The sequence below is a fragment of the Vitis vinifera genome, chromosome 13 (assembly GCF_030704535.1).
Source record: "Vitis vinifera cultivar Pinot Noir 40024 chromosome 13, ASM3070453v1".
Lineage (NCBI taxonomy): Eukaryota > Viridiplantae > Streptophyta > Magnoliopsida > Vitales > Vitaceae > Vitis > Vitis vinifera.
In genome coordinates this window covers 8,563,273-8,635,361 of record NC_081817.1, presented here as the reverse complement: position 1 = coordinate 8,635,361, position 72,089 = coordinate 8,563,273, and the positions used below count along the sequence as shown (strand labels likewise).

The 72,089-nt window shown below is 31.4% G+C and overlaps 2 protein-coding genes across 2 annotated transcripts; one reads left to right on the top strand and one right to left on the bottom strand.

The window, feature by feature from the left end:
- The first annotated feature begins 2,181 nt into the window (after positions 1 to 2,181).
- On the top strand, positions 2,182 to 9,001 carry LOC100250575 (probable phospholipid-transporting ATPase 7). The gene is made up of 3 exons (XM_059741889.1): positions 2,182 to 2,425; positions 2,486 to 2,598; positions 2,901 to 9,001. Exons 1-3 carry the CDS (start codon positions 2,182 to 2,184, stop codon positions 4,692 to 4,694), a joined length of 2,151 nt encoding a protein of 716 aa, XP_059597872.1. The 3' UTR covers positions 4,695 to 9,001.
- Positions 9,002 to 28,686: 19,685 nt separating this feature from the next.
- LOC100245448 (uncharacterized) lies at positions 28,687 to 31,593 on the bottom strand. Its single transcript, XM_010660408.3, has 5 exons — positions 30,711 to 31,593; positions 30,119 to 30,240; positions 29,985 to 30,025; positions 29,780 to 29,878; positions 28,687 to 29,266 (listed from the first exon to the last, which is right to left on the bottom strand). Exons 1-5 carry the CDS (start codon positions 31,219 to 31,221, stop codon positions 29,086 to 29,088), a joined length of 954 nt encoding a protein of 317 aa, XP_010658710.1. The 5' UTR covers positions 31,222 to 31,593; the 3' UTR covers positions 28,687 to 29,085.
- Between the last annotated feature and the right edge of the window lie 40,496 nt (positions 31,594 to 72,089).

Genomic DNA, 72,089 nt, shown 5'->3' with positions numbered 1-72,089 from the left:
AGGCCCACTTAATTTCATCATAGGCCCGTTTAGGCACACTTGGCTCATTTGGACATTTTTAGCGTGACTTATATGACTTGCGTGTTTGCATGGCTCGTAGGGCCCATTTTTTGTTAATTTGTTTATTTTTATTTTATTTTATTTTATTTTCCTCTTTATATTATTTTCCTTAACTATTTATTTATTTATTATTTTTACCATTTTCTAATTTATTTACTTATTTATCTATTCATGCAATTATTTAACTTCTAAAATTTCATGTTTTTGCAAGGAAACTTACCATTGGAGTTTAAGGAAAGTGGGACTCTCCTTGGAAGGTTTTGGAGGAGAATTTGAAGTTGGGAAGATTGCTTTTGAAGTGGAAGATTTAAAAAAAAAAAGGATAAGGAGAAAAGAAGGGAAAAAAATAGGAGATTTGGGCCTTTTTTTTTTTTTAGGGAGATTTAGGTTTTAGAGAAAGGCGTATATCTACGTGAGAGAGGAAGGAGAAAGGAATTTATTTTTTTTTATTGTTGTGAGGGGATTTTTCTTGGGGGCAGAGCACGTATTGGAGTCTAGAGAGGGAGGAGGAGGAAGAAAGAACAAGCAAAAAAGAGGATTTTTATCTGGGAATTGTCCTCAGAAGGAAGAGAAAAGATAGCCAGAAGCCGAGCCATTGCAACCAAAGCTGTCCAGGTATGCACCTCGTTGCTTTCGGAATTCTTACCTATATTTGATTTTTTCCGTGAGTTCGATTCCTGAATATATAATTGTTTTGTTGATTTTTGTGTGGACGAAAAGGGCCACAATTTGCTTTGTTGAGATTGGTCACTTGCCTGTTTGCCTTGTTTTGATTTTGGATGTCATTAATGTCTTCGGAAGCATATATCTCTGTGCCTATTCCCACTAACCAGAGCCTATTGAAAAATCATGAGATGTGGTTTTATTTTCTTTTAATCTCCCATGTCTGTTTTCCCATCGTTTCCGCTATTCTCTACCATACTCGTTTTTGCTTTTCTTCCTATCCGTCCTATGGCCATCAATTCTTCATATGGGGGTGATTCCAAAGCTTGGGCATGCAGTCATGAGATTCAGTAAAGAGAATAAACAAATTCTAGCTTGTCGGCTGTTTATTCACTTGTTAAGGATATGCAGATTAAGGACAGATTGAGAAGCATGGTTCTGGAAATAGAGGATCTTTCCACTGGTTATTTGGTCTCTGATAACTACACTTTCACCTTCTGGGTTCGTACCTCCGCTCAGCTATTGATGCATGGGATCAATTCGTTTGTACAGGGTGCCGTTCTGAAAAGTGGGTTCGAGTATGACTCACATGTTCAAAGTGGTTAGTTTACATGTATGCAGGAATTAGGTGGTTTGGCTGCTTGCTAATGGATGTTTTCATCAATTTGTGAGCCAAATTTGGTGTATCAGATTGTAATGGTCAATGCACGTGCCAAGATGGGAGATCTTTACCTTTGCTCGGAAATTGTTTGATAAAATGCCCCATAAGAACCTTATTACACGGAATGTAGTGATTTCAGGATATGTGCAATGTGGGTAACCATGGAGCGAGAGTCACCATTGGAAAGAAGAGTATCGACCACTTAAAAGAGAGAAGCACCAGAATTTCAGAGAGAGGATGAAGATACCTCATGAAAATATACAGTGGTTTGGATGAGCTTGATGGTCTATCTGGCCTAGCATGTTTACACACATCATTAAGTTTGCAAGACCAGCTTTCTAATCAGCAAGAAAGCAGGAAACTGGGCAGAAGTTTTAACTTCTTCTGAGCAGGCTTTGCAGATGGAGCCCACCTCAGTGCAGAGGCATTCAGATGTTCTTAATTGTTTACTGACATGTGCCACTTCCAGACTGTGGTTATTCACGGGGATGGTTCAATAGCTAAAATTCATAAATACAAGAAAACTTGGTGCATACAAGGTGATCAGGCAGCATGGAGGCTTAGCAAGTGGGAATTGATGGATGAGTACCTTGATGGGACTGACAAGGAAGGTTTACTTTGCAGCAGCTCTGAGAATAATGCTTCCTTTGACATGGATGTTGTGAAAATTCCTCAGGCCCTGATAAAGAAAGACCAATTCTCAGTTGCTGAGAAAATTGCTCTGTCCAAACGAGCTCTGATTGCTCTTCTAGCTGTTGCTGAAATCAATTGATTTGGCTGATCTGAGATTCACAAAAATGATGGAAAATTGGGGAGATCGGCTCAGATTTACACAGCCATCCCTTTGGGCAAGAGAGTCACTTCTGGCTTTACAAAGATTGGTTCTTGGTGCAAGCGGTCTTGGTGCTCAAGTTGGTGATTGTTGGCTTCAATATGCAAAGCTCTGCCGCTCAGCTGGTTATTATGAGACAGCTAACCAAGCAATTCTAGAAGCTCAGGCTTCAGGTCCACCTAAAGCTCACATGGAGAAAGCTTCGCTGGGTTGTTAAAAACCTAAGCAAAGGTTCCGTTTCACTGCTAATCTCAGCAAGTGATTCGAAGCTCAAGCTATTCGACGTTCCAATGAGGAGAAGTTCAGAGTAGCAGTTCTAGTTTCACAGGCCGCACTTCAGTTTATTCATGGTTTGTCCAGTGACTACATTGCACCTGAGGAAGTAACAGCTGCAGGTTTTCAAATTTGTGCTGATGAGTTGGGATCAATTGTGGAAAGTCATGACTAAAAGGCTTAAAATTCATGGTAAGGTTCAGGGTATTGCAGAGAAGCTCTCCACGTCAACCACCGATGGTATTCCTATGGCTGATGATCTGTTGAATAAAAGAGAGGAAATTTATGGAATTAATGAATTCACTTAAACCAAAGTCCTTGGTTTCTGGGTTTTTTTTTTGTGTGGGAAGTCCTCCATGGTATGACCATTATGATACTTGCTATTTGTGCCTTTGTGTCTTTTCTTATTAGTATAATGATAAAGGGAATGGTGTATTTGGTTTTAAGCCATGGCAGAGGATTCGCGTTGGGAATGTGGTGAAAGTGGAGAAAGATCAATTTTTTTTTCCTGCAGATTTGCTTTTGTTGTCGTCGAGTTATGATGATGGGATTTGCTATGTGGAGACCATGAACCTGGATGGCGAGACAAACTTGAAGGTAAAGAGGTTTTTGGAGGTTACTTTGCCATTGGACGATGATGGGACTTTCAATGATTTCAGAGCAACGATAAAATGTGAAGATCCTAACCCGAGCCTCTACACCTTTGTTGGCAATTTTGAGTATGAGCGTCAGGTTTATCCTCTTGATCCTAGTCAGATCCTCCTCAGAGATTCAAAGCTTAGGAACACGGCTTTTGTGTATGGAGTGGTGATATTTACCGGTCATGATAGCAAAGTCATGCAGAATGCAACACAGTCCCCTTCAAAAAGGAGCAGAATAGAAGGAAAAATGGATCAAATCATTTACATTCTTTTCACCCTCCTTGTGGTGATCTCATTGATCAGCTCTATTGGATTTGCCGTAAAGACAAAGTACCAAATGCCCGACTGGTGGTACTTACAGCCCAATAATACCACAAACCTTTATAATCCCAAGAAGCCAGCATTGTCAGGAATTTTCCATCTTGTCACTGCTCTTATACTTTATGGGTATTTAATACCCATCTCACTCTATGTTTCAATTGAAGTTGTGAAGGTCCTGCAAGCAACATTCATTAACCAGGACATACACATGTATGATGAGGAAACTGGGAATACTGCCCAAGCACGGACATCAAATTTGAATGAGGAGCTAGGCCAGGTTGACACAATCCTTTCTGATAAAACTGGCACTCTGACATGCAATCGGATGGATTTTCTCAAGTGTTCGATTGCTGGTTCTACATATGGTTCTGGTTCTAGTGAAGTTGAACTTGCTGCTGCAAAGCAGATGGCTATTGACCTTGAGGAGCAGGGAAATGAACTTTCCAATTTTCCCATGCATAAAAACAGTACTGGTGATTCATGGAATAATGCAAGTGGTTTAGAAGCAACAGAAATTGAACTGGAGACTGTCGTGACTTCCAAAGATGAGAAGGAACATAAACATGTGATCAAAGGGTTTAGCTTCGAGGACATCCGTCTCATGGGAGGAAATTGGTCAAAAGAGCCCAATGCAGATGTCATTGAATTATTTCTTCAGATACTTGCAGTTTGTCATACTGCAATTCCTGAGCGAAATGAAGAGATTGGGGGCTTTAATTATGAAGCAGAGTCACCAGATGAAGGAAGTTTTCTTGTTGCAGCTCGAGAATTTGGTTTTGAGTTTTGTAAAAGAACGCACACAAGTGTACATGTTCGTGAAAGATATGTTTCTTCTGGACAACCAGTCGAAAGGGAATACCAAATTCTCAATCTGTTGGAGTTCACTAGCAAAAGAAAGCGAATGTCCGTGATTGTGCGGGATGAGGATGGGCAGATTTTTCTCCTTTGCAAGGGTGCAGACAGCATCATCTTTGATCGTTTGGCAAAGAATGGAAGGATATATGAGGAAGCTACTACTAGGCATCTGAATGAATATTCTCTACAGGACCTTTTGGGAGTGGCATCAAATGCCTCAGTGGACAGCAGCAGTGTTCAGTTTGGATTGACTTCTCTCCAGAACTTACTGACAAGCAGCCTAAATTTGGCATCCATATTTTCTACTAAAGTACAACCGTTGCCTCTTTATGAGTGCTTCTCTGTGTCTTTTGCTTCAAAAAGTAACATTCTCCAACTTTACTTCTGAAGTTATGGTTTGAAGATCGGTGGTAAAGGCAGTGCTTTCTGAGATTCTCCGACAAACGCAACGGCCATCACAGCAGGGGATTTCGCCCATGTTTCGCATCTATCGGAACCTGTAGATCGTGTTCTTCCAAGACGATGTGAGTCTGACTTGCAAGTATCACGGAGTAGGAACTAGGGAAGTATTTCCAATCTTTTCTGATAATGCTTGGCTGCCAAATGGATTCTGTGATCAACAAGCCGACTCTTTCATCCAATCACGCTGCATTTTTGAACCCAAGTATTGGACAGTATTGCTTAATACTAGCAGCCAAAAATAGTATGAGGAATGTTGTAGGGGAGCAGAATGCTGCAATTCTGGGCAGATGGGCAACTTTAATGATGGACAATATGAAGCCCCTGCACAGCTTCATTCTTGAGCTCAACAGATTTGTGTTGTTCTATGTCCTGGAGATGCTACAGAAAGTGGAAAGCTCTTGCGACTAAAGCAACATTTTTTCCTACGCAATGCCTCACTTCAGGACATTATTTTCAGATTCAAGGAGAAGATGTTTTTGTGGGGACTGCCATCATTGATTTGTATACCAAATGCAGGGATATGGATCAAGTTGTGAAGGAATTTTTGTGAATGCCAATCTGCAATGTAGTTTCCCGGACTATCATCATCTCTGGTTTTGTTCAGAAGGATGATGACACCAATTATTAAGTGAGATATGCAGTGAAAGAGGTAACAATGGGGATGGTGATCTTTGTCATGATAAGGGTTTTGAAGGTCATGATTCATGCTTCAAATGCTCGGAAGTATGCGATAGTTTTGAAGTGAACCAGAAGTCATTGCCAAGGAGAAAAGGTAAAGGTTCCAGAGTTAAGCATGCAAGCGACAAGAGCTTATTTCAAACCATCTATGTTATTATTGGTTCTCCGTTAATTCACGTTCTGTTTCATATTTTCAAAAGAGCAAGTGCACGCGGCTGCCCTATTAGAAAGCACTTTGCAACAGCGCCTTACCCTAGAGTAGAGACTGGTACAAGAAAGCAAGGTCTTATTGCCTCACTTCTTCCTACTTATGAAGATGGATTATGCCCACTCCTATAAAGAGCAATTCTGAACAAAACAGGAACCTGTGTTCGGATCTCTTTCAAAACAGAGTCTCTTGTTTGGCGCACTCTGAGGTTTTTCTTCCTTAATAGAGAGCGGGATATATCAGCATTTCTACTAGTTGATTTGGGAATAATCAAGTATCCAACTTATAATTGCATTAATTCAGAACATATCTTCCCAGGCTAGAATGATTTACTTGTTTATGAAGAGACCATTGAAAACAATGCTGACCTAGGTGGACAGATTCAAGCAATTCCGACCTGACTCGGCTTGATCAATTGGAAGGAATTCAAAAACAGAGGTTTCATAAGTGGCCAATAAAATCTGAATTTTGAATCTGAGAAAGGGATCATTAGCATAGATGCAAATTCATGAAAACAGGCTCCAAAAACGGCCAAAAGAAATATGAAACAAGAGCCTGAATAATCGCAGAAATGCCCATAAAAACAGCTGATCTTGTTGATTTAGATGCAATGGGCACGTCATGCTTATTTCTGAGAAAATGCCTGAGTCTGCTAAAAAGAAACTCATCCTTCAAATCAGAAAATAGTTCCACCTAATTCAGACGGTCATCAAACCAGAGACAATTCAATGGGCATCTAAAACAACTTCTGCAAAGTCCATCCAGCCTAAGGAGGCTCACCTTCATCAATCTATGGACATGAGAATGGTACCTAAAGACCTTGATATACTTCTTTTATACTCAATTAACAGTTCAGCTATCCGTGTTCACTTACAGAAGTCCAGATCAACAGTTGACATTTGATATCATGGACCTTAACTAAACAAGGTGTTGGAATACACTACGGAATACATTGCATCAGATTCTACCCGGGGCTAAAACAGAATGTGGGCCACGACATACAGCCTATAGATGTCAGAATAAAAATGCAACTAGAACAAGGCTATTGATGCATACATGGAGCAATGAGAAATTAAGGCTTGCCATTGTTAGTAACTCTAGTGATGCTGATGATTCTGAACCCAGATTACAAAATTCAGATTTGAGGGTCAATGTAGTGTTGCTCTATCTGATAAAGCATATCAGTAGATTAACATCTGACCAACGTGAATACAAATCAGCTGGCCCATTTTACCCTAATCACCCTCTTGTTGATGATCTCCAAGCAAATCAGAAATGGCAGTCCGGAACAACCAAATTTCTCAGAAAATTTCAGGGATTCGTACAGGGAATTAATGCCAAAGCTCTTGGGAACAAATCTGAATGTAGAGGATTTCAAGAAATCAGAAAAGGCCCGGGAATGCAGTGATATAAGTTACCTAAATGCATGCAAGGGAGTAAATAAAAGAAAATTTAAAGAAAATGACAGCAGCGCCTGCAATCACCAACAATGTAAACTTGGTCATAGCCCCCGACCTCACTCCAACATGGTCACTTTGCCTCACATCGTACTCCTCCCATTGCTTCTTCTTCTTTTTGTGATCTTACACGTCTTAAAGCCGGATTTCAAAACATTTTTCTATCAAAAAAGAATTTGGTTTTCTTTAAGGTCCTTAGCAGCTTCTAGGTACAAAATCCAGATTTAACATGCAATTTGCTGCCGCTTTACTTCGGGTATGCACTTTCACTGTTTCCTTTTATTTTTAACTATTTTTGTGATTTTCTTGATTTTTTCCAAGCATGAATAAACTTCATGATTCCAAATAATGGAATTCATGGAACCAACTCATGCGAAGTCAATTAGGGCTTTGGTGGGGGCCCGACATTCATGATACTCTCATCAATATTGTTTGCTTGATATGTTGATTTTTTATTATTCTTGATGATATACGTGAATTTGTTTCGTATTTATGGTTGAGATATCCTTGCTTCCCATAGAGATGCGGATGCTTGCAAATCAGGTACGCCCTTTCTACCCCACAACCCTAAAATTCTATGAATGTGTATGTTCTTATGAGACATGACCATGTTTGATGCCATTGATTGCCTTGATGCTTGTTTGATCGTCTTTGATGAAAATACATACTATGTGTCATATTTCCAAACTAACCTTTAATGTCTTGTGTTAGCGCTCGAGAAGTGATCCGGGTACGCATCTTAACCCTCTCTTATTGTGATTAAATCTTGTTTGGCATGCTATATATTTAAAATCACCTAGCCTATTTAGATACCTATAACGTACCGATTAATTGCCGCACTTCCCTTAACTTAGTCAGTAGAGACCTTTATAGGGCTTAGAGGGGTGATATCTCCTAGAGGTACCTTCCTAATAAGTAACCTGATCCCCGGACCTAGACTCGGGTTTTTCAAAGACATGCTTTTCCAAAAATTATGGAGTCACATTTTAGGGTTTTTCTTTCTTGTTTTATTTTCCCTTTAAAATAAAAATAAAATAAGTGGCGACTCCAACTTTTCTAAAATTAATTTTTCACAAATAAAAAGCGAGTCTCGCCGAATCGAGTGGGGACGCACGTGAAAAATGCGGGTCCACATCACCCCTTATATATTTCCATATAGTGAAGTAGTATAGGCCTGATCATGCTTTAAGACAATGCGAGTTACTACAAAGTACTCCCAAGCAATGCGATACATAGATGGGATTACATGAATATGATTTGAGAGGTTGACATGATTTGGATTGGATGATTATTCATCTTCACTATATTCAAAGGTGGGAGACTAGGCACAATCATCTTGCTAAAGCTAAGGCAACATCTACTTCTTTCAGGTATAAACACCCATATATGGTGTGGTATCATTCAATCACTCACCCTTTTTTTTACTCCATGTAGATCCTCATCGGGGATACTGGTAATTACAACGTCTCTTTATTTATTATTCCACTTTCTTCTAATTAGAAAAGCGTTTCACTTTTCATTTCAAATTCTTACAATAGATACATCAGTGTATTAGGCTAAATACTCCAAAGATAGGTCTGCAGGGATCCCCAAATCTCTCCATTCTCTATCCTAAGATCAAGTTAGGTGCATGCAAATCTTCCTAAGGCCTTCTAAATCCTATGCACAATGGGTAAAAATAAATAAATAAATAAAAACATTTTAAAACTTGAACAAGATTTAGAATATGCAACATCAAACAATACTTGAGGTTTGGAAGTTCCCAAATTTATTCCTTATAATGCAGATGCAAATGAAGATCGTTCTCATAGGAAGTCTCATAGACTCAAGATCTTCACCCAATGGCTCTTCCTTGATCTTGGCACACTTATGATGGCGAGGAAAAGAAGGTAAAGGCTTTGATTCTCTTTCTTTCTATAGGTGGAAGACAACTCTATGGAAAAGTTATGGAAACTCTTTCTAGGGTTCCCCGTTGGACATAACTGACTTGAGCCCACTAAGGGCTTGGGTCACTTAATTTAGCCCATGCAAAGTAAATGAAGACATGATAATTAGGCTTTGAAGCATAAGGCCCAACACAAAACACAAATAGAGGCCTTAAAAGGTTAACCCAATTTAGGTTCTAAGGAAAAGGATACAAAGAGGTTACGGTTCATAAGTGTTTTCCTTAAAAGAGGTCCAAGCTAATGAAGCCCAACAACATTCAAGCTTGGATGTTTAAAGCCCAACATCAAACACTAAGACTATGTTTGTGTACGCACAAATTTCGTAAAAGTCTTGTGAAATTAGCAAAACAATAGGAAAATAATGCGAACAAAATATTTATTAAAATTAAAAATATTGGGATGCAATCTCAAATATAATATTTTTTTACAAAAGAATATTTTCCCTCTGATTCTTTTGTCTTCACAATTTGGAAGACGACGATGACGTTTTCTTGATTTCGAATATCAATCGAGGGTCATAAATGTCTTATTCCCGAATGAATTTATTGAATGACAAAGATGACGTTTTCTTGATTTCGAATATCAATCGAGGGTCATAAATGTCTTATTCCCGAATGAATTTATTGAATGACAAAGAACGCGTGTAGCAGTTTTTTTTGTCATCTACCGAAGTTGCAGGGAGATTTGATGAAGCCTATTTTATTGTATGAAGTCACCTCGGATTTTCTCCTTAGAATAATAATAATAATAATAATAATAATAATAATAATAATAATAATAATATCTATTTTTTATTTATTCATTTTGAAAACCAAATTAGTGGTAATTTAATCCACTAAAATTTTTGTCTCCAAATGCCCCCACTTCAAGAGCATCATGTACATGCATTGTCATGTGAATGAGGTGAGTCTTGAAATAATTTTTTTTCAAAGAAATATTTTAATAGGAAGTTTCCTATATTTTTTAAAAAAGAAAATATTTCTTTCCCATTTTTTTCCAAATTCTACTTCGTATCCTTCTTGTTTTACACTTTGAATCCTCTTCCAATTCATTTTCTTTCCTTTACAATTTGAATTCTCTTCCAATTTTTCATCCCTATACACATTTTTTTATATATATATAAAAGGGACAATAGTTGAGAAACCTGACTTGAACTTTTTCAGAAAGCTCTTTTGATTTTTAGGTGTTCTTTGACCTAACTTGAGAAACCTAATTTGAAGTCTTTCATTTTATTTTTTTTAAATTTTTAAGTGATCTTCAAACCAATTTTAAGGAACCCAATTCGAACTCTCCACAAGAAAATCCTTTCAATTTTTCAACCATTTTCAATTTTGTAAGTTATGCTTCACTTTTTTTTTTTTTTTTAATTGTGAAGAAGATACCATGGGATGTATGACGTGGAACGACAATCACGTGTAACAACACTCATGTGGAGTTGTAGTGGCGTGGAGTCAAATTGCAATAGTCACCTAGAGTTGCAATTGCATGGAGCCTTAATTATATATATATAGTTGACACGCAAATCCACTTTTCAATTTCCATGTATATATGTATATACACATGTTGACACGCAATTTTTTTTTTCAATTTTTTTTGTTTTTTACTAACCCTTTTTTTTTTTGTCAAGGAAGAAAAAGACTTACCTTTGTCAATCACACGTATCGCCCTTCATCATTTGTAGAGATGAATTCGATTTTAGGTAATTTAATTTTTTTTAAATTACCTTAATACTTGAGAGAGAATATTTAAAATTTGACCCTCATGTGACTAAGTCGTAGCCTTAATGCGAAACAATGTTATATTTTCAACACTTATGTGCTAAAGTCTTCACCCATATAAAATTGGTTTGACTTAAATGCCTAGTGGTGTTCAAGTTTTAACATTTAATTAAAATCAGAATAATATTTGGTCTTTATGCAAAAAAGTTATGGTATTGATGCTGCACAGTGTTGTACTTTCAGTAGTTAATACGAATTAAGTGCTAAGGTTTTCACTCATATGAATTGGCCTGACTTAAATGCATAGTGATGTCTAAAAACTTAGACCTATATTTTATTCATCTCTCTCTTTACTTTTTATTTATTTATTTTATGTAAGATGACATTCTTTAAATGTTTCAAGGAGAAAACTATAACCATTCTTGAAGATATTAGTGAATATTTTGAGAAGGAGACTACCTTGTCAGTGCATAAGTCACTTACCGACCTTCAATCTTTGTTAGTGCTAGTGACAAAGAATCCATTACACATTTCTTCTTGGTCCTAAGTTGCATCTTGCAAGCTTACAAACATCAGCAATTCAAAACTCAATAAGGTGAAACTTGTTTTCGATGTTTTGTTGTTGAATTCCTCTTACTACTGAAGTTCATGATGAATTTGGATTGTTGGGTGTTCGTGACAAAAAAGCCAAATGGGGAAGGTCCTTCAAGGTACTTGGGGAATCTTTCTTTACCAAAGAATATTGAAAATGAGTAGAGGAGGTATTGGGTCGACATGGACCATTTCTTAAAGAATGCAAGCTTTATGAAGTTATTTTTGCATCCATATTCATCTATGATCTCATGCCCCTATGATTAGAGCTTTTTGCAAACATTGGTGTCCTACCACTAACACCTTGAATACTTCCATTAGAAAGGTTTCTATCTCTCTTTGGGACTTGCATCGTATTGCTGGATTACCCATCATTGGATCTTTTTATGATGAGATGGTATTGAGCACAGAAGAGTTATCTAATGATGCAACAAAGTCCTCACTCTCACCAAGTTGTCAAAACTTATTCCTTGCATATCATCGAATTTGTTTTGAGAGGAAGAGGAAGTCTTCAGTTAAGTTAGCCTCTTGGGTGTCATTTTGGTACAAAGACTCCATGAAGTATGCAAAACCTTCAAAGAATAGTACAAAGAATAAGGCATAGAGGCCTAAAGAGATTCATAACCCCTCTAGGGATACTGATCCTATTAAATCTTGTAATTAGTTGAAAATAGAAGCTTTTTACGACCTTGGCGTGGCCGAGGCAAATGTTAAGGAAACCTACTTGCCCACTTTCCTGGCATGTTGATTATGCAAGTTCCTTCTTCTTTCGAGGGGTATCAATTTGATTCGTCCTATAGTCTTTAAGGTAGCTAGTAAAATGACTCAAAGTGAGACATTTAATCTTGTTGTTTCAGTGTTAGCAAACATTTACAAAGGCTTAAATGAAATCACTTGTTCTTCGAAGCCTAAGACTTATGCATCATCTATTTTCCCTATTAACTATTTATACAGATGGTTGGGTGAATATTTCGATACTCATTTCATTTCTCCTTCTTGGAACTATCCCCCACAAATGACTTATTACACCGACAATTTTTATACTAAGTGTTTCAAAGATTCACAAGTTCAAGCATTGATAATGTCTTGTAAAAGCGTAAAACGGACCACTTGGCATTACGACACAAAGAGCATGTGTACTAGACTGATAATGAATCCATTGATGCTACCAAAACATCTTATATCATGAGTCTTTGCTCTAACTATTTATATTTACGACAAGGTAACCATCGGGTGATCTAACCATATTATCCTCACCAGTTTTCCAGGCAGTTTGGGCATCCTCAAGACTTTCCAGGGAGGTTTGCCAGAGATTTTTCGCATTTGAACTTTAGAGGCAGTATATCAACATTGGGAGTCATGCACTAGGTTTGGTACCTACTCTAAAGTTAATATACCTGATTATCATAGTCTTGAAGAGTTTTCAATCACCAAGGCTTATGAAGATTGGTATATCAGAGTGTGTAATCCTGATAAAGAAATTCTTACTACTGCTTGTATGGAGCCCCCTTCTAATTCTTCTTAGCAAATACCCTCAAAGTCTTTAGAAAGTAGAAAACGCAAGGTTGACTCAAGTGTTTCTACTAAGGGGAAAGTTAGAGACAATGTTGAGAAGGATTTTGATGATTTACCTAATGATTCAAGAGCTTCTTCTAAGCCCTCAATGGGTGGTCATCAAACTAATACCTCCACACACTTGGAGTATGAGGAAACTATTTTCAATGGTGGTAATGGTCACTATCACAAGACTTTAATCAACATAACAATGCACAGGGTCTTCATGTATCAGACGATGACTCTGAAGATACAAGTGAATGTCAATTCAAACACTAAAATATTATACCCAACCTTGTGTACTATGATGAGACTAACTCTCATCCTCTTAATGCAGATGTCTTCTTTGCTGACGTCCCAACTTCTACTCAATCAATGGAACTTGATGGTGAAGAGGTTTGTGTGTGTGTGTGTGCGCTTTTGCATTGATACTAAACAAAAATAAATATTTTCCATAGGTGGAGGGTGACAACCAATTTGTTGATGAAGGTGATTAGTCCTCTTCTAAGGATCGGTTCGAAAATGTTGTTGCTACTAGAGAGTCAATGCCCTTTACCTTGATTATACAACGAGAGGATCACTCTATCATCCCATTACCTTTGCCTCATTCTCATTTGGGTGATGAAGATATTACTAACATCTTAATTGATGTTTGACTGAAACTAGAGGTCAAGGGACCACAATTAGAGATGCAATAGATGATGAATTAACACTTTTAGCAGTTGCACGTTTAATTGTTGAACAACAATCTCCATGCCCCTACTATTATGGCTCCTTCCACTTCAATTCACACATTCAACGTTGAACAAATCATTTTTAATGCCCAACGCCAAGTAGCCCTTATGATAGGAAAAGGCACTAAGGAAATGATTATCAAAACTTCCAATGTGTGTCTCCTATTATTGAGAGGAAAAATTTATGAGCTTTTCAATGCTATTGTGAAGACTGGAGTGGACCCTTCACCATTAAAGTCTCGGATTGAGAAGTACATGGTAAGTATATATCACCTCGATGCAATGCGATACACCCATTCTATGAAAATATCTCCAGAAGTACAAAATGAATGTTTAGTTATTGTTGCATTTCAAATTGTGGATGCTCTAAACTCTGAGGGTGTACGAGCGAACTGTTGTCAATCATTAAAGTTTGACTTAGCTACTCTCGATGCTAAGTAAAAATCACTCAAAGAGGAATTGAAGCAACTAGGTATACAAAAAGAGCGCCTTCATAACTCAATCTTAAATATCGATGACAATCTAGCCAATTAAAAACATGATATTTAACTTTCATTCTTTTTATTCATTTTTTAAAATTGTTTTGTTAATTTTTATTAAGATGTAATAAAGTCTAGCATTTGTTAGCTAGATTTATTTATTAATAAAAATGAAACTTTTTTTTTTGTAGTGATTGAATTCAGGTAGTTTCCCCAAGTTGCCTATGTACCTTTCAAAGAGAGGGGATCGAGTCAAACATAGTTCCATTTTTTTTTCATTATTACGCTTTAACTTTTGCCAATACTGAAAGAAAGATTTAATCATACGAGCATATGTCCTAACTTTTGCCTAAGTCACCTTTTCAGGTTCTCAACTTAGTGGACTTTTTTTTTTTGGTATGTCGTACACAGTTTATGCTCATGCGGGCCAGGAGTGTCACTTGTCTTGAGTTTGATTGAAGGGTGATAAATTCATGTCCTTATAACAAAGTTTAATCAAAAGTCAAAGATGACTTATTCTCAACCAAACTTGTGAAAACCTTCAACCAACCTTGTGAAGACATTTCTTAAGCATTTTGGATAACAAAATAAATCATTTGAATTCGTCTTGATTTTCTTCAGCCTATATGAATGACACTTTTGTATTGTGTTTGACATTATTCCACAAGTTTGTTGAAGAATGTGACAAACTTGGACTTCATCTTAATCCAAAGGTGGTAAATACGTGCTCTTGGACCAAAATTTAATTAAGGGTCAATGATGACCTGATCTCAAGTAAACTTATCAATAATTTCTTCAAGTGTTTTGAAAAACCTAACATTGTTTCCTTTAGCTTTAAAGGTGGATGAATGACACTCTTGTTTGTGTTTGATATTTTTCCATGAGCTTGTTGATGAATGTTTGGAATTTGATCTTGACTTTTGAAGCTTTATTTTTTTATTTAGCTTTGGGTTGCATTTCCTTTTTGAGAATGCCTCATGCTAAAAGACTTATATTTAGAGAAGTTGGAGATTTTAGTTTAGAATATTCGAATTTGACTTCTTTAATATAAAGAGTTTGTTCCCTAATTTAAGAAGTTTTCCAAGAAAGAAACTTTTTTTTTTTTGGCATAAGTTTGACTTTTTTTTTTTGTTACTACAATTTAAGCTCTTGTAAGATAAAAGCAATATGAAGTTTAAGCTCATGCTTTAAGGAACATCATTGGAATGTTGAGGTTTGAAAACAACTGTGGTAAAATTTGATGCCACGCTCTCTTCATTGTCATTGGTGAAGATGATGGTTACACAACATGTTGCACAATTGTGGCATTTATCCTCAAATCGTTTTGCCCCCTTTATTTTTGTGACATAGAATGATGGATTCTTAAGTGTCTGGATCAATATAATTCATGTTTCCTCAGGAAGCTTTAGCAATTCATGGATACTAAAGAGCGAGAGTAAGCATTGTAGGTTTGCTACTACGTCATCCTCTTCCTTGGTTTTTCTCGACTCTACACCAATAGCATTTTCTTCATCTTCACATGGCCCATCTTCTTCTGAAATCTCATGACAAGAGACCATATGAGTTGATGTCATCATTCCTCTATCAAAGAACTTTGGAGGGAAGTATTCTTCTAAGGTGATAGGGGTGATGAGCTTTTGTATTAAGAGGTCATCAACCTATACAATCTCTTGTTTTCTTTTGGATTTCTTTCATTTTTCTTTTTTCGGATATCGATTAATATTTTTCTTATGTGTTCATTCCTAGGAAGATTTGGATATGGATGAGATTCTTGCTTCTTGTGAGGTCTTCTTTGTGTCACCTATGTCCAACATTTTTCACTATATGACATTGATTCATTATCAAAGCAGAAGTGACGAATGGTGTCTTGGCGTGACACTTGTGTTTGCTTTGACTTAGGTAACTCACATTGGATAGTAACGACACATGCTCCCAATGTCTTAGGTGGAACGTGTAATAAAACAGGATTGAAGAACCCAAATGTGATTATAGCATGATTTGACTCTACTACTTCATCTAGATCCAAATGAATTCTTCCTTGCTTTGCAAGTTTCATTATGAGATTTTTTTAAGATGAAACATTTCTCCACAAAGTGACTGATGATTCAATGGTAATCACAGTAGTTCAGATCATTAACACGACCCATTTCTTCTAGACATTTGCACTCAAGTAACTCAATAAAAAAATTTTGAAGCAAATCTTCCAACATGTTAGACACATCAAAGTCAGGAAAATGATACTTCTTCTCCCTAAATTCCTTCAAGGTGAATCAATGCCTCTCATTTTCCTAGGTTAGCTCGAGCTCTTTTACTTCCTTCTTTTTATCTCTTACTGAGATTTTGATAGGATCCATATTTACCATCATTGACTCTTGGATTGGTTTTATTGAGGTTTTATCACTTATTTTCCCATCATGTCTCTTTTTTTGTCGATCAACGATAAGGTCCTTTTTAGTACCATGGTTGGATATGCTGAGTTCCATGGCATGTGCTCGAGTAGCTACCTCTTCAAAGGTGTGAGGTGATATCCCTTGAAGAATGTATAAAAGACCCTAATGCATTCTTTGTATGCACATCTCCACAGTTGACACCTCGAATAATCTATCTTTGTAGTCTAAGCTTAAGGAACTCTAGTGATTGATGTAGTCTATGACTGGCTCGTCTTTCCATTGCTTAGTATTAGTAAGCTCCATCATGCTTACAATTCATCGAATGTTATAGAAATAGTTGAGGAATTCACTTTCCATTTGGTCCCAACTATCGATACACTCAGGTGCAAGGTCTATGTACCAATCGAAAGCATTTTTTCTAAGAAAATGAACCAATTGTTTAACTAATAAGTCATCACGGGTACCTATGTTGTTACGAGTTTCGACGAAATGGACAACATGTTGTTTTAGATTTCCCTTCCCATCAAATGATTGAAAATTTGAAGGTTGATAACCCACCGTAAACTATCAATCCTCTTAGTGTGAGGTTTAAAGTACATGAGAGTACTCTGTGAGGGTCCACCATACTGCACTCTAATGGTGTTAGTTATCATGTCCTAAAGTTGTTGGACAAATAATGACACCACCAAGGTAGATTTCGTCGTTTGTCTCTTGAATTGCATTGTCCTAGACCCATGTGGTGCATCATCAAGAGGAGATGCAACATTTGGAAGGTGGTTGAGTCCTTAACTTGACTCACCAGTATTTTGTACTTGTGCCTCAACCTTGTTTATAAGGAAGGCTATCTGCATATCCTTTTCCTCAACCATCTTGGTGAGTTTAGCGATGGCGCGAGTCATCTCTGCTAATTGATCCTCTATGGATGTAGTGCTGATTACCATTATCGGCATAGTCATCAAGAAATGAGAAGTAAACGAGTCAAAACAATTGGAGTCATTTTCCTCCTTTGACGTTCTAGTTAGTGATTCAAAGTGTGAGTCAGTGCTGGAGTTGGTATTGATAACAGAGTAAAGAGACTTATCCCCAAAGTCCTTTAGTGCTAAAAGGAGTTTTCTCTTACTACGAGGACTATAGCCTTTTGCCCTTGGAGAAGCTTACTTGTTTGTTTTGTTGAAAGTGAAGATGTTGATTTCGTTTTGCTACAAGTCATGGGACTCATAGCGGTGTTGTGTGTCGATTGCACAATGACAATCTTGTCACTGCCCTTGTTGACATGCACAACTTGAAATTCTTTTGGATTCCATCGACATAGTAGTGATCAATTTTCTAACGAAAGAGATGAGGTAGAGAGGTCCAATTGGGCATGTCAGAAATTTGTACATACAAATTTCATAAAAGTCCTGCAAAATTAGCAAAACAATAAGAAAATAATATGAACAAAATATTTATTAAAATTAAAAATATTGGGGTACAATCCCAAATATAATATTTTTTACAAAAGAATATTTTCCCTTTAATTCTTTTGTCTTGATCACAATTTGGAAGACGACAATGACATTTTCTTGATTTCGAAGATCAATCGAGGGCCACAAGTGGCTTATTCTCGAATAAACTCGTTGAATGGCAAAGAACATGTGTAGCAATTCTTTTTATCGTCTACCGAACTTGCAGGAAGATTTGATGAAGCCTCTTTTCCCGTATGAAGTCACCCTCTGGATTTTTTTCTTAGGATTTTTTTTTTTTTTTTTTTGGATTTTTTCGATTTTTGAATTTCTGATTTCTAAATTTCTTTCCCCCTTCCATTTCTTGAAAAAAGTTACCTCTATTTATAGGTGAAGGTAGGGAATTTGAATTTCAAATTCTTAAATTTTTGTTGCTTAATTCAAGGGATTTTAATAATAAGAAGAAGAAGAAACTTATCCATAAGAAGATATCTATGTTTTTATGTCTATAATTTGGTTTTGGAAAATGCTAAGAAAAGAAAAAAAAATGGTTAAAAAATTAATCTTTTCATGTTTGGTTTCATTGTGGAAAATACAAAATAAAAATCAAATATCATTAAAATTAGTTAAAAATTTATGCATTTTAAAATTATTTAATAGTTTTATGGAAAAAGGATATATATGAAATGAGTTTAAAGTAGCATATAAAAACAATTTATTGATTTTAAATCTATTTTCATTTTTTTTCACCTTTTTTTTTTTTCATTTTTTACTTTTCCTCCTCACATTTTCATTCAAATTTACCTGAAACTAAATATAGTCTAAAATAAATTTTAAAAGATAATCTAACATGAGAAGAGGAAACTACTCTTAAAGTGCATTTGGAAGTATTTTTAGTAGAAGTATCTTCTCATGAATTTTTTTTAGAAGAATCACCTATCAAGTATTTATCCAGAAAAAACTATAAGTGATTTTTCAATATAAGTAGTTTTTCAAAATTTTAAAAGTGTTTTTTAAATTTTGTCAAACACTAATATTTTTTCAAAAACACTCTTTATGCTAAAGCGCTTCCTAGAATAATTGACAAACATACTTTTAATTTCCTCTTATATGACTTTTTGACGTATTATATTCATTCTAAGCAAAGTCACACATTGGTTTGGACGTATGAGGACCCCGTATTTTGCTCAATGCATTCCCACTTGATGTCAAAACTCACTTTTTATTTATTAGTGAAAAATGTAATTTTTAGAAAAGACTTTGAGTCGCCATTTATTTTTGTTTTATTTTTAATGGGAAAACAAAATAAGAAAGAAAATCCTAAATGTGGCTCCTTATTTGAAAAAACAGGTCTGTGAAAAATCAAGTCAAGTTACCTATTGGGAAGGTACAATAATGAGTTGTAGTACCCCTTTAAGCCCATATACATACCGTCTCTATTAAACGAATTGAAGAAATTGTGGCAATTAACTAATTAATCATGGATATCAAAATTAATAATATAAATCAATATACACAAAAGTGATACCAAAATAAAATTATAAGAATATACAAAATAAATGACAATAGAATTATGCAAATTATTGAACTAATTAAAAAAATATTTGAAAAATTAGTTTTCTGAAAATTTCAAAGAATTTTATTAAAAACAATTTTGAATGAGTGATTTCAATTTATTTATTTACAAAATATTTTCTTCAAGTGGATTTGATACAATTTCATTTATATTTAATTTTCAAAAAAAAATTATTTACACTTATTGTATCAAAAGAATTTATTACAAAATTTCAATTTGGCAACAAAAATTATTTTACTTGCTTTTACAAAAAATGAATAAATTTTTACAATTTTATTTACAAAAGTATTTCAATTTGTTTTCATTAAGAAAAATGACTTATAAAAATTATTATAAAAAAAAATAACTTTATTTGCAAAATAATTTTCAATTAAAAATTAATTTTTGGGACAACTTTATTTTCAAAGAAATTTTTGGACAATTATTATTAAAAACAAATTTTCAAATTCTATCAAAAACATTTTTTTTTTAGATTTTTCTAAAATCATTTTTTCGAATTTTTATTAATAAAAAAATACTTTCTTATATTAAAAATAATATTTTAAAATTATTATTTTATTAAAACGTATCTATTGAATTGTTCCTCCTACTTAAAACAAAATTTCTAATTTGTTCGATATTCAATTCTGTACATAATAAATAAATATAAACAAACAAATATTTACAAAAACCAAGAGAAATATGTACACAAATAAGCTTACTATAAGTTCAATGTATTCCTACAGTTTTTTCAATATCACTTTCTTTCATAAAATTCTATGCTCCACATGTCATAAATTCGTAATCAGCCAACAGAATTACAAAATAGGTCAATGCAAAAACAAAAATAACATAAATATAAATATCTAGAAATGTATAAAATTCATAATAGATATTCAAGCCCAAATTTAAATTTCAAATTAGTTCAACAAATTTCACCAATTAAAAATGGATCCAAATTAACAAATATAACCCAACAAAAATATCTCACGTGTCATAAACCCTAATATAAAATTTTTTAAATTAATTGCCAAAATCTAAGTTCAATTAATCAAACCCAAAACACGATAAATTAAAATAAATCTCATTAGACCTAAATTTAATATCTCATAATTTAAACCCAATTTTATATGCAAACCTAAATCCACAACTAAAATCAACCCAATTTATTTTAATCCCAATTTACAATTAAAATCAAACACAATTTAATAAGTAAATAACTAAATAAATTAAACAAACTCAAAACACCCAAACCACTACTGCATAAATCAAACAATAATAAATATAATGGCAACAATAATAATAATAAAAATGAAATAAAATTAAATTAAAATTTAATTTTTAACTAACGTTGGAGTGAGTGTGGAAAAGAAAGAAAATGGGAGAAAAGTGGAAGATGATTGTCGGCCGACAGTGGCTTGCCAGCGGCAACTAGTCAGTGGTCATGTCGATAGTAGTGAGGATCGATGGGTTTTTGGGAAAGAAAAAAATAATAAAATGAGGAGTAATAAAAAAAATGGAGAAATAAGAGGAATATGAGAAAAGAAGGGAATGAGAGAATGAGGAAAATGTGGGCAAAGAAATGGGGTCAGCTGGAGGAGGAAGTGACAGTGTGTGAGCTAAAGTGAAGAAGAATGGAAGAAGAAAATAAAAAAAAATGGAGAAGAAGAAGTGGGGGGTCCCGATGTGTGTGGGTGTTCGGATTGTTGTGCTTTGGGGGAGGAAAAAGATGGAGAAAAAAAAATTGGCGGCCAGTAGTGGGAAGAAGAAGGGAAAGTGAGGAAAAAGAGGAAGGATGGAAAGGGAAGGGGAAAAAAATGGGGGGGGGGGGGGCGCGGGCTTGGATGTGGGGGTATGGGTAGTGGTATGGGGGGTAGGTGAGGATAGGTAGGATAAGGAGAAAGAGTAAGAGAGAGGAGAGAGTAAATAAAATATATAATATAATATAATATAATAATAATAAAAAATAAAAATAAAAATAAAAATAAAACAATTTACAAAATAATAAAAACTAAAAATTAAAGGGAGAATGGGCCAAAAATCACATCTAATCGGGATTTAAAATCTAAGGGCAAAATTTGGCTCAAAATTAATGTAAAAATAAAATCTAGACAAATTTTGGGGTCTACACATATCAACACAAAACAAATCGATGCAAAACAAAGGCACCACATTTTCACCCCCTCTTAATGTCTTTATTTTAAATTGTGTTTATTTAATTTTCAAATAAAACAAAATTTAAATGGAAACATATATGGGTGCATTAAATCTTTTTGAAAAAAAAAATGGATTGGAACATGTACTATATGAAAATTTTTGGAAAATAAATAATAGAGGAGAGTGTTGGCTATGAGGTTCGAACCCATGCGCACTTCTTGTGTGCAAAAGATCTTAAGTCTTCCCCTTAAACCTCTTGGGCAAATTAGCAATCTTTACAATCCTCCATTTATTAAAATTTAACCTATGTTTCGTAGCATTAAGACTTCTAAATGGATAAAAAGGAAAACAAAAAACTATAAGGTTACATTTGTTTAGCTTTATATGATAGAAACAAATATGTATATTTTAAGATTTTATTTCCAATGAATACCTACTCATTTATGTTTGATTTGCGTGACAAATGAAAAAAAAAATTCAATAATTGATATTTATTTTTTTTAAATTATATTCCATCAAAATATTTTATATTAAAGAAATATAAAATATCTCTTCTATTTAATATTATTTATAAATTATTCGACTTAAATTTATCATTTAGTATGTAATTTTTTATTAGTAATATTCATCATTAAAAATTTTAAATTTATTAACAAGAATTTTATATTATATTATATATATATATATATATATATACACATTGTATTTTATTACATTGTATTTTATACATATATTTTTTAATTCTTTTCTTTTACTTTTAATTTTTTTAATGAAAATTTCTTATTTTGAAATATCATTACTATAAAGAATTCAAAAAAAAAATGATTTAAAAAGTAAATCTATAACCCAGATATATAAAACTCATATCATAATATAATGTTATTATATGTCATATATAAAATATATAAATAAGATATTAGATAATTTATTTCATTATTTATCCTATCTTATATTTAGTTGAATATGAGATATAATAAATGATAGGATAATTTACTCTATACCATTGTAAATTAAACATTACATCTTCAATTATATTCAACTAACCAAACATGACCTAAGAAAATAAATTATTAACCTTCTCAAACTTCAAAAAAATAAATAAATAATTTCCTAAGCTCTGCACTATTAAAAAAAAAACATTAAAAGAAATATTGTGATAAGAGACGATAAGGTAAAATTTTGTGATGATGTTACATATATAGGATATAAATCATGAAATCTAATAAAATTTAAAATAAAATCAATTTTTCTAACTTATTAATTGCATAAAAGGTATATCTATTTGATCTTGATATGAATATGTATACTCATAAACCAATAAATTAAGTAGATTTCTCAATTTATATAATCAAGTAAGACATGTGATTGGTTTTATTTTATCAAAGTTGTGTTGCAGAGTTTATGTTTTAATTTAAAATTTGTAATTTTACTTCTTTTTAAAGACATATTTAATTTATTTATTTTTATGTTTTTTCCTTTAGTTCATAGTTATTCAAAACAAATATAAATGACAAGCTTATAAAAGTGAGGCATATTGCAATTGTGTAAAGTGGGTTTTAATCATAAATCCATATATCTAAATATACATAATGATATCAAGTGAGGCAACAATTGAGGAAAGTTGTAGGAAGTTTTGAGCTTGAACAATTTGAGCTTTGAATTTCAATAAATCAATAACGATAAAATTCTAATGGGAAATGAAGCAAATTCTAATGGGCAAATAAAATAAGAGGCAAATAATAAATTTAAAAAATAAATAATTCAAAAGTATAAGAAGATTGTGACTAAAATAAGCTTTAAGAAGGAAGATGAAAACAAATTAATTCTTTGCAACTTTATATAGTGTCAATCAAATTTATATCATTAGCCAATTAATTCAACTTTATATATTTTTTTAATTACACTTATACGATGACCTATGACACTCACACCATTTTGCTAATCACCCCAAGGACTTGCAAACCTAATTAGAAAATTAGAAGAAAATGATTTATATTTGCTTATGTCAAGTGTATATAATATGTTTATGAGCCAAACAAAATTAGTTTTTATTGTAAAAAAATGAACCTAAAAAAAAAACAACCTAAGTGATATAACAAATATTGAACCTAAACAACCATTATAAAAAAATAAAAATAAAAAAATAAAAAAAGTAAGCCTACACACTCATATTCAAGTATGGTCATTTATTAGATATAACCAACAATGGAATTTGAGACTTGGACTAAAAAAGACAACCAAATATGGCAGAACAATGATGATCATTTATAGTGGAGTCAGTAATTTTCATTTTTTTCTAATCAATAGCTTATATTTTGACTATATTCTCATCCATTATTCATTTGGTTCTTTAGTATGTTACTTAGATCCTCAAATGCAAAACTATTAATTACAAAAATATAAACCTCCATCTTTATTACAAACCAAAACAACATAAGACATGACTTATAATGTTTATAACATTATTTGTAACTACCTTTTTAAGAGTTGTAGATGGACATTTCATTAGATGTTCATTTTGTTGGAATTGAGCCCTAGAAAGCATAACATGATGTAACAAATGGAGATTCATTTATAAATTTATTTATTTATGCTTCTTGGTTTTCCTTAAATATCTCATTTTTATTAATTGATTATTTGAGCATACACACCCTACATCACTTACATTATACATGACTTGGGTACATTAGGAATTACATAGAAGATCCAAGTCATAGGTTCCTTGTAGAGTGATGAGTTGTCCATAGTTGGTTCATGGATTTGGGCTATTCATCTAAGACTGTAGTACACTACCTCCTAATTGGAGAGATAGCATGTCTTGGCTATCGAGATGGTTTTCACATGTGAATGTACTAGTGCATGTGATGCGTATTGGACAAGACCTACGGTAAATCATGACGCAAGGCTATCAATTGTCATGACTCACCAAACTACTATACTACATAGACTCTTAACCTTATTATAACCTTAAGAGCTTGTGCCAAAGTTAACAGGAGGTTTTGACCTATAGGTAAGACCCTAAAGTGGTCATATATCCCTATGGATTTGGTCACTATTAATGGAGGCTGGTGGCGGTAGGTATTCTCAATAGAGACACTATGATATCTTATGGATTGAGACAGTGTGTCCCCTTGCGTGATCCAAATGACATGTGTTCTGAAGACTATGGTCATAGCATTTCCTTTAGTGGAAATTTCACGTATGCTCATTAGAGTTAAAGTATGTCAATTGATCACATAATAAGTGAGATCTGTAACTCAATGATTGGATAAGTAATCTTGATAGGTGATAACACTACTTTGTTAGATTATGGACACTAGTTTATTAGAAGTCTGCATACAGTGGATAGTAGGTCATGGACCCCAAGTTTCGTTTCGTTGTTATTTACATAGAATATTGGAGCGTAGTTTATTCTCTTCATATGTTGAATCAACTTTATAATTAGATTCTGAGGAAGTCGGTACTCCTATGGGTCTCAATGGTTCTCGCTTTAAGCTCATATACTATGATGACACAGTTTATGAGGGTTGAATTGGCTCTTAGTTCATTCTTGTGCATAAGGGTGTTTTGGTAATTATGCAAGGTTGCACAAGGGATAGTGAACAAGTTCTCTAGATTGAGTTAATTGATTAATTAAATGACTTTATGTGGTTAATTAATCAATTAGAGCTCATTTTGGACTAGATTAAGCGACCCAAGCCTTGGTGGGCTCAAGTCACTTAAGCCTAGTAAGGTAACCCTATAAATACACCAATAAGGACTAGAGTTTCCATAACTTTTAGAGAGACCTTATGTTCCACTTCTAGAGAAATAGAGAGATAGTGAGAGCCAAGATATCATCATTTCCAAAGCCCACACTTTGGAGTTTCAAAATCGTGGTTTGAGTCATCGAACGAAAGATCTTGGGTGTATAAGACTTCCATATTCATTGTTTTTCATCTTCTCTAAGTGGAATTGATTTGGGAACATCCAAATCAAAGGCAAAGTTCTCTAATGACTTTCCTCTTTATCCTAGAATTGTAAAAATATGTTTTTTGCTTCCGTTGCATAGGATCTTGAGGTCTAGGGTAGTTTTGCATGCACCTATATGATCCAAGGTAAATGAATGGAGAAATCCAAGGTTCCTAGCACATTTGGTGTATGAAATATGCCAAGCATTGAAAGTTTTATCAATCCTAGCCCTTGAGCTAGAATGCCCCTAAAACTACCAACATTCTTTAGTCACACCTATAAATAATCAAGTTCTTGAGCCTATAGTTGCTTAAAAACAAAGAATAAGGTGGACACCTAAGCTTCATGAGCTTTTCTTAGACGTAGTCAACAAACTTGGTGGCCCTAACAGTTAATAATCAATCATCTTTGAATCTTATGTGAAATTTAACTTTTTTTTTTTTTTACATGTTCTAAGCCTAACAATCTTATATGAAATTTAGAAGCAACTCCAAAGGTTATATTGAGGAATATGAATGTTGAAGGTTTAAACATTTGCCATGTGAAGAGCCACTTGTAGGTGATTACCTTTGTTTTCCAATGCTTTTTGTTTCGCTAGGAAGTTGTCCCAACTTATAGGTTTCATTTTTTTTGGCAAGAAAAGTGATTGCTCCCATTACTCCTAATGCTTAATTGGCTACTCTATGTCACTTACACCATCATCTCTTACTAACCCATCAATTCACTCTTCTTCATTTCTAGGCTACTCTAATGAGAGAGGAATAGGTGTCAACTCAATGAAGTCCTTACTTGCACCTCTAGATTAGTTAGCTATGTCAAAATCTCCCAAGGTTTGATACTCTTGGAGAACCACATCTCTATTTTTAATTGAATAAAATTTTAACATTGTTTATTCTCCAAGTAAGATTATCCAGTTAGAAAAAAACTTTTATTCAATTAATTTTTTTAAAATGTAAAAATTATCTTTATAATATTTGTAAAATGTAGTTCTATTAATTTCAATTGCACAATAATAATACATGGTTTTACTTTCATTCCATAAGTCCTCTTTTAGAGACGGTGCACAAATTCCTCCACCCAAATGGATTGCCAAATTCTTGCTCTTGGCTAAAAATTCCTTTGACTGACTAATTCATTCAAAGCTCACCTTGAATTTTAGATGTTGAAGTTTGCAGACAGCAATGGTTACCACAAACTAATAAGTAAAAGAAAATAATATAATTAAAACTTACTAAAAAAATAATTTTCTTCTATTTAATTTTATTATAAAAATATTAAAGAAAACTAAATATAATTAAAATTTAATAAAAACTTATATGTTTTAAAATTATTTAAATTTTATAAAGAATATTTAAAATAAGTAAAATGAGTTGGAAGTATTATATGAAAATGATTTATTAATTTTTTATTTTTACATTTTTGAAGATTTTTTCTTTTCACTAATTTTCTTCTCTTTTTTTCTTAATTGTTCGGTAACCAAACATAGCCTAATTGTCCTAACCAGAGCTTCTTCAGGCAGTTGTTCCTTTCATGTTATTCTTAATCCTCAAGGCTCCCCAAGAAGATATTTGTAGGAAAACCTTGTTAGCTTACGACTGTTGGATGGGTATTGAGGTTTGAGTTTCTTTTACCTTGTCCCTTTCATTCAAAGGAAATTGCGAGAAGGGAAAGAACACGGATTTTGAATTTTATATTTTATGTTATTTTGACTCCAAAAAAGTTTCAAAACATGGAAAGGTTGAACCCAATATAATTCATAGTTGTGGTAGTTGAGTGAGACAAAAGTTGTGAGATTCAATGACTATGTTTTTTTTTTCCTCAATAATCATAAATTTTTTTTATAAAATAAAAATTCATTAAAACTTTTGAACATATTAAAAAACGCTTTAATAAATATTTTTTTAAAAAAAATAATATAAATAATAAAATTTATGCATTGATATCAAATATGAATTTTGAAAGTCTATACAAATTTCATTGCCTGTCATTGTTTTAAAGTCTGATTCCCCGTCCAGACTCCAGACGTCCAAAAAGTGGGCCCATAATTCACCAATATATCCCGAAATTTGCATGGTCTGAGTTTGAAACTTTATACCATCATTCGGGTAGTTAACAACGCCCTTCACCCATGAGTGCCCATACTGCCTGGGGAAAGCATTCGACAAGTTCACAGATGGGATGATGGGAATGGGCGTGCATTACCTCTCTTTGTTGACACAACATAGGAGGATCCTTCTAGCCTTTTTATCCTATTCAACTTTTCCCTCCCCTCATCACCCAAATTCAGGTCAGCTATGAAGCCTGAAAATGGAATATATTCCCGCTCCCTTTGTTGTCTCAAATTCATCTTTTGTCATCCTCACCTTCATTCATCATCCTATAGGCTATAACTATAGAGGAGCCTCACCCGTCAATCTCTGTTACCTTTAAATCACCAATTTCATTGTATTAATTACTTTTTAAGTTACGAGTATTAGCTGTGTATCAATTTCCAGGAAATAAAATTGACACCCAACCACTTTTCCTAATTCTAGTGCCACTAATAGCAGTGCCCACAAAACTAAGAGATGCTAAATCACACAACATAGAATGAGAATCTTCCTAGATTTTGCTTTGGCAATGCCTCATTGCTTTAGGAATTAGGACCCAGTGCGTCATTACTTCCAACCATTCTCCTTTTCCAACAAAAGAAAATTCTTGTAGAGCCTCTAAGGAATGAAAGAAGGGGGAGAATCCATGCCTGTAAGGAAAGAAAGAAGAGGGGAGAACCCATTTCCTAAGAGAAAAGAATGTAATTTCCAAACCACCAACATTCCCCCAAACAGCTTCACTAAGAAGCTCACAGACTGATAGCCCTCAAAAGGATTCCAATGGTGTTTTCTTTTCATCCATCCCTTTGGGAATGAAAGTGGTACAATTACCTCACCCCCTCAAGGATACCATAAGAATTACCTATTTTGCATAAACATAATCCCGCACAAGCAACTAGGTTTATTAACCCCTGTCAAACATTCCCCATGCCCCTCCTAAAGTTGCAAAAGAAAACCGAAAAAAAGAAAAAAAAAAAAAGTGATCAGGTTTTTTATTTGGTGATAGTAATTCAATTACAAACCAGAGCATTGCTCCAGAGCACGCTTGAAGAGAGAATGTCATACCAATTTTCTACAACTTTGTGGGGGAACAGCAAAAATCACTGTATGCAAACATGCTAACAGACCAAATTATTCTGAATATAAACCTTTTGATCTCGAGAGGGAAAAATGAAAAAGAAAATCTTCAACAGTCGACAACACTGTTCGTTGAACCAAGGCCAGTACAGGAAATAGATTGAACATTTGAACCACATGAAATTCTCAATTGGCTGAACCTTGATTCCTCTAAAAAATGAACTCACCCTAGAGAAATTTTGAGTTAAACTGGTCCAGAAAATGAAATCTGTCTATGCCATACCCAACTTCTACCATTCTAATTTCTGGTAACTATGGTCTGAGAAAGTCTCCAATATGTCATAGTGACCATATCCATGAAATAGCACATTGATTGGACTCTCATTATCTATCCGATACTCCTTACCATAATTTGCTATGTTTTTCAAATCACCTGAGCTCCTGCCTATCATGAAGACCGATATTGGCATCCTGCATTTGAAGAGTAGAACAGGTTTGTCAAACATAAAAATTATTTAAGGGGGCAAGGTACAAGAACTTTAAATCCAAATTTTCTGATAAAAGCTTTCGGATTCCTTTTATTTTAGCACCATCCAACTGCACATTGGTTGTCTAAATATGGTGTCTACTCAACATAAAAGTGAAAAGACAAAAAGCAATCAACAATAATGACACTAAAAAGAAAAAAAAAACTCTTAAAAACAAAATAATGATCGATTCAAATCCTTGAATCGTTTATAAAACACAACATTACCAAGCGAAAAATTTCTTGACATTGTTCTTAGAAATTGTAAAGAGTTTGCTTATGAGCTTTAACAAATGTTTCAAGGAAAGCTTAGCTTGCTTTTAATGCCTGCAAGTTAAAAGTTAGGAAGGCTATACGTAAAACAAATTCATCCCCATATCATGCTCAAAAGAAATACAAAATGATATTAAAAGCATGCCAAAATACAAAATTGCTTAATGAACCAGAGTAAAACTCACTTGAGAACATGAGAAGCCATTATCAACTCTGGTTCTCCACCCCAAACATAAGGTTGTTGAATTCTCTTCACATATGCATCAAAATTGCCTTCAATAAACCTAAATGAATTGCAACAATTAAGAATATTAAATAACATTGACCAACAAAGCATTATCCATTCCCGTTAAAGGAACAATAGCGATCCGATTATATTACAAAGCTCACCACTCTGTTTCTTCACGCCTCTTTAACAGCTCATCTACAACCTGCAAATGAAATCCAGCAATATCACAGTTCCAAATAATTATCCAATGTTGTATACCAAATGGGGTCTTTTGTCTATAAGAATTAAAACTCACTTGAGCTCTTAAGTCATCAGCAAGTTCTGTTTGACGATTCTCATCAGGAGCTTCTTCCCCACTTCTCAAGCAAGCACTATGAGCTATTGCTCTAAATAGACATCTTCCATCTGCCGGAACCCCTGCATTGCTCTCACGTTAGATTCTCCTTCCACTCACACGATTACTCCAAAATGTTTGGAAAAATAAAAGAAAAGGTAAAATACAAAGCAGTTTTACACCTCTGTGATTTCAACACATGTACCAACAACATTAATAATAATATCAATAAAATGTAAATTTAAAGGACAAATGGATTTTCTTTTTAGTTTTCTCAACTTCAGAATTTAGTATCCAAACAAACACAGAAGTGTGTATATAATTTATTCATTAAATTGGGATAGCCACAACAACAAGAAGTTGAAAGTTGAAAGAAACATTTAATCAAACAGGTTGCTTTCATGATATTCCAAGAAATGGGAATCATCTAACATACAACATAAATATTAAAATTTAGTGAGAGATGAACCAGCCTCAGACATTAAAAACATGCAATGAAAAGACAAGTATAGAGGAAGATTAGAGAAGAATTACAGCGCTTATGAGAACGAACCTGTGACTCTGTAATCAGCGGAGCTATTATTGTTTTCATCGGAGATTTCATTGACCTGATTACAACCTTCGATTTTATCATCGACGGCGACTACCTCGTTATCCACGTCGAAGCTATCCAAGGGCGCGAGACATGCGCAAACGCCGAAGAGGAGCCAGGCCGAGTCGGGGCGGTGGAGCCACCGAGCCGGACGTGCGTCCCACGCGACGTTCCACGATCCCTCACCCTTTTGGTCGTGTAGCAACGCCGGTCGGAGGGAGCTGCGACGGTCGCCGCCTGAAGGGAGGATCGCGTGCCATATGGAGGCGGCGCCCCCGCCCGAGCTACCTTGGCGACAGGCCCTGGAGTGGTGACGCCGGCGATGATCGTCGCCGCCGCCGTTGAACTGTATGGGAGTGCCAAGGAGATGGTGATGGTTAAGGTGAAGGTGGTGGTGTGTCGCCGAACCGTGAACGAAGGAAAGGGTGGCGAGGATCCAAGGCTTGTGGCGTGCGCACAGTACTCCGAGCATCACCGGAGCAGTCAAAGAAATCCCACGCCGGCACCGAAACCCTCGTAATCCTACGCACCCATTCCGCCACACTCTTTGGCTTGGCTGCCGCTGTTGGTTCAAAATGTGGTTGGTTATGTTAATTGCTTGGCGACGGCGAAGCCTTCCTTTTAGTGAGACAGCTTTTTGTGGGACCCGCCCCTTGAAAGATCCTCAGGCATCTGATGTAGATTCCGGATTGTCCCTATTACCAAACCATACGTCTCCTAATGGAAATTTCACTTCCGGAGGTAGGTAAAACTGTCATATCGCATCACCCCATGTGTTGCTCCACATCCAGGAGGTGACACATGTCCTAAGGTTTCACGTGAAGTACCGGAGGGTGGTTGGTGGCGACTGGCGAGTGATGTTAGGATGTCGACACCTCTACAAATACAATAGCATTTTTCATGACAATCTACTTATTTTTTAAAATAATAAAAAATATGTTTTTTAGAAAAATAAATGATTCAATAAAATTTAGAAATTACTTTTAAAAATTAAAATATGACTTGTAATGCTTTTAAATTTTAGAAATTCCAGAGGCGTGGATGGGTATGAATAGTGACGTGGAAAAAGTGAATCAAAGAGAAATGGTAGGTGCATGTTGAGCGCTTAGAATAGAAGAGCGTACACGGCAGGAGAAAATAGAGTGTAGACGGAGTCACAAGACCCGGTCGTTGATGGATTGTAAACTTGTACGCTTTATAAAAGAAAGTTGTTAAAGACTAACGTTTGTTATTTTGGCTTTTTGCTAAAAATAATTTATTTTTAGAATTTAGGTTTTTTTTTTTTGATTTATTATAAATTTTTTATTAAATAGAAAAAGTCAGAATATATAACTTTTTCTAAATAAAAAAATAATATATTGATTTTTTTACTTATACCAGATTAGGGATAGCAATGGGACGAGTTTTTTTCGGGTACCTGCCCTACTTCGACCCTAATAGGACGGGGTTCAATTTTAATAAATGTGTTTGGGATAGGTTTGAGAATTTTTTTTTAAACCCGATATGAGTTCTAGGCGGGTTCGAGTACTGCCTGTCCAACCCCGCCTCGATTATATATCAAATTAATTTTTAAAATTAATTTAATTTAATTTTTATTTTACCATTTTTAATATATAGATAATAATAAAATATTTTTAATATAATAAGTTATAAAAAATATAATAATTTAATTATTTATATATTATATTAATTTTAATGTAATTAAAAATTTTAAAAGTAATTTTAAAAAAAATAAAAAAATAAAAAAAGAAGTTAAACTGGACTAGGCAAGGCGAGTATAAGAATTTATCATGGTCGTCTCGTCCCGTTTAATTTTTTAAATGGGACGAGGATGAGAATAATTTTGAATAAACTGGGCGAGGTTGGGATGAGGATGGGAATAATTTTGAATAAACAGGGCGTGGTTGGGATGGAGGCACCGTCCCGAACCCGCCCCATTGTCATCCTTATACCAGATGAATCTACCGGATGAAAATGTTAAAATTTGTCTGACCAAATCTTGCAATTGAAGATTTTTTTTTTTTTCTTTCTTATTTGAGAAATTATTTTTCTCTCCAATTTGCCTTATTTCCAATAATGGAATTGATTATTTTTCTTTTTCATTCCAATCCCTTCTTCCAAAAATGGGTAGACAATACAACGAGGTTTGAACCAGCGGCTAATCGATAACCATAATAAATTAACCAATAAATATTATATGATGAGTTGATGATAGACTAAGCCAATGAAATACTTCAAGGAGTTATTATTTTATTAGTTTTGATTCAGTAAATTTATGTTTATGGGCTACGAATTATATGCTTCTTTTTCTTTCAAAATTTATTAATTTATTTTTTTCTCAAAATTTATTAACTTATTTTTTTTCTACCACCAATCAGTGCTAAATTTCACGAAAATTTTAAATTTGAAAAAATTTAATTTCATTCATTTTTTAAGTTTTTTATTAGAATGATATTGTTTTTTTATTTAATTTTAGGTATACCTAGAACTTAAAACTAAATAATATTTAATAGTGTTAAGTATTAGATGGTTTGTTTTTGTAATATTTTTTTATTAAATATTAAAAAAAAAAAAATCAAGATATTACTTTTTTATCTCAAAAAAATCAAATTTTTTTGCTTTTTTAATTCCTTAAAAAATTTATAATAATTCATAAAATAAAAATATAAAATCAAATAATTTAAAATTTAAAAGTAAATTACTTTCAACAAAAAACTTAAAAAACAAACACCCTCTAACTATACTCAACTTTCATTGATTGAAAATATCATCAAATATCTTATCTATTATTTCCATTTGTTATTTTCAATCCTAATTATCTTAATTAAATTAAAAGATTATTAAATAAGTTTATAATAAAAAAAAAATTATTTTCTAATTAATCATAAATATTTTTTATTACATAGATCAATCTTAACTAACTTCAAATTATTTCTAATTAAAATTACAAAATAATGTAAAATAACATAAAAATTAATTAATGATAATATTAATTAGATTAAAAGCAATTACCAAACAATTCTATATGATAAAAAATCAATTTTTAATTAACCTCAATTAAAATCTTTATTAAATCCTAATTAACATTAAATTCTTTTTAACTAAAATTATAAAATAATATAATTTCTTAGCATCCTCCCTAAGTTTCTTAGCAGGAGTTGCTTGAGCTTGGTGTAATTGTATTAAATATTGCTTATAGTTCTTTGGAGATATTTGGTTTGGTAGTGGCCTAGATAATTTGTATCTTCCCAAGTCCATGGCAAGGCTTTCAATGCCTAATTGAGCTTAAGTTCACATTGAAGAGAACTTTGTTCTTATGCTCTTATTTCTTGAATATAGCCACCAAAGATGGTACACATTACAACAAGAAACTACTCATTGGACTACTATAACTCTCCAAAGAACTAAAAGAATATTGTGATATGGATTTATTGTATCTTGGCATCCTTTCTTTTTGTTCTACTTCTATAAATGGTTTTTTAAACTTTTTTTAATAAAATTTAATGATTAATAGTGATGAATTAATCTTCGTATTTGTCAATTTAACTCTTTCCATATTTTTTTTTAAAGGGTAACTCATTTTTAACATAAATGCTCTTAACTATTTTAAGTATTTACATATGTATTTTAAAAGAAATTGCTATTTTTATAAGAAAAAAACGAGAATAATTTTGTCAAAATGAGTAAAAAAAAAAATACATATGGTTATGTTCAATGACCCTTTTTAATAACTTGGAAAAGTGTTTTTAATAACTCATACGGAACAATCACATGCTCATGGTAGGATTACTTATTTAGGTTTCGGTTGGTGAAAGAATGAGATAGCCACCTAAAATTTGACGGACCTTGTTCCTTAACCAAGCACCTAACTTGAGATTTTTGAAAAAAAAAAAAAAACTAATTTGAAAAAACTTTTTATTAAGATACAACATTTTTAATAAAATTATTTTTAAATTTATAATACTTTTTATAATATCAATTAAAAGTTATCTTTTAAAGATATAACTTTAATTTAAATATGAAAATGATCTTTTCACAAAACAACTCCAAAATTAAACCTCAATTGTTTCTTCAAAAGATAACTTTCAATTGATCTTATAAAAAGAATCTTAAATTTAAATGACAATATGCATGTTATGAATGTTAAGTAGACCTTGAATGAGAATTTTGAAAGCTCATTCATAAAGAAATGACTCACATATTGTTCTTATTTAAAGAAGAAACTTACATTGTAATACATGGAAGGTAATACTTGTTCTTAGAGGATTTATTGCTATGATTCATGTTATTTAAACTTTTTCGATTGAGCATAAGGATTTATGGAAAAATATGTTATGTATTAATTTAATTAATACATATTAGGTAATTTTATGGGCCAAGTAAGAGAAACGTCGGAAACAATTTTTTATTTTAATAAAATAAAAACATAAAAGTTTTTAAAGTTTCTGGCCCATTTAAATATTATTTTCTCTAAAAATAAATTAAATATTGGGTCACATTTCTTATAGAGTAACTACCTATGTCCACAAACGTGAGACATATTACTCGATGTGAAAACTAAGTCAAGTCTTCTTGAATGGGGAGAAGAGTAATTCCAAAAGTGGGATAAAGGTCTTTAGTCTACAAAAATAGGCCTATGACTTCCATCCGTGCATGGACATAAAGTCTTGAAAGGGCTAGCCAACTAATCCTTAGTTGTGTGAAACTTATTGTCATGGTTGGAAATACGATCTTGGACTTTCATTTTATTCCTTACAACTTTATATATTTTATCTAACAATGTAAACCATTATCACTCCATCTTTTCCTTAATTGTTTGAGTTGCTAAGGTCCTTCAAAATATGAAGTTAAAAATTACAAAAGTTTTGACTTCAACACACATCTAACGTCATTTTCCCATAATTAGAGTTTCACCCATCCTATTGTTAATGTGGAATTTTATTGTTAAATCACAAAGAAATTAAAAGAAATTGAATGTCAATGAAGTCAACATCCTGAGTGGCCAAACAAACACAAAGTTAAGATTAAATTGGTGAAGCAAGATACTAAAATATGTAACAACATTATGTATTTTCACATGGAAATAACGACAAATAACATTTAAAATAGGACTTGAAATTTTCATTGGGACAAACATTCACAAAAGGTGATGGTGCCCAAGCTTCCTTAGTGGGGCTTGAGAGATTTTGCAGATGACATATAGTCATTACTATAATGGATTTATTGCCAATTACTCCATTCTGGATCTTGACGGTGTAGTGTCTGAATGGAGAAATGAAACCTACTATACTAAAAATGGTGGAAATTCAACCTTATGAATACACGTTTCATTGTCTGTTGTCCCTATTAGTCGAAATTATGAATAAAGGCACACTTTAAGAAGTAGTTAATAGCGTATACAAATACCTAAGGTTTTAAATTATTAAATACCAACAAAGACTGAGGAGAGGAACAACACCATGGTCCCATATAACATCTTAATATATACTAGCAAATTGAGTTTCAAAACCAAAAGCTTATGGTTTGTTTAGTAATTTTTTCAACAACTATTCTAAAAACGGTTTTTAAGAATAGTTTTTAAAAATTATTCTCTAATATTTTGTATAACCAAAATTTATTTGAGAACGTAAAATATTTTTAACTAGTTTTTAAATATGTTTTAACAATAATGTTTATATGTAGTACTTTACTTTTAACCATTCTCCATATTTGTACAATTACTTTTTAAAACAACCCCAAAAAATAAATGAAAATAATGGAATATAACTAAAAGATATCATCTAAAAACACCTCATTTTTTGTTTTTAAAAACAAAAAAATAGAAAATAGTTTTTTAATTGTCAAATATGTTTTTTTGTTGTAGAAAAAAAAAACTATTCTTGATAACAGTTGCTAAATACAGCCTTAGGGTTTATTTGATTATGTTTTTTTGGATACTTTTTAAAACTGTTGTTAAGTTATAAAAAAAAAAAAAAACAGTTTTTAAAAATAAAAAATCAAAAACTTGTTTAAACAAGTTGTTTCCAAAAATAATTTTTTTGTTTTGATTTTCTAAAAATATTGTAAACTCAATTCATATAATATTAATTATATTTAATTTCAAGTCTTATTAAAAAATGAAAACAGTTTTATAATTACAAATAAATTTAAAAATAAATAGTTTTCGTATAACATAAATAGTAATATTATAATAAAATCATGAATTATATTTTTTATAAGAGTATATGTTAGAAAATTATAGATATTTTTAGTACTCAGTTATAAGCATAGTATTCTAAAATTCTTTGATTTAATACGTAACTAATTAGATCAACTTTTTAAATTGCAAATTATTTTTAAAAATTAAAAATTAATAAAAGAATTTAAATTAATTATGTCTAATATAATTTAAATTTTTTTACTTAGTGAAAAAAACAATCAAAAAATATAGTTGTATGTATAGGAAAACAATAAAATCATAACTCGTAATATATCAATTTTGGTTTATTATTTTTTATAGTGATTAGATCTATTTTTTAATTCTAAATTATTTTTAAAAAGTATTAAACCCATTAATAAATTAATAAATTTAATACAAAGTGTTGCTTGATTTGAAGTTTATTTCTCTACTGAAAGAATTTATAAATGTATAATTATGTGCAAAAAACAAATAATAGATTCATTACAAACCAATTTTTATTCATAAACTTATGGTATTAATGAGTTTACTATTTGGATTTCAAATTATTTTTAAATATTGCTAGACTCATTAATAAATCTAGTATATTAAGTATTATTTAATTTGAAGCTTATTTGTTTAGTAAAATCTTATATAAATATATATATATATATATATATATATATATATATATATATATATATATATATATATATATATATATTTTATGTAAAAGAGAAACAATCGAGTTGTTTAAGACTAATTTTGTCTATTAATATTTTGGTCTATGACTTTTAAAATTTTTGAGTTTCATGAATTTCTAACACTAATTAGATCAATTTTTTAATTTTATATTATTTTTGAAAATAAATAAATTTTATGTATAAAGTATAACATGATTTAAATTTTATTTACTTAAAAGAAAAATTATAGAAAAGTTAAAAGAAAATTAGAAAAACGCATGTAATTTAAAAGAAGATCGTATTTGAAGACTTTTAATAATGGTATTGAATGAAGAGAGATGATATAATAATCTCTTTCATTTCTTTTTTATAGTTTTTTTTCTATGTTTTTCATTTGTTTTCAAGAAACCAGCAAAATTAATTTTTATTTATTTTGTAAAATTGTTCTATATTTCACTTTATTTTTAAAAACTAGAAAGAAGATAATGATCAAATAGTATTATGAATTTTTAAAAATAATTTTTTAATTACAAGGCCAAATAATCTCTTATTGTCTATTCTAATTGTTTGGTTTTATCAAGACTCCTTAGTCATGACATCTTACAATTCACCTCTATGTCACCAATAATTATATATCCATTGCTTGCACACCTGGAGGCACTATCTTCTAGGGTCTCACTTCATAGTGAAGACTGATAACGTTTCCACTAGCTATTTTCGAACACAGAAGAAGCTAAGTCCCAAGCAAGCTAGGTGGCAAGACTTCCTGACCGAGTTCGACTATACGTTGGAGTATAAGCCAGGAAGTGCTAATCATGTGGCCGACGCCCTAAGCCGTAAAACGGAGCTAGCATCCATGACGAGCCAGCCCCAAGGAGACATAATAGATCTTCTAAGGAAAGGACTGCAACATGATCTAGTGGCTAAGAGCCTCATCGCCTTGGCCCATGATGGGAAGACTAAGCAATTTTGGGTGGAGGACGGCCTACTATACACTAAGGGGAGACAACTCTATGTGCCTAAGTGGGGGAACATAAGGCGCAATCTGATTAAGGAGTGCTATGACACCAAGTGGGCTTGACACCCTGGGCAACGACGCACGAGGGCACTACTTGAGTCAGCTTACTACTGGCCTCAAATACGGGATGAGGTTGAGGCCTATGTGAGGACTTGTCTTGTGTGCCAACAAGACAAGGTGGAGCAACGACAACCTAGAGGCTTGTTGGAACCACTACCTATAGCAACGCGCCCATGGGACAGCGTCACCATGGACTTCATTATCGGGCTACCCAAGTCGGAGAACAGCGGCTCTATCATAATAGTAGTGGATAGGTTCTCTAAGTATGCAACTTTCATAGCAACCCCGACTGACTGCACTGCGGAGGAAACGACAAGGCTATTCTTAAAGCATGTAGTCAAGTATTGGGGGTTGCCTAAGTTTATCATCAATGATCGTGACCTACAATTCACTGGGAAGTTTTGGACGAAGCTCTTCAAGCTTATAGGTTCGGAACTTCACTTCTCCACAAGCTTTCACCCACAAACGGATGGACAAACTGAGAGGGTGAACGCCTTACTGGAGCTATACTTGAGACACTTCGTGAGTACCAACCAGAAGGATTGGGCTAAGTTGCTAGACATAGCTCAGTTCTCGTATAACCTGCAAAGGAGTGAGACAACCAATAAGAGCTCGTTCGAGCTAGCCACAGGGCAGCAACCGTTAACTCCTCACACTCTGACGATAGGCTATACGGGGAGAAGTCCAGCGACTTTCAAGTTCACGAAATAGTGGCACGAGCAAGCTGACATAGCACGCTCATACTTGGACAAGGTCGCTAAGAAAATGAAGAAGTGGGCAAACAAGAAGTGGCATCACACGGAGTACAAGGTTAGAGACATGGTGCTTGTCAAGCTCCTTCCTTAACAATTCAAATCCCTAAGGTCGGTGCATAAGGGCCTTGTGAGGAGGTATGAAGGACCCTTCCCCATACTTTGGAAGATCGACAAGGTGTCCTATAGAGTTAAGCTACCACCGAGGTTGAAGATTCATCCTGTCTTCCACATAAGTTACTTGAAACCCTATCACGAAGACAAGGATGATCCAAGCCAAGGGTTTTCTAAAAGGGCACCTACAACGGTTGTGACCTCCTATGACAAGGAGGTGGAACACATCATAGCAAACTGAGTCATCAGGAGACAAGGTGTGCCTCCTGCTACAAAGTACTTAGTGATTCCGTGCCTAGCTGGTGTACCTTGATTTTGGGTCCTCAGACAGGAGTAATCAACAAAATTTATAACCTATATCACCATGTACTAGGATAGCCTCAGCTAGCATAGCATAGTGCCTCTAGGATCGTTCACTGGGAAGGGTTTTCAACTTCCTATTGACATTAATTCAAAGTTGAATTGATGCTTTTTCATTTCAAGGTTAGCTTTAAAAGAAAACATAATCTTTGGTTGAAAAATTATTAGTTTTAAGCTAACCAAAAATAATAGTAACTGAAATTACTAATAAAAAAAAGTGTTTCTTAGAGTTTTAGGATCACTGGGTCAGACTCCTAATATAAAAACAGAGTTTCGATCAAAATCATAAAAGGTCTTTAAAATTCCAAAACACAAGATCACCACATATGCTTCAATCGATTAATTAAAATAAAATTTCCAACAATAAAATCAAAGATCGACAAAACCTAAGAACCAAAGATGAATGATAATTAAGAAAAAAATAAGAGAAAAATATAAACTTTTGGGCTATGTTTGTTTCATGAAAAGTATTAAGGAAAGAAAAAAAAGTGTTAAAGAAAATGGTTTTCTTATATTTGGTTTCACAATGAAAAATTAAATATAATTAAATTTTATTTTAAAATGATATATTTTTAAATTATTTAATCTTTATATAATAAAAGGAAATAAGCAAAATGAGTTTAAAGAAATGTATAAGAATAACTCATTAAGTTTAAACTACCTCTTTTTCTTCATTTTTTATTTTCTTTTACTTTTTGTCTTTATTTTTTTTCCTAACTATTTTCCCTCAAATTTTGTAACCAAACGTAGCCTTGAAGCAATTTGATAGATTCTTTGAAAAATCAAGCATTTGAAGTAAGATTTGCCACTAATTTTTCAAGAAAAATATTTATGCTATGTTTGGTTCCCGAAAAATGGTAGGAAAAGAAAAAAAATGTTAAGAAAAATGATTTTCTCATATTTGGTTTCATTATAATATATATATATATATATATATATATAAAATAAAATATAATATAATTAAAATTAATTTAAAATTTATTTATTTCTAAATTATTTAATTTTGTTATAATAGAGATAAATAGGTAAAATGAGTTTGAAGAAACGTATAAATATAATTCATTAAATTTAAATCAATTTTTTATTTTCTTTCCTTTCATTTTTCCTCTCTTTTTTCTTTCCCTCACATTTTCCCTCAAATCAAATCTTTCATGAATCAAATATAACATTAAAGAATTCATCACACAAACTCCAAATGGAGATTCAAAGAATAGGAAGCAAAAACTAGACATAGAGAAGTGACACCGTTGGGATGGGGCTTCGAAAAGAGAAGTATTGTTTTAAGGCTTTATCTTTTCTCCCATTTCAAGGCTATTTCAGTTTTTAGTTCTGACAATAGTGACTAATTTTAAAAATAATAATTTTTTTCTATCAATAATGGCCATTTTTTAATTTTAGTATTCCTCTTAAAATAAGAGTACCACTCATTGGAAGATTTAGCTTTAAGAGCATTGAACACAACTTGATATTTAGTTCTACCATTTCTCAACTAAGCTTGTTTAGTCTTGGGTGGAGACTTAGTGGAACTAAGTTGACTTTTAGGCTTCTTATTAGTTTTATTCCTTTTCGCAGTATTCAAGATGTTATTTTTAAGGGAATTGAAGTCATTCATAAGCCTACTCCTTTGAGATTCAAACCTTTCTAAGAACCTAGTGTAGCATCTAAACTGAGTGTGTCCAATTTTCTGACAGTGTATGCATAGTAATGGCTTTTTAGGAAATACTGTTTGCTTAGGGGTTTCATCTTTACCTTTGACAAATACGATTTCTCCACTAAAGGGATTTTCATTTTTGTTAATGTACCCCAAACCTCTTTTATTAGTATTTCATTAAGCACTTTAGTTCTAAGGCAAAATTTTCCATTCATAGATGAAGAAAGGGTTATTACTCTTGATATCTTGAGTGAAAGCATTATTCTTTTCAAGGAGAGAATGATTTTTAGATTCAAGAAATCTAATTTTTCTCAAGTAAATTAGTCTTGTCTACATTAAGCATGTCAATCTTGTTTTTGTGAGCTTCAAGAATATCATGATCTTTATAATAATTCTTAATTAGCTTTTCATGCTCAGTAACAAGATTACTCAAGAATTCAACCTTTTGTTTATTAGTAAACTCATCATCACTATCACAATCACAATCACTATCATGCACAGATTCCCAGATGCAATAAAAGCTAAAAGTCATTCGGGTCATACCTAGTATCTTCAAAAGTTGTGGAAGCTCCTCTAAGTCAGTAAATAAACTTTTTGATATATTTGGGGCTAGGGCAATCATTAGCAAAGTGTTCTAGACCTCCATAGTTAAAGCACTTAATTTTCTTACCTTTAGAGGAACCATTATTTCTTTATTTCTTTTTTCTTTTTTTATGATTGTTCATCAGGTCTCTTTCTTTTTCCATATTCTTAGTTTTTGTAAAACCTTTTATTGAATTTCATGACAATTTTTGTTCTTTTAGCTATATGTGTCAATTCATCCCTAGTTATGTTATATGACATTTTAATATCTTTTTTCCTCATTCTCAAAAGTCTTAAAGACATAGTCTTTAGGCTTTTGAGAACTAGATAGGGTCATCTCATATGTCAGTATAGTGCCTACAAGTTCATCAACTCTCATGAAATCAATGTCATTGTTTTCCTCTATAGTAGTAACTTTAGATTTAAATCGCTTGGGTAGATATCCCAATATTTTTCTAACTACCTTTGAATTTGGAATAAGTTCTCCAAGATTAAAAAAAAAAAAAAAAAAAAAAGTTAACTATGTCACTTAATTCATAATAAAAAATAAGAAAATTTCTTATTTCCATGCATTCTAATATTCTCAAACTTTAGTGGCAAACATTTGTAATTTATAAATTTTTATAGCAGGCGTAGCTTCATAAGTGACTTGAAGAATTCCTTTACATGTTTATAATTTGCTATCTTGCAAAACTCATAAAGACAAACTTCGTTAAAAATACTAAATACAGCCATGTCATTGGCTTCACTACCTTCATTGTCGACTTTATCCCATTTGTGTTTAGGTTTAAGTTCTCTTATTGATCTTCCTTGAGCATCAAGGATCAATGGGGTTCCCCATCCATATTCAACTGAATTTTGTACCCTTTCGTCTTACATTCTAAGGAAAAAAAAAATCAGTTTTAAATTATTTTTTAAAATTATTAAAATTATTAATAAATTCAATACAAAATCTTATTTGATTTGAAATTCATTTTTTGTAATGAAAAAAAAATGGAAGAACAATCCTCTATTTTAGGTTGTTTTTAAAATTTGTTTTTAAAGAACTACAATCAAATAGTGGTATAAATTTTTAAAAACAAATTTATTTTTAAATCACATTCTCACATAGGTTTCTATTATTTAGCAAAAAAGAAAAACAAAACTCTCAAGGATTTTTTAATTAAAAAAATATATTTCAAACTATGTACAATGTGAGATTTTTTTTTAAATAAAAATAAAATAAAATAATTATTTTAAACCATATGAATAGATGATAATTTAATTTTTTTTTTCATTCTCATTTTTACTTAACATTAAAATGGAAGCAAATTATCATTCCCACCTTATATTCTTATATGCATCTAAACATAAGAACTAAAATTACCAATTCATATTTAAAAGGGAATAGGAATGGAAACAAAATATTCATTCTCATTCCTCTTCCCCACATACCAAACACGCTCTCAAAATATTTGAAAAATAAAACTAGTGCAAAACTATATTCAAGAAAGTTTAATTTCGAAGTTTTCATGACAGAAAATGCTAAGAAAAGGGACAAAAGTCATGTGGAAAATTATTTTCTTTAGTTTGGATGACATGGAAAATATGATGGAAAAAAAATATAAAGGAAAATATTAAAGAAAATATCATAATATTTTCCCTACTATTTTCCTTAAAAAATAATGAGGAAAATAAGAGAAAAAAATAAGAGAAAAGTTGGGGGAAATTTTATCCGACTCGTGGTATCGTCTTCACCGAGTCTTTTGTTCACCTCTAACTTCCTCTTCACCGGTCGCTATGGCTCCTCACCGTCGTCGACCCTTTCAACGGCCACCAATATCACTTTGACCACCTTCCAATGTCTCTAAAAACCTACCATTTTCAGGCACCTAAATTCCCATGGATGAAGTGCGTTCTTCAAATCAAGTTCCCATTAGTCTCCTTCCTTACCTAACCCAATATGAAAACTATCCATCCCTCTGTCCATTCTTATTATACATAATATGGGGAAAAGAAAGAAGACAAACTTTTCAGATACAATATTCGTCAAACCAACACATCAGATCTAAGAAAGAGAGAAGAAAAGAAGCGCAGAGACTGGCTGCTACGGTGGAAGGACAGTGCGCCGGTACCGAGGGCGAAGCTCCGCTACTTGCTGTGTGGCTACGGCGGTTGTGTAAGAAACGAGAGAGGGATATAAGGTTTCTTCCTCTCATATATGAGTACCACTCTTCACTATATTTTCATAAAATTACAACATGACCCCTAAATTTTTCAAAATTTCTAAACCTGCATCAAACTAGTAGTGTTGCATATGTTGAGTCCAACCCGAACCGAAAAATCCAAGCTCTCAACCCAATCAAAGGTGGGTTGGGCTTGGATTGAGGCTTCACCAACCTAGCTCAGCTAAAGATTGAACTTATGTATATATATACTTATTAATTGTAGCATTATAACTTCTATCACATACAACATGAGAATTAAAAACTTGAAGTCAATGAGGTATTATATGAAGTGAAAAATGGATCAACACTTCTAATAACGATAAATTTATAAGAAACCCTAGTTTATATTGATAACCATCTAAGACAAATTGTTGATTTTGTTTTCCTTCCATTTTTCCTTAACTTTTTTTTGTGGTTAACCAAACAAAAGAAAATGAATTCTTTTTTTTTTCCCCCTTGAATTTTCCATGGAAAACAAACAAGTAAAAAAATTTATATTCCTTTCCTTAGCTTTTTCTTTCCTTCCATTTTGCCTCCCAATTTTCTTTCTCTCACATTTTTCAAAAACCAAACATAGCCAAAATATACATAATTTCTATTTATTTGAAATTTTATCAAATATATATTTTATCTATTTTATTTATTATTTTACTCTTCTCACTTCTTACTTACAACAAGAAATAAAATTTTAAAGCAATTAGGGTCAAATGTATTTAACCAAATCTTTAAGAGAGGCAAGTGAAATTAACTTTTTCCAAAAATATAATTTAATATCTATTATTCCACAATAATATTCATTTTTAGTCTTGAGATTGAATAGGAAAATAATCATATAGTGCAAATATAGGTCCACACATGCAGCCGAGCTAATTCTAATGCAAACGTTAATTTTCTTTTGTGTAGTTTACATTCTCTAGAACATGAAACTCATCCTTATTTTCTTTTTGTTTTTTTTTTTAATTTATGAAAATGGGAAAATAATTAATTAATTGGTTAAAAGGAATGAAATAATTTTATATTTGTGAATTTAATCTTTTACATGTTTTTTTTATTTGAAGAGACTCATTTAAGTAAAAATATAATATAATATAATAGATCGCATTTATCATGCCTCCCAATTTTCTTTCTCTCACATTTTTCGAAAACCAAACATAGCCAAAATATACATAATTTCTATTTATTTGAAATTTTATCAAATATATATTTTATCTATTTTATTTATTATTTTAATTTTTTGTCTTTTTTTGGGGTGTTGATTTGAGTGGGACAATATTACATGTACATCCCCTCTATTCTCAAATATGATATTATGTTGACGTGCTTCACATGTTGGTCAAAAGCATTCCTTTTTGTCAACTTCTCTTACTAGCTCGTATCTTAAGGTATGCAAAAAATATTAATAATAATATCAATACTCTCCTTTTATGCTTGTAAGCGATGATGAAAATATGGTGATCATGGATATATCAATACTTTGATTTTATAGATATATTAGAAATATTGAAGAAATATCAGTGAATATTTTTTTACAAATATTGATGGAGCGAAAATTATTCAAAATTCATAAGAATATTTGGAAAACTCCAAAAAATGATAAAATAAGCAAAAATACATATTTTAAAGTTATTTTGTAAGTGTAATTGATATAAATATGATTAAGAAGAAAAACATCAGTAGGTAAGCAGAGATATATCGGTAAATTGGATACTTGGATTTTAAGAATAATAAATATGAATTTTGGAAGTGTATAAAGTTAGAATTGAGTTAAGAAATATTTGATTTTATTGAATAAAAACAATTTATATATAAATATAATACATATGATATTGCAATAATCCTTAATACCAAAATAAAGATCGATGTGATTTCATCATATTATTAGATGAAGGGAGTTCATCTTGTTAAAGACAATATTTATTTTAAAATTTTTAAAATACTTTTATTAAAACGTGTTTTATTACATTTTAAATGAAAAATTAAATTAATTTATATAAAATATTTTATTTGAGATTTAATTTTTAAAATTTTATTAAAAATATGTGGTAATAACTTTTTCTATTAACATAATTTATTTAAATGATTAAAATTATTAATAATTTATCTTATCAAATTAATTTTAATTTATAAAATATTAGGACTTTCTTAATTTTTTATATTATAGCAATTTTTTGGGTAAGATTATATTTTTAATATTTTAAAACAAAAACATTTAAAATTTAAATAAAATTGAAAGGATAAATATTAAAAAATTTAAGAGTGAAGTGATAATAATTTTAAAAAATAGGATTAATGAGATAAATATGAAAAGTGTTAAAAATAAAATGATAATATAAAATAAAATGATAATATAAAAACACGGGTGAAATTTGGGTTATGGATTGTCAAAAATTCAAAATTGGAAATTTTCAAAAAAAAAACCCCAAAAAATCGACGACTTTTTTCTGTTCTTCCCGATTGCTCCGCATGTCGCTCTACTCCGATTTTATTGCTGATTTATCGGTTCCAAAGCCGATATTTCATATTTTTCTGATATTCCTCCGATTTATCGATTCCAGAGCCGATATTTCATTTATTTTCAATATCCCTCCGTTCAATGATAATCAATGTTGTCCGATATCCGAGATATCAGAAGAAATATCACCGATAAAAACCCAAATTCCAATCCATGCTTATAAGTCTCGAAACTTAATTATTTTTTTGTTGAAATCCTCACACACGTGGTAGAGTAGTGATTACCGAATAAGAATTATTTGTATCTTAACACTTATCTTTAATTTATTCAAAGATATTATAACCCCATTCACTTTTTAGGGATGACTTTTTCTCCCTAATTGGAGGGTGGATAAACTCTTTTCACTAATTAGGATGACATTGTTTTTCTTTTGGAATTTTAAATATGAAAAATTGATACAAAAGATCATTGGGAAATGAGGTTTTAAATAAAAGTTAAAGCTTTCATATTTTTGTATTTAGATAAAATATCTAAAAATAAAATAAAATTTATCTTAAAATATAAATCATTTGTAAACTTGTAAAATCTATAAAAAAAAATGCAAATAAATAGTAAAAAATAAAAAATACGACCTTAACGTTATAATAAAGGCAATATATACATTATAACCTTGAATTGAACGATATTCTCTTTATTGTGAAAAACCGTGATAGAAAATAATTATAGGGGAAAGAAAAAGAGGATGAAAATAAAAACACATATTTATATATAATGATTTACGTGGTTTGACTTGAAGTCTATATTCACGGATAAAAACAAAAAATAACTTTTACTATAATTGAAAGAGATTACAATCTTAGAGTTCTCAAATTCCAAAATCTCAATTATATTATATATAGGAAGATTTCATAATTAGATAGGAAGATTTCATACAGAAATTTGTCAAATATATATTTATTCTTAAAAGATTGAAAAACCATTTATAATATTATATAAAGAAATATTTGATAGATAATTGTCCCAAAAATATTTAAAGTAAAAACACTTGGAATAAAAATATTATTAAATATAATATATTTGGTAACCCCTATCAAAATGCTACCGCACGAGTCGCATTTTTCAAGTTTCCGTGACCCGTTCATAACCTAGGGGTCAGGCAAATTGGTTTCGACTCAGCCGAGATCTCTCTCTTAAAATTTTGGATTGGGCTGAGTGTGTATTATTCTAACCCAAAAATATAGGATGGATATCAAACTAGGGAAATTGGGCTTTTACAACTTAAACTCCTTTGAGGTTACATTTTCATTATATGAGGTGAAAAATTATGGCTTAACCCACTTCTACTTTGATAGATTAAAGGAAATTAATGTGATCAGTGGGGAAGCCAACAATTTGATTCAAGGGGCAACTTTTAATGCATATACGGGCCTTAACCCAAGGGTCCAAGCCTGTCATTATTAAGGGGGGTAATATGAGTCTTGGGTTCAAACGAAAAGTAGATCTTTTTATGCTGCCTCCCCTCGGCTCTAGCTGCCTCCCCCAGTAAATGGGGCAAGTATATACAGCTAAGGGGCATCAACTCATATGACCCATCTTTTAAAAGTTAGTTAAAATCGACTATTAATAATTTATAAACTTTAAATTTATTTATTTATTTACTTTTTTTTCTACTTCCTCTTTTTATTTGCCTCTCTCCTCACATTTTCTCAAATTTTTTGAAAATTAAGCAAACTAAGAGGGTGCTTGATAAATCAACTCATCCAACTTAAAATAATTTAATAACTTAATTTATATTAATCTTAATATTCTTTTTATAAATATAGCTTTAGATTTAAATAAAAATAAATTAATTATTTTAGCTTAATATTTAAAATCATTTTTAACTTTTTAAACTATGATGTTAAGTTATTGTAATAAATATACTTAATCTATTTAATAGCTTAAGTTAAGTTATTAAAGACTCCCCTTCACATTCATAGAGACCTTTTGTGGGTTAAAGACTCTGCTCCACATTCATACACTCATAGGTACCTTTCATGGTTTAAAGACTCTCCTCCACATTCGTACATTCATAGGCACCTTTTGTGGGTTAATGTCTCCCCTCCACATTCATAGGGACCTTTTGTGGTTGTTTTGCCCAAGTTTCTTTCTCAATTTTACACATGTGCCCCCGGTGTCATTCAAAAGAGAATGAAAGAAATTAAAGCAAAGCTGACCTCCATTGTTTATTCGTTGGTGCCAATATCAAGGTACAAATTGGGCGGGGCATGGTGGGCTTGAACCTAGGACACAGACAATTAGATCTCAGGCCTAAAGACCTCAACCCAAGCCCATTTCCACACGTTCTACCATGGTCCAATCACTAAAACAACACATTCAATACCCCATGAATTTTGGGAGCTCAGACTCAAAGTGTTTGCTTGGATGTATTATCTACTTTCTATCTTTAAGATAACAAAAGTTTTCTGATGTCTCGGTTTATTTAAGTAGCTTTTAAAACCATTGCTTTTTTTTTACCACTAACCTTCAAAGTTGTCATATCTGATGGATTCTCCCCACTTTCCATTTCAGACTTAAGTAGTGCACGTAACCTTTCCTAGAATTTGGAACTCCACCAATGACATGTGGACAGAAATATCATCCTGTCTCTTTCAAAGTTTAATCTATGATACCTATTTTCCATTTGGGTCAACCTAATTAATAATAAAATTATTTCCAAATCCCAAGTTTAATATGTTGTACAAGTAATTGGAAAATATTCAATCAAAAGGTTAAAATAAGTATTCCAAATAAATAGAAATCCTTATCATATTATTTATAGATATGTTTCTTACGGGAGACTCCTATGACTGATTCGCACCGGTGACATCAGCCCTTTCGGTGATACAAAAAAATATTATTACTTTCTAAAAACAATTTCCCTTACTCTCTTTCCAATCATTGGTGCCACTGATGTCCCGCTATATGTCCCATCTCTACATTCAAAACTATCTTAAATTTTACAATTTCCTATGAAAAGGCACCTGAAACAATCTAGGCTCCGAAGAAAAGGACCTCCAACAGGGCGGATTCGAGACGTGTCAAACTACGCTTCTATAATTTGAATAAGTTTTCTTCTAGTGCCTTTACAAAAGTTATCATAAAAATCACATGTCTCTCACAAATCTCACTTTCTTCCTTCATTTCAAGGGGAAATTATGTAAACATCTTCTCATCGTCAATTCAAAATTCAAAAAGGTCATTTTCATTAGAGTCAGGATAAAATAATTCATAATAATTTTATATATATTTCTAGAAGGTAAGCGCACCAACCTTTTTTTCTTTTTTTTCTTTCTTTTTTTATGTCTTAGTCGTTATTATTTATTCTTTTAACTCGAATGGCCCAAGTTTGGGGCTTTTTTCACTTTTTTTTCTCATGTTTCATTTTTTCCTTTTTCCCTCTTTATACTAGTCACCCCTATTCCCACATTCTCATCATGAATTCAAAATTCAAAAAGGTCATTTTCATTAGAGTCAGGAGAAAATAATTCATAATAATTTTGTAGATATTTCTAGAAGGTGAGCGCAACAACCTTTTTTTTTTCTTTCTTTCTTTCTTTATGTCTTAGTCGTTATTATTTATTCTTTTAACTCGAATGGCCCAAGTTTTGGGCTTTTTTCACTTTTTTTTCTCATGTTTCATTTTTTCCTTTTTCCCTCTTTATACTAGTCGCCCCTATTCCCACATTCTCATAATGAATTCAAAATTCGAAAAGGTCATTTTCATTAGAGTCTAAGCAGAGAAAATAATTCTCATTTCATATTATAAAGTAATAATTTTGTATATATTTATAGAAGGTGAGCGCACCAACCTTTTTTTCTTTCTTTCTATCTTAGTTATTATTATTTATTTATTTTAACTTGAATGGCCCAAGTTTGGGCTTTTCCCACTTTTTGTTTCTCTTGTTTCATTTTTTCCTTTTTCCCTCTCCGTACTGGTCGCTCCTATTCCCACATTCTCACCAAATCAAATTAAGTTTTTAATTACAATTAAATAAATTATTTTTTTTAATACTATGATTTTAATTAATTTTGTAAAATAATTCTTATCTTCTTTTTTTTCCCTATTTTTGAAAATCTACTCAATTAAAAAGGCAAATTTTATTTTTTAAAAGTATAATTCATTTATTCATTTTCTTTATTAAAGTTTTATTTTAACATCATGTGTAATTCACACATTAAAATAAATTAGTTTTTAATATACAAATATACTCACCTATAATAATTAATAATCTAATAAATAAATAAATACTAATATTTTTAATAATATTGATTTCAATTATTTATATATATATATATATATAATATTTATAATTTTCATATTATGGATCTCATTTTTTTATAGAATATTAAAGCTAATTTTTTAATAAAAATTAAAAAAACATTATCTACATGTGTTGAAATATACATTTTTTGTTTTCTTCAAAATAAAAACAGAAAAATAATATATAAAAAAAAATGTTAACTTACCTTTAACTTCATTCAACAAAAAAATTAGTGATGATCATTCTTTTAGAGTATTTAATTTTAAAAGTTATATTTGAAGGTAGGTAAAATTAAAATTTTAAAAATGTTTGCATTAAATTTTTGAATATAAATTTACAATTCCCAACATAATACATTGATATTAAAAAAAGAAAAAAAAACTAATGTTTTTTTTATTAAATACGTAAAAAAGTACATTTTCGTTTAATTAAACTTTTAAACCATTAAAATTGTTTTCATTTTTAATAAATAATATTTTTTTTAAAGTTCATTATGTGTATTTTATTTTGGCATATTATTTAATAATCACTGGCAAAGTCATAGCAATGACAACAAAAAAACTAAATATGCAAATATATTATGTTATTTACAGTAGTACTTTTAGTTACTAACATTGTTACTTTTAAATAAAAACGTTGTTACTATCTCCGGTGACATATTTGATATAAAAGTTGAGGTAGTGATGAGTGATAAATAAACCAACACATCCTTTTATCCATAAGGGTGCTTTTAGTTATTAACATTGTTACTTTTAGGTAAAAATAATGTTACTATTTCCAATAGCATATTTGATGTAAAGGTTAAAGGAAATAGCATGTTTGATGTAGAAGCTAAAGTAGTGATGGTTAATGTGACAGTTGTATACATAAGTCCAATCAAGTATACCTATCAATTTGTCTTGTGTAGATGACAACTCACCTTCAATTGGTTGAAGGGTAGTCTTGGAAATATGTACGAAGTTACTATTCTAGTGCATAAAATGAAAGTGGTTTTCCTTAAAATGCACTCCCCATGAAAGTGACTTTTGGGGGTTTTGAATTCATCCATATTTTATAAAGAATGTATGCTTACATAATTCCCCCTTATTTTGTTATGGGAAAATCATGTAAAAATACATTACTATTTTTTTTTAACTTTTACTTTTGACTTTCAAAAAGCATGTCATAGAAAAAAAAAACATGCACTTAAAATAATTAATATAAATAAAATTTCAAGATTGTTCTCAAACTCTTCTCTTCTGCTCAAGTCAACTCACCCAATTTTTTTTTTTTTTAACCTTAGGATTATAAGTCAAGAGAACTCATCATCCTTATCAAATTTTTTTAAGTTTGACGTTTGACGAATCAACATGTCACATTATTTTTTTTTCCTTCTATCTCTCTCCTACCTAAAAAGTCATGTCACAACATTTTTTTGTTATGTACATTCTCTCAAGAAATCTTTTTAATTTTGTTTTTTTTTTCACTCTTTCATATTTTCATATTTATTGATTTTAATTATTCATGAATACTTTACACACAAAATAAAAATAATAACATATATAAATAATTAATGAGAAAAAATTAATATAAAAATAAATACATAATAAACAAATTTAGAAATTTAAGATGTAAGATTTTATATATGTATACTAAATAAAATAATTCTTATCATATATATATATATATATATATATTCAATAAAAATATCTTTATCATATTATTTTATTGTTCATATTAATTTTAAATTTTAAATTTTTATATGAAAATTAGAATTAATGATCATGGTTTTAACTTTTTGCTTATGATTATAATTGTTTGATTAAAATATTTAAATTTTTATTAATATAAAATAAAAAGTTGATTGTGATTCTAACATTTTGTCTGGTTAAAATTTTTAATTTTTATTTACATAAAATAAAAAATAAATTATTGTGGACCCCGCATTTCGGCTCATGCGTTCCCCACTCGATGGCGAGCTCGATTTTTATTTGAAAAAATGATTTTATGATTAAAAATGACTTGGAGTCGCCACTTATTTTTGTTTGATTTTTAAAGGGTAAACAAAATAAGAAAGAAAAACCCTAAGCGTGACTCCTTGTTTTGGAAAAGGTGGTCCGTGGAAACCGGATCGGGTTCGGGGGTCAGGTTACTTATCGGGAAGGTACGGTAGAGACCGTAGCACCCCTCTAAGTCCCTAAAAAAAAAATGGGTCTCTACTAATAAAATGAAGCAATCAATGGAAATTGATGAGAGAATCAATGAATGCTCAGAGTGATCATGCACATGTGGGAATCTAAACATGCATACAGAAAAATGACCCAAGCGAGTGTGGATGCGTACCTGGGCAGTGATCCATAAAGCGCTATCAAGAAGTGAGGTTAGCGCATAATTAAGGAATAATTTCGAGCATGTCATAGAGCAAAATAAAATCGATCATGCATGACAATTAAATCAAACAAACAATCAATCAATCATAAGGAAATCACATATGTTGGGCCCCCACCAAAACCCGATTTACATTGCATGAATTAAATCTCACGAATCCCATTATTTCGGAATTATGAAGATTCGTTCTTGCTTATTAAAGTCCAGAGGAGCAGAAGATTGTTTAAAAGCCAGAGCAGAATTAAAACTACTCGGGAGAAAATTAGATTTTTGAAATTTAATTGAAAAATTGGAATCTCGAAGATCACTAGAAAATTGGAGTTTTAAAATTTATTTGGAGATTAGACTTTTAGAGATTGAACCTGAGAATGAGAATTTTTAGAAAATGAATTTGAAAGAGGTTGGAATTTTAAAAACGAAAGTTGATGTGTAAAAATTGGAAATCCTAGAAATCATTCGAAGACGGAATTTATAGAAATAATGAATAAGATAATAATGATAATGATAATAATAAGTAGCGGGATAAATATGGGAATTGGAGCATGGGAAACTGAAAATTAAGTTCGGAGATTGGACAATTGAAGTTTCAAATAGCTAAATTTAGAAATTGGAATTTTAAAGAATTAGACCTTAATGATTGAGATTTTTAAGAGAAATAAATGGGTAAATATGGAATAATGTTGTTAATTAATCAAAACGATATTTGGACGGATGAATAGTGAATAGTGGGATTTTGAAAATTAAGTTTGAAAGCCGGATCTTTGAATAATTGGACTCTAATTATTGGAATTTTTAGAAGAAAGAAATAAGTAAACGTGGAATTTATAACAATGATAACAAAGATGATATTTGAATGAATAAAAGAGAATGGTGGAATTTTTTTAGTCTCAAGGTTAAATTTGGAGGTCCGGTTTTGAAGAATTGAATTTTAATGATCGAAATAAATAAGTAAATAAGTATGGAGTGATGATATTAATGAACAAAAATAATGTTTAAACGAATAAAAAAGAGGATAGTGGAATTTTTCTAATTGAGAATTTGAATTAGGGCGTTGGATTTTTAAGGGATATGACTTTGACTAAATAGGTAGGTATGTGATTATAATACTAATTAACGAGAATAACATTTCGGTGAATAAAGATGAATAATAGAATTTTTGGGATTGAAGTTTTAATTAAGGCATGGGGTTTTCGGAAGATTAGACTTTGCATAGATATGGAAATAATGATTCTAATTGATGAGGATAAAATTTAAACGAACAGTAAAATTTATAAGGATTGAAAAATTGGATTAAGACAAGAGATTTTTGAAGAACTAGGTTTTGAATAAATAGACGAATACGTTATAATAATCCTAATTGATGGAAATAAGATTTAAATGAATTACTGAGAAACTAAATTAAGACAGGGGATTTTTGAAGGATTAGATTTTAAATAACTAAATAAATGTGGGATAATAATTCGATTTATGAAAATATGATTTAAACAAGTATTTGAAGAATTAAATTAAAAACATGGGATTCTTGAAGGATTGGTATAAATAAAATAGGTGAATGGATAGGGTAATAATTCTCATTGATGAACATAAGGTTTAAACGAGCATTTAAAGAATTAAAGTAGGACATGGGATTTTCTTAATGGATTTAGAATTCGAACAATTAATAATACGGGATGATGATTTGATTTATGAAAATGAGATTTAAACAAGTATTTGAAGAATTAAATTAAAGCATGAGATTTTTGAAGGATCGGTATAAATAAAATAGGAGGATATAAGATAATAATTCTAGTTGAATAAATATGAGATTTAAAAGAGCATTTGAAGAATTAAATTATGACATGGGATTTTCTTAATGGATTAGAATTCGAATAACTAATAATACGGGATAATGATTTGATTTATGAAAATATGATTTACACAAGAATTAAATTAAAACTTAGGATTTTTGAAGGATTGACAGAGATAGATAGGAGAATATAGGATAGTAGTTCTAATTATGAGATTTAAAAGAGTTTTTGGGGAATTAAATTAAAACATGTGACCTTTTTTATAGATTGGGCTTTGAATAAATAATAAATAAGGGATAATGATTTGATTTATAAAAATATGATTTAAACAAGAATTAAATTAAAACTTAGGATTTTTTGAAGGATTGACATAGATTGATAGGAGAATATAGGATAGTAGTTCTAATTGATAAATATGAGATTTAAAAGAGTATTTGAGGAATTAAATTAAAACATGGGATTTTCTTAATGGATTAGACTTTAAATAAATAAATGAATATAGGATATTAATTCAAATTAAAGAAAATAACATTTAGACAAATAGTGGGATTTTAGGATCGAGAATTAAATTATGACATTGGATCTTTTTTTTTTAAAGGGTTGAATTTTGAATAAATAAACTAATATAGGATGATAATGCTAATTAACGAAAATAATCAGTTAAAACAAGATGAAAAGAATAGTGGAATTTTAAGGAGTTTGAAAATTAAGCTAGGACATTGGATTTATGAAGGGTTGGATTTTAAATTAGTATATAAATATGGGATACTAACTCTAACGGGTGATAATGAGATTTGAACTAATTATTGAATAATTAAATTAAGACACATGATTTATTTGAAAACCTTAGACTTTAAATAGCTAGACATATATGGTGATAATTCTTAATTGATGAAAATGGGATTTAAATAGATTATTGAAAGATTAAATTAGGATATGGGATTTTTCAAGGGTTAGAATTTAACTTTGATGACTGAGATTTTCAAAAGATGATAAATAGATGCGTACGAAGTAATAATAATAATTAACAATCATAATGTTTAAACTAGTTAAATTGAATAACATAAGCTCCAAGATAAAAATATAATTAACAATAATAATTTGTCATGAGTTAACTAAATGGGTAAAAATAAGGTAACAAATAAAAGGAAGTGATTTGATTAATTAATTATGGATATTAGAGGTTTTGTTTTATTTTAAAAAAAAATGATTATTTAGGAATTGGGCAGCCTGAAGGGCTAACTTGAAGTGGGCATGGGCCACTTTAATAAGGGGAATTGGCATAGGGCCTTCATCAATGTGAATGGGCCTGGGCTCCAACTTAAACCCAGGTCCAATGACATCAATGGGCAAGACTCAAGGCTCCACCTTCAGCATAGGCTTGGGCCTGGAAAACCCAAGCCCAAAGCCATCATGGGCTAAACCAAGCCCGTCACCAAACAAGCCCCCTGCACAGCCCAAGGCCCCATCCAGCTGGGCAACTCCCTCAGGCAAAGTCTCCACCTGCAGCGACGTTGAGGATAGGGGCAGGGATGGTGGCGCCGAGACGGTGGTGATGCGTGGCTTTCGAAGCCACGACACCAGCAGAGATGGACGTCCACGCCGCGGAAGCCATTGAAGAGGACAGCAAGCAGGCTGCTGCCGACAGCCTAGAGAGACGCCCCCGAGCCGAAACAGCGGCGCCGAACCCCGAAGGCGGCTCCGACGAGGTCCGTGGGGAATGGAAGGCTTGCTCGGCTGCTGCCCGTTCCCCAGCCACTGAAGAAGACTCGCGCGCATGGAGGTGTGAGTGATGGTGGATACGCGGTTGCAGAGAAGAAAAGATGGCGAGGGGTGGGATTGGCGTAAAGATGGGTATGGGAAGATGGGTGTTTGCATGGATGTTGCAAGGTTGGGATGGAGTGATGGCACGGGTGATGAAAGAAGCCACGGGTTCAGTGGGTATGAAGGTGGGTATGGTGGGCTTGATGGTAGAGAGAGGAAAGGTGATGGCATGCATGGCACGTGAAATGGGTATGAAGATTTTGGATGGTGTTCCTCAATGAAACAGACAGGGTGCATGAAAGCATGGTAAACACAAAAACAGGGTTATCACAACAAACAAACAAAATGGCCTACAATATCCATTCCAAGCAATATAATGCAGAAAGAAACAATAACGATCTGAAGCAAAAAACAGTGAATAACGAGAAATGAGAGGATTGCCGTGTTCGTACCTAAGTTCTTCAAGCAAAAATACCTATAAAAACAGAGAATCTCTTCTCCAGCTAGAATCTCCCTCAAACCCCGGCACTCCGCTCTTTCTCTCTTCAACTATATCCCCTCAATGACCAGCTCCAAAAGACACCCCCCCTCTCTCAGAAAAAAAAACCACAGCAGAAAAACTTCCCCCCCTCTCTGACATCCTGCTCCCGTGTCTTCTTCAGCAAGCCACTACTTGCTCTGCCACCCGTCCCATCTAGCCGCCTGAGAGCAGCCCACTCGAGAGGGCCTCCGAAAAACAGCAAAAAGTAATAATAAAAGCCCCGCCCTCAGCTCCTCGGGGGGTCTACAATTATATTTTTCTTTAAAAATGTATTTAATATTTTATATTAATTTTCTTCTAAATTTTTTAGGAATTAAAATTTTTACATACTAAAGTCGTTCATCCTTAAAGTGCGCTAGGAAAAAATAGCACACCCATAAGTGATTTTTTTTTATAAAAATTATGGTGTCATTATTCTGAAGAGTTGTGTCGATTGGTGTTATTGTGTAAAAATTCACATGCATTTCATGTTATTTCACCATTACATAAAACGTGGAGCATGTAACAATTGATAATATACCTTACCCTAAATCAAAAGTGTGTCACATTTTTCCGACCCCAATGATACTTTTAGCCGATTTTTGAAATATCAATAAACATAAATATATCGATAGTTGGATTTTGCGGATATTTCGAAAATATCATAAAAATATTGATGGATATTTTGATAAAAATATTGATAGATATTTTGATAAAAATATCGATGGGACAAAAATTATTCAAAATTCATGGGAATGCTTGAAAAAAACTTCAAAAAAAAAATAATAAAATAAGCAATAATACACATGTTAAAATTATTCTATAAGTGTATTGACATAGTTATGGTCAATGAGAAAAATATCGGTAGGCAGAGAGATATATCAGTAAATTTGATACTTTGATTTTAAGGATAGAAAATATGAATTTTGGAAGTGCACACCTAGAAAGTTAGAATTGAGTTAACAAATATTTGATTTTATTGAATGAATACAATTTATACACAATATATATTACATTGCAATAGTCCTTAGTACCAAAATTATGGTCAATGTAGTTCCATCACATTGTTAGATGAAAGGATCATATCTTGTTGAAGACAATGTTCATACCAAGACATGGAGTTTTGATAATACTGATTGTAAGTACGAAAATGTCATGCATAAATTTCTTGAGTCCTACCCACAACTTCTCCATGGATTGGAAACCTAAGGTTTTCCCATGTACTCGTTTGAAATCCTTCTTGTTGCATTTGATATGGAAGATAGTGTGGCCTTTGTGTAGAAGAATGATAGTTATACATTTCATACTCTTCATTAGTGGAACTTGAAGGATTTAGAGAAGGTTGAACAAAACCCATCAATGCCATTGTATAAGGGGCATAAATGTTGGTTTTATTTAACGAGTCACTAAATTGAGTCTCTACATTCATTGACCCAAAACTGGCCGAAAATGAGTCCTCATTGTATGGTGTCGTCATTTGTTGTCTTCCTCTATATAGCTTTCCCATGCATCCAACACCTGGACCAACTCTTCTAGAGTTGTGGTCTTCATCTTGAGTATAGTGTGTGAAATCATCTTCACAAGTGAATAGGCTCAATGATCGTCTACTTTGTTGTTGTTGTCTATTATCTCTTTCATCATTTCCAAGGTTGCTACCATCATTGGTCCTCTCTCCTTTTGAACCATCTTAACCGAAAGCAGAAGTACCAGCAGCACTAGGTCTGCTATTGTGTTTAACACTTGTGGAATCAAAGGAAGGTTAACAAATGACTGTCAGCTAAGAAATTCCTCGTAGAAATGAATCTCTCATGTCTTAGTTGAAACTATTGATATGAACTTCTTCGAATAACACTCGTTCAACATCAACACCTGTTTCTCGAACATGTGCAGCAATTCGTAGGTTAGGATTTCCATCTTCATCATCTAAATGAAGAAGTCTAACCCGTTGGAAAAATTGATTATTTTTTTCTTCACCAACCTTGATAGAAATGTCGAGTAAATCGAGGTAATCTTCTTCGCAACTTTTTTATTCTTTGCCTCTATATCATGTATCTTTAGTTTTATGTTATTATAACAAAAAATTAAATATTGGAGCTTCGAGTAAGCTAGCCGATTTTTTTGTTTTGTATAAATTAGGGCAAACGTGTTCCAATTTCTCTCACAAGTTAAAGATGATGCAGTTTGCGATAAAACCTTAATGACCAACCTTCTTAATGTAAGAATGTGGTTTCCATACATGAACCACCATTCAGCTACAACAAAATAAATGAAATCAATAATTATATTGGAAATATACAATAATATGCTAATGAAATTTATTTTTTATTCATAAATAATTCTGAGCTCGAAGCAATCGTTGCTTAATCAAAGAATCCTCTCTTTGCATCTTGAAATAGTATAAGCCACGTATTGAATACTTCAAAGTAAAAAATTGTGTAAATGAAATTCAATGATTTAATTTGTATTATAACCATAATAATTTACCTCATTTCCAAATTGACTGAGACCTTCCGTTATAGGATCTAATTTTGCAAAAACATCATGAATAGTTTGAAGTAGATCAGGATCATTATAAACTCCATGTCTATATTGAAACCTTGGATTGAAAAAGAATGCTACAATAGTGAAGTAGAAATATAGAATTAGAATGTTATAAAAAAAAACATATTAAATATCAATAACTTTTTAAGATGGATAATACTTAGTTACCTGTTGCATGAAGAAGATGTTTAAGAGTTCTATCCCAATGATCCGCTATTATTTCTAACATCCATTCTCTAGCATTAAGTTGAGTGAGGTTCTCTTTTATCACTTGAATAAATTTGTAAACAAATGGCATTGTTGAAACAACTTTGAATCGACGTCATGAAGAACCATGTATAGTGCCTCATAGATTGACACTAGTTTTGCTTCTGTCTCCTAATACGCATGGTCAAACATAAGTTTTTCAACCTCTTGGCCGATTAGTTTGCGACTTAACTTGTGGTGTGCTCATTCATTACTGATAAACACTTTCTTTAAGTCCACCATCTTTTTCAAAAAACTATTGAGGGCAATATAATTGGTTGCAAACCTTATTGCTCCAAGGCGAACTATGTCTCCACCACATACCTTCCACATATGCGTAAGTAACCAACTATGGTTTTAGATGAAGTTGGTTATCACATTACAACACTGAGCCTTTTACCAATGTCTTTAAACATTAAGTCGATGTAGTGTGTTGCACATGGAGTCCAATATAAATTGTATTTCTTTATTAACAATTTCCTCGCCTTCACAAATGTTGCCCCGTTATTTGTAACTATTTGTACCACATTTTCTTGGTCAACTTCCTTGATCACATCCTTCAACAAACCATATATGTATTTGCTACCATTTATACAATTTGATAAATCGACAAATTTAAGGAAAATTGTATTGCCTTTTGAATATACCATGAAATTAATTATGCTTAATTTCATAGGCCCAATCCATCTATCACGCATAATCGTGCATCCATAAGTCTTTTACTTTTCTCTTTGAATATTGACATAAGCTTTCATATCTCTTTACTTCATATCCAAGTACTTGTGTTTGATCTCATATGGAGACGGCAGTTTTATATCCATACCTACCATCCATATATAATTAAAGCATATAAGAATACTTTTGGGAATCATACTTTATAAATAATAATGATATTCTTCAAATAAATAACACTTTTAAGGTTATAGTAATTACCTGCTTGTGCACCAACAATCATGTTCTTGAAGTGATGAGAATCTACTTTATTGGGTGCAACACTCTCATATATGAAGAACTTACTGATCAATCATCTCATGGTTTCCTTGATGATACCACCTTTAAAGAGATTTTTAACACTTTTCTATTTTGCTGCTGGAGATTTGTACAATGAAGGTGCAATAGGCAGTGATGGATATGAATGTTGAGTACTTTGCAATCTTTGCATATGCCTTGTTGGATTAGTTTGATGTGAAGACTCACCTATTGCAATTATGAAAATTAAACATATATGTTAATTTAATATTATTGATAAAGTTGTTAAGAATCAATAATAATTCAAATTGATAAGTCAGTCTTCTACTTTACATATACCTATTTTTCTTTTGCCTCTTACAAAAGGTTCTTCTTGTTTCCAATTCCATTCATTAGCTTTTGAGCTCAAACTGCCACTTTATAAGTATGTTGCTCATCAGGGTGCATGTCAACCAGATACATATACAGATCTTCATCATCATCATCCTTCTCCTCATCCTTCTCATCAATTACATGTCTACGTCTTTCTCCCATTGTGTCTCGCAATTCAGCTTGAATCTCTTTTATATCTACAACTTTCTTCATTTTTGCCTTTGTTTTTTTCTCTAGAAGTCATCTTATTTCTTATTTCACTTTTGGAGGCGCATTGGGACACTTTTTTGTACTTGAATCAGGGTCTATATGTGATCGTTGAAATTTAAAACAAGTAATCCCACCACTCTTTATTGTTAGCTCACACTAATTACATATTGTTTCTTTTTCATTCCTTTCCATAAATGTACAATATTTCCAAACAGGATTTCGGCCCACAACACTACTTCCACTTTCACTAGCCATTTTCTAAACATGCATTTTAAATTTCCATATGAAACTAATATTAAATTAAAAATTATTAAAGATAAACATATAAATTAATTTAATATTATTCATGAAGTTGATAAAAAATTAAGAATCATTACTAATAAAAATTAAAATTAAAATTGAATTATGCATATATGTAATATCAAACAGACAAAATTATAATTAAATTTCCATGTGAATGAAATTTAAAATTATTAAAGATAAACACCTAAGTTAATCTAATATTATTCATGAAATTGATAAAAATCATTACTAATTAAAATTGAATTATGCATATATGTTATATCAAATAGATAAAAATTATAATTAAATTTCCATATGAAACTAATATTAAATTTAAAATTACTAAAAAATGAAACTAAATATGCATATATTTCAAATTAATTCAATATGAAATTTAATGTTAATATGAAAAATATTAAAGTTAGGTAATATTAATTAAACTATACAGAACAAATAAAATTGAACTGTGCATAATAAAAATAAATTATATGGAAAGTGAAAACATACCTTAATTAGTCTTGCTTTAGAATTAATCCAACATGTTACCACCAAATTCCTAAAATTTAAAAAGTTTAATGAAGATAAAATAAAAAATAAAAAAAATTGGAGCAATAAAACAAAATCAAGATTACTAAAATTTTATGTATTAAATGGAATGGATTGTGGGTATTTATAGAATTTTTTTTGTCAAACTAGCCATTGGATGGTCAAATAACCATTGTAAATTAATTTTAGTCACTAGATCGAAATTTGGTTCCTTCATATAGCTGTTAGGAACATTTCCTAGTCATTGGATCGAGTCAAGATTGATTTTCCACTATTGAATCACAAATCTAACCGTTGAATGCTTTTACAAAAACACGAGGGAAATCTTGACCATTGGATCTTCAAAAATTCAAAATTAGCCTTTGGATGCAAAGGAGAACCGATGCCAAAAAATCTCAAAAAAATAACGATTTTTCAAAAAATCACCAATTTTTCCATGTCGCGGATCCTCCACACACGATATTATCGTCGAAATATCAATAATATTGTCGATTTTTAAGCGATTTTTCACCCAATCAATAATCAATGGCCGATTTTGTTTCGACCACCACTGATAACCAATTTTTTGTAGATATTTCAATGATAAATTCTTATTTTTCAAACATTACTTTCAACACACATTAGTTTTTTTTTTTTTTTAAATAAATGAGAGATTTCTCTTTTCCAAAGGTTATGTTGATCAGAATTATTACACAAAAACTTCTACTTATTTCATGTTACTTCACTTTTACATCAAATGTGTAACACGCAACGAGTGGTGATATACCTTTAAGCAAAGAAAGATGATGTCATTCCTACCATAGTGATACTTTTAGCACACATCAATGTTAATTTCTTTATAGGGAAGTGATACCTCTTTTCTAAGGGTTGTGTCAATTAGTGTTATTATACAAAAACTCTCACACATTTCACATTATTTCATTATATATATAAGACATGACGCACGTAACGGGCAATAACATACCATACTCGGAACCAAAGAAAGACAGTACATCATTTCCACACATTTGGTACTTTTAACACATTTTTTTTCATAAAGAATGTATCACCTTTTGGTTTAGAATAAGGTGTGTTACCGCTTGTTATGTATTCCATGTCTTATGTAACTATGAAATAACATGAAATGTGTTGCAATTTTTACGCAATAATATTGATCGACACTAACCCTTAGAAAATAAGGTATCACTTTTTTATGGAAAAAAAAATATTAATGATGTATATTGAAAGTACTATTGAGATAGGAATGATGTGCCACCATTCTTTTGTTTAAGATAAGGTTTTTTATAGCCCATTATGGGCTTCATATCTTTTTTAAAAGTGAAATGTGTAGGAGGAGTTGTATAATAACACTGATTGACACAACCCTTAGAAAAAAATATCACTCCTTTATGAAGAAAGTAGCATTATGTCTACTGAAAGTACTATTATGGTGGGAAGGATGTGTCACCCTTCTTTAGTTTAGGTTAAGGTATATTATCATCCATTACATGCTTTATTAATGCCATTTTTTGTATAAAAATTGAAATCCTTGAAGATCTCAAATTTAGGGAATCTGGAAAAGATCTACCAAAGCTATTATGAAAAATAAGGAAACTAGATTCTCTAAATTTTCCAAAAATCATTTCATATAAAAAGAAAATTCCTTAATTTTATCACACTTCCAATTTAAATAAAAATTCATTTTGAAATTTCCTTCTCATGAAAATCTACTTTCCAAAGGAAATTCTAAAATTACCCTTTAATTTATTTTATCCACAATTCATATATTTCACACCATATATCAAATATGCATATAAAAAAACATATATGGAAAAATAAATTCTCATGGCCTTAGGGATCCTATTGCATATTTGATAAGACCAAATATTGGATTTTCCAAAAAATAAAAAATACGTGTAACAAAACTAGGGTTAGAAAAAAATTACAAAACTCTAAAATGCCCCTAAAAACTTAAAACTATAATTTTCTAGTGGTAAAGCCAATAGAAGTGTTCTAGCAATGGATGCAACATTAGAATGACACTTGAGTGCTCAATGATTTCTTGAGCACTAATTTAGGCACTTGAGTGTTGTCGATATGATCCCAAATCTAAGAGTAATTGGAACTCCTCCTCGACCTCACTTTTATTGAAAAACTTACCTTTTTCGATTAGTAAAACACTATGGATGTTGTGTAATCGACTTGATCATCTCCATGCTCTCAAATGGTTACAAAGATTAATAAAAACATAAACTTTTTACATAGAATCACAAAAAGCCTATATTCCTTCAAATTGAAGTTTACCACCAGTTTATGAATATTGAAAATAGGATTTTTAAATTCTAATAAAAAATCATTTACCACTTCTAGGGTGTACAACCCATCTAACAAAAAAAATAGCAAACTATCCATTCAAACAACACAATAGCTAACAAAATCTCATCTATACATTCATCCTTTTGGGTCATGGGATGAATAAAAAAAAACCTTGCAAAATAGTGGTTAGCACATCCTAGAAAGGTTTTAGCATGCTTAAAGCCTAACCTAGAACTTTGATACCAGTTGTAGGAAATTCTAGATTACTCTGTTTCCTGACAATGCATCAAATAGCTAGGTGCATGCAATCTTCCTAGGGTTATCTAGATCCTAGCAATGCAAGCAAATAAGCATATAAAAACTTTTTTAGGATGTAGAACTAAAGATTTGGATATGTTTACCTAGATGTAAATGTTCCCATATCAATTCTTGTTCATTTAGAAGACTCCAAAGTCATAAAAGATATTGTAAACACAATAATTTGTTACCAAATGGATATTCCTTTAATCCAAGACACTAAGATAAGGGAGATTTCATAAGGGCGAAGGTTAGGGTTCTCTCTCTCTCTCTAAGTGGTCAAAAAACAAGAGTGTCAATAGTGAAGCCCTAACCCTTAAGACGGGTATTTATAGGCTTCTTGTAAGCTTAAGTGACTTGAGTCCACCTTGAGCTCCAATTAATCAAGCTCTAATAGGGTTCTAATTGATTAATTAGCTCAATTGGACTCCAATTAATCACTTAACCTAATCTTGAGAGATCCTTCACTAACTCCTATGCAACCTTACATATTTACCAAAACACTCTTATTTACACAAGTAAATTAAGAACCAATCCAACTTTTATAAACTATGTCATCAAAGAATATGAGCTTAAGTAGAGACCACCAGGACCTATAAAACAATGTTGGTTCCCTTAAAATCCAATTCTAAAGTTGAATTTTACCATCGTTAAATTATAAATTCTTCTATTGTGTGATCAACAAACATGTCCAATCTCATGAAAAGTATATGTCAAGTTCTACTTGAGGAATTATTATGACTATAGTTTTCTTGAACACACTTTCTTAGGATCACCCAATGTGACATATTGTCTCAAACTCGATGAGATATCATGATGCATTTATTTAAAATACTTATTGCTACTAGCCTTTATTAATAGTGACTCAATCCATAGGAAATATCTTACCACTTTAAGGTATTACTTGTAAGTTAAAGTTACAACAAACTTTGGCACAAGCTTAGTATTCTCTCAAGGTCAAGAAACCATAAAGTATATCAACTTGTTGAATCATGATTACCCAATAGCCTTATGTTATGGCTAACTATAAGTCTTATCTAGTGTGTAAACTATACACTTTAGTGTACTCACCATAGGAAACTCATCCTAATGGTTAAAATTAGTCATCCCTCCAATTAGGAGGTAGTGCACTATAGCTTCAAATTGCCTAAGTCCATGAATTGGTTGTGAACAAATCATATACTTGTAAGGAACCCATGACTTGGATCTTCCAAGCAACTCCTATTGCACCCAAGTCATGTACAATGCAAAATATATCAAGTCAAAATGCTCATGAGATATAATGCATGGAATTGTATAGATAGTAATGGGAAATTGGAACTTTTGAAATGGATTATGAGGAAGCCAACATTTTTCTATGGGTCCCAGTGATCCCTACTCGAGCTCCATGTTCATGTTACATGCCCTATTTAAGGGGTTTGAGTATGCATAAGGACATTTTGGTAAAAGCATAAGGCTGCACTAGATATTATAAATTGTCTTTCTAGACCGGGCTTAATTAATTGGAGTCCAATAGGGTTAATCAAATTAATTAAGACCAAGTGGGCTAGATTAGGTAACCAAACGCCAATTTGGGCTCAAGCCCACGAAGAGCCCTATTAAGGGTTTTAAAATTTTGCCTATCATATTTCAAAAAGCCTCTAAAGAAAAACCTTAGTCACCCTTATTGGGATTGAGCCCCAAAAACTAAGACATAATGTAACAAAGTTAAATTTAATTGTCTCTTTGCTATCCTTTTGGTGTATTGACATTGATTTGAGCATTCAGACCATGTCTCTTCCTTTGTACATGACTTGGCATGGGTGCATTAAGAGTTGCACAAAAGATACAAGCAATGGGTTCTTTGTAAATAGATAAGTTGTCCACAATCTGTTCATGGATTTGAGCAATCTAGTAGAGACTGTAGTGTACCACTTCCCAATTGGAGGGATAACTTGTCTTGGCCATCAGGATGGGTTTCCCATGGTGAGTGCACTAATGTATGTGATGCACAGTAGACAGGACTCACAAGGCTATCAATTGTCATGATTCACAAAGCTACTATACTGCATAGACTCTCAACTTTGTGAGAATTTGAGTTTATGTTAAAATCAATAAGAGAATTTAACTTATGGGTGAGACCCTAAAGTGGTCATATATCCCTATGGATTGAATCATTATTAATGGAAGCTGGTGGCAACAGGTATTCTCAATAGAGACATTATGATATATCATGGGATTGAGACAGTGTGTCTCATTGGGTGATCCAAATGACATGTGATCATGAAATTTGTGGTCACAATAATTCCTTTAATGGAATTGTACATATGCTTCTTGGAGCTAAAGTATATCAGTTAATCATATAATAAGCGGGATCTGTAACTCAAGGATTTGAAAGGTAATCTTGATAGGTGATAGCACTATCTTATTAAATTACAAACACCAATTCATGAGGAGCTTGCATGCAGTTGATAGTAGGTCATGGACTTGAGCACTTGGTGTTTCATTGTAATATACATAGGGTATCAGAATACTGTCAACTCTCTATAGTGGGATGTTGAGTCAATTTTAGAATTTGATTATGAGAGAGCCAGTACTCCTATGGGTCCTAATGGTCCCTGTTTTAAGCTCATATTCCTTGATAGTACATTTTATAAGGGTTAGATAGGTTTTTAGTTCACTTTTGTGCATAAGGGTGTTTTGGTAATTATTCAAGGTTGCACAAGGAGTGAGTGGTATCTTTAGACTGGGCAAATTGATTAATTAGCAACTTGTATGGTCAATTAATCAATTAACAACCTTTTTGGGTAGATTAAGTGATCCAAGCCTATAGTAGGCTTAAGTCACTTAAGCTCAATTGGAAGCCTATAATACTCTTTTAGAGGTTAGGATTTCCATATCTTATTATTTTCTCCCTATAGTCCAGAGATAAAACCCTAGCTTTCACCCTTGAAATCTCCGTCATCTCAATGCCTAGACACAAGGAAGAATCATCAAGTGGAAGATCATGGTGTTTATGAGATCCATTACAACTTTGGAGTTATCTATATCGATTGGAATCAATTCAGGAACATCTGAATCAAAGTTATATGGCTCTATTCTCTAAATCTATGATTTCTATAGTATCAATATTGGTTTTTAAATACCTAATTTTCTATTGCGATAGATTTAGAAAGTTTAATATAGATTTTCATGCACCTTATAAGATCCAAGGCATGGGAACAAAGTGATCCAAAGTTCCCAACAACCCTTTTGAGAGAGTGTGTGTGAGAAGCTCACCCTTTTTTATGCCTAAACCCATAGAAGGAAAGATCATGTGGAAGACTCTTGGGTAGACGAGTTCTAAAACAACTACTATGGTTTTCAACATCTTCATCAAATGGAATTCGATCTAGGAACATCCAGATCGCAAGTTTTAGCATTTAATCACTAGAGCTATGTATTTTGGTTTTTGAAACATTGTTTTCCGCTACATTAGATTTAAAGAGCCCTTCAATAAAGAAAAGAACAGATAGAAGAGAGGTTTGTATTGAAGGCCCCCAACAATCAATTCGATGTATAGGTTGGGTGGAGACTTATATATTCATCATATGAATGGTATGACTCTTAGTTCACTTTTTTGCATAAGGACGTTTTGGCAATTACGTAAGGCTGCATAGGGGTTAGTGAACAAAGTCCCTTGATTGGGTTAATTGATTTGTCAAATGGCCTTGTGAGATTAATTAATCAATTAGAATCTATTTTGGGTTAGATTAAGTGGCCTAAGCCCTTAGTGGGTGTGGACCCGTATTTTTCATGTGCGTCCTCACTCGATGGTTAAACTCGGCTTTTATTGTAAAATTTTGACTTTTGAAAAAGGTGGAGTTGTCATTGTCAATATCATATTTCATTGGATACTATATATATATATATATATATATATATATATATATATATATATATATATATATATATATATATATATATATATTAGGATATCATATCCCATTGATTTCTGCTTGGATATGATATCCTTGGATATTAAATCTAGTGGACATGGTATCCTAAGATAATATATATATATAATAGGATATATTATGTTATTCTTATATTTAATTTTTAAAATGAATAATAAATAAAATAAAATATTTACTATTTTTCAATATTTAAAATAAAAATAATATTGTCTTCCAATATTTATATTTAAAAAAATATGAAATTTCTTTTATATTTAAGAATGTTCATGACTAAAATACTTAAACTTTATAAATAAAAAAATTATATTTTGTTATTAAATATATAAAAATAAGTTATATATATAAAAAAAAATACATATATTAATTTTATTTTATCATATATTTTATAAATACTTTTTAGTTTTCTTTCTTTAACCACAAATTTAATCTAATAATAAAAATTATTTTACAAAATAAATAATATAAAAAAATAAAAAATTAGTAAAAATAAATAAATTTATGATACATGGGATATGCATACCTTGCATCTTAGATTAAAATTAACATATCTTATTTAGAAGAGATATAAAAAAAAAAAATAATAAGATGTATAATATATCACACCATTTATTATCATGTTTAATTGAACATATAATACAAGCAGTTATGGAATAATTTATCTTGTCTCATTACCAATCAAACATGAGGTTAGATATATTATCTCATCTCTTATCCTATTTTATATTATATCCAACCAACTAAACATAACCTTAGAATATTTAAAAAGGATAAAAACCAATGTAGAATGAACATTCATGTATATGGAATAAAAGGGTCTCATATTTTGGATTTTTTTTTTTTTTTTTTTGCACTTTTTTTCTTACCTAAGAAACAAATAAGTCAACCAATTAAATCATAAGAGAATTCACATATAAGACGATTTCTTCTCATATTTTTAATTAACTAAAATAGTAGACAACTCTAAAAAGCAAATATGATAAAGAAAACCATTAAAATTTATTCTTTTTTATTCTTAGTCTTTATAAATATGATAATATATTAAATTATGTAAATGAATTAAAAAACAAAATCTTGGAATTTAATACGTTCAAATGATATTCTCATCTAGAAGTCTAAAAGTTCCTCTTCATTAGTCATTTTTGTCTACTTTGTTTCAATTCAATATTTCCTTTCCAATGGTTATATTTTTTTTTTTCTAATTTTTAGAGTAAGGCTTATAAAAGCTAAGTTCTTCAAGGAAATGTATTTTCACACATTCATTTAAAAAAAAAACTACAAAATAATATAAACTCCTAAAAATAATTCAAATTTCATATACCCATTAGTTAAAAGTAGTACTCAAGAATGGTCTAAGATAGTACTTTTGACCTAGAAGTACGCAAAATCCTTATTATTTTTAGATAAATTTAAGAAAATTTTGAATTTTCTAAACTTTAATTCCTATTTTATAGATTTTTTCATATGAGTGTGAGGTTTCCAATTTTTTTTTTTTTCTCATAGCCAATAAAAATAGGGTTTTAACTCCGAAACTACACTTCTTATGTAACACCAAATTTTCTCTCTAGGATTTGGTAGCTTGCTAGGAGTCCAAATCACATTGATATCTAGCACAAATTAAAACTTTTAAGCAACATAACAATTCTAAAAAATGAAAATTGAAGAAAAACTAAAACAGATCGAAGACCAATTTTAGGTGGTGTTTGTTTTTTTACTTAATTCTAAATAAAACCTTAATGTTTAATAGTGTTAAATATTAGGTTGTTTATTTTTATAGTATTTTATTTCTATTAAGTATTAAAAAGTAAGGAAAAACTAATATGTTATTTTTTCTATTTAGAAAAAGCTACATATTTTGGATTTTTTTATTTAGTAAAAAGTTTATAATAAGTTATGAAAAAGTAGAAAACAAATAACCTAAATTCTGAAAATAAATTGATTTCAAGAAAAAGCTTAAAAAACAAACACTACTTAAATGTTTTATTATTAGTTTTTCAAATGAAATCATTATTATTCAACTAGTCAAATTCCGATATCTATATGCATCATCATAAATTGTTACATTTGTGAAAGATTAAAGCAACACTATTTAGTGGGAATTAGATGGTATGAGGAGAATAGCATATCTTGGAACTATAGAATATGGAAAAACTATAACATTATTAACATTATTGTAATTAGTGAAAATCACATGGTGCATGTCTTAGATTAATTGACAAAGAAACTCTTATTAAATATTAAATCAAACTCAACAAAATACCAACTTTTCAAATGACTTGATACTACAATGGTATAATTAGTAAAAATATCATATGGAGTCCAAACAAATTGAAGAGAAAATACTTGTTAGATGTTCTACATTTCAATAAAAAAATTTATTGGCACATTACAAGAACAACATCATCTGTGAAAATATGATGTACACTTTAGGCCAATTGAGGAAATTCTTTATTGGACATTAATTTGAATAAGCAAAACGCCAACTTTTGTTGCCTCACTACCAAAATGTCATTTTTCGAATGGTCAATAAATATCATCAATTGACCCAAATCCCTATATTAAGGAAGAGAGTGGTAATCATATGTGCATTTGTTGTAATATGTTTGCAAAAAATTCTTTCAATATTTTTATTTTTATTTTATTTATTGACTTAATTTAAATCTTTAAGTAGTATGTTCGGTAAAATACCTTAAAATCATAACATAAATTTATTTTTAACTTTAAGGATTAAGTCAAAATTATTAATTTATTATTAATTTCAAATCTTTTATATCTCATTTGTCTATATCTAGTGAGAGTATATTTTACAATTCTTAATTCCGCATTCATAACTCATTTTTTATTACAAATATTTTATGGTTATCTTATTTAT

Excerpts from the sequence above, each read along its gene's own strand:
- LOC100250575 (XM_059741889.1), top strand. The coding sequence starts at position 2,182 with ATGATGGAAAATTGGGGAGATCGGCTCAGATTTACACAGCCATCCCTT. Across the intron at positions 2,426-2,485 it reads CATGGAGAAAGCTTCGCTGG|CTCAAGCTATTCGACGTTCC; the intron begins GTTGTTAAAAAC and ends AGTGATTCGAAG. Across the intron at positions 2,599-2,900 it reads ACTACATTGCACCTGAGGAA|TATAATGATAAAGGGAATGG; the intron begins GTAACAGCTGCA and ends TTTTCTTATTAG.
- LOC100245448 (XM_010660408.3), bottom strand. The coding sequence starts at position 31,221 with ATGCTCGGAGTACTGTGCGCACGCCACAAGCCTTGGATCCTCGCCACC. Across the intron at positions 30,241-30,710 it reads CGCTGATTACAGAGTCACAG|GGGTTCCGGCAGATGGAAGA; the intron begins GTTCGTTCTCAT and ends AGAGCAATGCAG. Across the intron at positions 30,026-30,118 it reads CTGATGACTTAAGAGCTCAA|GTTGTAGATGAGCTGTTAAA; the intron begins GTGAGTTTTAAT and ends TTTCATTTGCAG.